Here is a 72,089-nt window from a genome sequence, read left to right on the forward strand (position 1 = left end):
AGTGGGTAGGTACCTTCTTAGAGACCGATATGTGATAGGAAGTAAACTCGTCTCATAGCTTTTACTTGTTAAGATTAGGATCGCGCGAGAGCAGGTTCGGTTCTTCTCGGGTTTGGGTTTGTGAGAGAGTAGTTGGTTTGAGTTAAACCAAATTCTTCCTCTATCCTTGGTTGCATAGTATTCGTTTCCATTAGGGTCGTGTGTCGGTGAGACCGAGAGGTGATTCGAAATTAGAACACCTTAGCAATTCGTTTCCTGGTTTGTTCGTAAAATCAACTAAGTGTAAGTTAGGGTTTGTTAGTGAGACCGACAGATGATCTAGATTTCTTGAGCGAGCCTTAGTTGTGTCATCCTTAGATACCGGTTTCATGAGATTATTCAATCCATTAGCTTGATAGACCTTCAATATGATTCTTACCTAGGTAGACGGTTTCTCCAATTGCTGTTAAGTCTCTAAGTTTCATTAAGTGTTTCGTCAAGTTAAGTTAAGTTAAGTTTATTAATTTAGTCTAAGTTATTTAGGTCAAGTAGTTCAATTATTAAAAAACCAATTTAAAAATTATTATTCTTAGGAAGGTCTTGTCTAGGGTTTAGTAATCATAGGCGTTTCATGTGTCCTTGTGTCCGATACTCGAACTTCTTAGTTCTATATTACTTGCGATCGGTACACTTGCCAGTTGTGTGTGGTTTTATTAGGAAAATCCATTTTATAAATTTAAATCTTCATTGTGAATCCCATAGAACAACCACTCGTTAGACACACATCAAGTTTTTGGCGCCGTTGCCGGGGCTACGGTTTGAGGCGTATTGTGAACGACTTGAGTTAGGACCTACCTTGTTTGCTAGGTGTTTCGTGTTTATATTTAGATTAGATTGGTTATTTTATTTAGGTTAGTTTATTTTAGTTTATTGTATTTTAAGTTTGGTTTATTTTTATTATTATTATTGTTATTCTTAATTATTTTATCTATTTTTATCTGGTGCCCGTGATGCTTTTCTTTTGAGTGTTCTTTACAGCGAAGATGTTCAGATTACAAGTTGGAGAACCATGGTGTAAAGTTTGTGGCGAAAATCACTAGGTGCATGATGTTTATGAGAGGAGAAATATAGAAGTAGAGGCACGGAAAGCTCCATGGGAATCACTTCTTGCAAAGCCTCCTCCATACCGATTTGCATATGATCAAATGGGGAACTTATTAGGGTATAAAGATTTGTCAGGGAATATATTAGAGCCCACCCCAGAATCGGAGGCAATAATGGATGATGTATTGTTTGCTATTAGAAATGATTTGGAATATATTCCACCTTTGAATCCAGCTTTGTTTGAAACTCTGAGTGATATCGTAGATACCGGAATGGAGGAGCAAAGAGTAGAGGATTATGTTCCCTCTTGGGAGGAAGAATTTAAGGATGAGTTTGGTGAAGAGTTGATGGACTTTTTTCGAATACGGATGAAGGCGAGTTTGACCCACTTGGTGATCTAAAGCTGCTTGAAGATTTAATATATAACGAGCCAAGTATGGGGATTGAGAAGGAGCTTTGTAAGGAGAGCCATGAGGTAGTTAGTGATTTGTTCCTTCCGACACTTCACCTCGATTGTGAAAAACCAAAACAAGAACCGTACTCAATCTCCATTCGGGACGTGTTAAGTTTTAAAAATTTGGCTAAAAGAATTAGAAGGAGGATTTTTGGGCGAAGAAATCGTAGTGTGATGAAGAGATTGACTTCCCCGTTTCACTTCATTGAACCATTTTTGGGGGAATTCAACAGTTGGTGGGCCGAGTTTAATTCATATGGCCGGGCCCATGAGAGTTGTGCAATTGGTTTCTTCCCGACCAATTGTAAAAGAAAAGTTTTAAGGAGTACTGATGGGAGGAGGATAAAGGAGAAGCCTCCTGATTGAGGTTTCGGGAGCGAGTCCGGCTGAAGACTATTCAATAAAATTAGCACTTCCCGGGAGGCAACCCGGTAATATCTTTCCTTATTATGTTATCTTCATTTTTATTTTTATTTCCGAGTTTTTCCGGTTTGTTTCTGATCTTACTTGCAAGTTATTCCTTGGTTGGTTGATGACGGTTGATGAGCTGGAGTTTTAAACAAGTGTGGAGATGCCATTTGCTTAAGGATTGCCGCTTTTATTCGTTAGTGATAGCTTGATAGAGAGCACTAGAGTTTTAAGCTTGTGTTCGAATAGGAGGGCGAGGAACATGATTCACCGCACACTTGCATGATCACATATACCAGGGGAGTCTGTTCCAAATTATTTTTCTTTATGTTTAGTTTTGTCTTTCACTTGTCTCACGTTGAGGACAATGTGAAATTTAAGTGTGGGGATGGGGAACTAACGTTTTCATTAAATAATAATAGAATATTGAAAATCTTGGGAGTTAATATTTAAAAAAAAGTTTTAATAAAATGTCCCTTGAAAATTGTTTTTTCTTCTACATTAAGCAGGAAATGATATTATTACTGTTGTGTTAACGAACTCTCGGAACTTTTGAGATATATAATATAATACTAAAAGAAAAGATGGTTTGCATATCTGATTTGGGATGTGTCGGTAGGCCCAACTAGCATTGATAGTCTCCTTTAGTAGAGTTTATATATATAGTAATTTGAAAAAATTGTGAAACCGAATTTCGATGCTTAGGAAGGATTACCATAATCTAAAAACTTGGAGATGGTAAGAATTAGATGCACTCAAACCAGCACACCACCACATGTCCATCTTTTTACGAGCTTTGAAATAGTTATATACTTTAGGGTGATATAAAAAAAAGAGAAAAAAAATTGAAAAAAAAAGTATGTGTTGAAAGTGTACTCTAAAAAGTTGTTCCAAAAAGCAAATGACTGTGAGAAAGTTATGTATTGTAAAATGCCAAAGAAGCATTCTTTAAAGTTAGTAAAAGAGGCCAAAGATGCATATACTAGATGAGACTTAGGGTTTACATGTTACCAATGGGATAGTGACTCTGAGGATACACTATTGGGGCTTGAAGGTTCTTAGTCAATAAATATCAAATTAGGAATTTATAGAAAAAAGTCTAATAATATTTAGGAATAGCTCGTACGACCTCCACAGGACCATTCATCCATCAAATTTCACCGAGTACATCTACATAGTACCATCAACGAGTCCTTGGCTTATGGTGATTTGTCGAACCAGTTTTCTTCAACTCTAGTTCTTCTAGCTCTCTTTGTCTGAGATGGGGTAGGTGTAGCCTTGATTTTTTGGCTTAAAACGCTTAATGCAATTGGGGGATTGATTGGTTAGTGGCTGGGTTTAATTGGATAACAATACCGGCAATCGCGGTCAATATGTCGAGTTGTTTCTTATGCTTTAGTAATGTTAAATAATATGGGAGTTTGTTGTTTTCACTTGGTTATGATCCTGTGTAGATTTCTTTTTCAGGGACGAAAAAGTCTTAAGTGCGGGGATATTTGATGTTTCGTAAAACACACTAGTTTTCCGTGCTATTTATCATTGTTTTAATCGCTTATTTATCTAAAATTTAATATTTTTAACTTGTTTTAGTATGATCTTACATTAATATATATTTTGTAGGTTATGGGTTTAAAGAGAAAGAAACCGAGCTTTGAAAGAGATTTAGAGGCCTTTTATGCACTATTATTGAAGAATCAAGTTAAAGGCCCGACCCATATCCATTTTGTGAAGCCCATATGTGTTATAATATAATAAACAACTAAAAAATAAACCCTAACCAGCCCTAAATCCCGAAATCAACTCTAAAATTTCAGGTTTTCCATTTTATCATTTGTAACCATTACCCGACCCACTTTCGGGTCCGGGCTTCATCATTAATAAATTTCCGCATTTATCGAGTTATAAATTATTATTATATTTATATTTACACTTATTTAACGTTGACACTTTTAGCCCAATATATAAAGTTTTAACCATTCTATATCCATCTCCAAACTTGAAGGGCCTGGTTGTAAATTATGTTATAATCCATATTATGAAATGGATATCCATCACCAAACTCAACCCATAATCAAGTTTTCTTGTACCCGAAGCCAAACAATCACCTAATTAACTGTCCATATTCGTTTGTAATCAATTTTTGATTAAGGAAATCAAATCAGAGCATGATTCGCAGCCTCACCGACAGTACAATTAAGTTAATTACTCGTTGCTGACTCGTTTTCCTTTTTAGACCTAACCGACACTCGATTGACAGCTATTGATCATGAAATCAGTGATATTAATCCAATTATTTGTGCAAAATCATTCCTTGTTTACTCACCGACAATAGCCCCTTATATAATTGGATTCATTTGACTTGTTTATACTCATTCATCGCTTAACTCAGCCGGCCCTGTTTTACCTTCGTCCTCCCTCGTCTGATCATCATTAGAAGCAATTAAAGGTATGGTTTAGATCGCGTTTTCATGAGGAGTAAAAGCCCTAAACCTGTTTCGTCGATCTGTAAACGTTTTTGGATAATCGATTTTCCTAGGGTTCTTGGCAAAGGGGAGGGGTCAGAACCAATATTGATTTTTAAAAATTTGGAAACTGATTATGTTGCAGTTGGCTGGGTAGCCCAACTGGTTAGCATGTGTGAACGGGTGGTCGGAGGTTGCGGGTTCCACCCTCCCATACCCCATTTTTGTTGAAACATTACCTTTTTATTTCTTTTATCAATAACTCATTTTAATAATAATATTAATGATTAATAACAATTATTTCACTAAAAACCGACTTCTTAATAATTGTTTCGCACATATACATATATTTTTCTAAGACTCGTTTTCATACATATATATATACTTAGATATGTATATACATATATATATACTTAGATATGTATATATATATATATATATATATATATAAAGATACTTTAGATCTCACGTTTAATAAATACATATATATATCAACTAATTTTAGTTATAAAAATAAAAATAATATTTTATTCAGTATATTTCATAAATCAAAAATAATAGTTTAATAATAAATCCTTATAAATAAAATATTAAAATAATATTTCTTTGTTATTAATTATCTATTTAGATCTCGTACTTAGCATGTCCGATTATTCTTTATTCTCTTAGGCTTTAACGTTCGCGTGTGATTCGTTTCCTCATTCTCATCATCTTAACCATCCTCATTCATTTTTGAGGTGAGTACCACATTCCCCTCCATTTTACTCGTTTACATACTGTTCTGGGGACATATGTGTAACTTATTATATTTTCACAATTATCTATACACAAAACTGCAACTGTTTGTCTTATGTGTTAACTAATCTCATGCCATACTTGCTATATGTTTATGTGCTCAATGTGAATTGCATTCGGAGAGGTCCAGCATAATCTCATAAAATAGTATGATCATATGCTAGTCGATTTAGCCTTGTGCTTTTCGACATCTCATTTTATTTGCTCATTGGTTGATTTGTTAAACTCATTTGACGCGTTGCAGCTACATATTTTATTATATATGTATAACTGAACTGGTGTGTTGCTCGTGTTGACAAACTTTATTATTTTCAACGCATATGCAGGTAATCGTTTAATGTGAAGTGTATGGACTTAGAAGACTTGTTTAAGGACTATGCTAGAAGATTTTGTTTTGAGACTTTAAATGTTCATTTGAATTATTTGATGATTTGTTTATTTTGAATTTCTTTTTGTAATGAATAATGGTGTTATTTGAATTAAATAAATAGATATTTAAATTTATAATTGTGCGTGATAGTAACCTTACGAGATGTGACAATCAGTCCACGCCCTGGCATTTCCGTCGTAGGTTGAGGTATGACATCAACACCCCCTTCACCAAGAAAATTCGTTTTTTGCAATTGGCAGCCAATAAAGAAAGAAAAAAAAAGTTGTGTGGAAGCTTTGTGGCGGCTAGTGGAAGAAGAAGAAGGTTAAAGGAGACTTTGGACAGCAGCTAGGGTTGTTATTAATCAATAAACTCAGCCCCAATTGGTAGTAAACAAGCTATAAACTTTACTTTCTTGTTCAAGGTTCATACTTGTTGAATTGATCTTTAAACTTGAGTTGTTTTGCAATTGAATTGAAGATTGAGTATTTATTGATCTTGATAGATTATTGAATGATTTTAATGATGTTTGTGATGATTAATATGGTGTTTACATTAAGTTATACCTGCTGTCCAAAAATAATGTTAGGCTAAACTCATTACTTCTACCTAGGTTTGATGAATGTTGTTAGGTTTTAGTAAGTAAAATGGATTGTTTGATCATCATGACTTGATTTTTTAATGAAAGTTTGGTTTAATATTGAATTAGGTTGTGTTTATTGGCTGTGATTTTGTTAATTATACTCATATACCCCTTGCTCTGTGTAAGGCCCCGTTACCGGTGCCTCACCTTTGGACGTTGGATTTACTCATAAACACAGTTCTACAGATCAGAGTTTATTAAAACTTTCGCGGAATATAAAACATTAAACATTCGCTACAAAACATTCAATCTTTTCTTAAAAACCATAACATAAAGCATCATAATTAAAACATCGTTTCTTCTATCTTCAGATACCATCCGTTCAATCCATGCCACGTGCCATACTCATGCCATCACGATAAACATATATACCTGCGTGCATACTAAAAGTCAGCTACGCTGAGTGAGTTCTAGTTAATCAGGTAACATACAATACATACGCATATCATACATACTTATGTATCCGAAGATACATGTTCATACTTAACCAGTTAATCTTCTATTCTACATACATACTTACTACTACCTACCTAAATCCACCGAGAGTATGTTCATAGTCCGCCGTCTATACCTATACTCAGGGTCGTGAACACGAAAAAGGTCCGCCGTCCTTACCTATGTTCACCATTTATGGTACGTACAAAGTCCACAGTCCTCCCCTGTACCATCCTATATTGACAACACGTGCAAGGTCCGCAGTCCTTCCCTGTGTTACAACCTATTTATTAGCACGTAAGAGGTCCGCAGTCCTCCCCTATGCTATCACAACACAATTACAGCAAGTATAAGGTCCGCAGTCCTTTCCCATGCCGAATCCTATTTCGTAAACACGTATAAGGTCCACAGTCCTTAACGAAGTTCTCATCTATCATCTATAACACGTATAAGGCCCGACGTCCTTAACTACGCCATCACATGCCAAGTCTATGTCCAACGGAAGTTAGAGGGATTTGCCATCCTAACTTACTAAGTCAGATATAGAACTCATTTGCCATTCCTGTACCTGCATACACTTATTTGCATATACAATAATCACATCGTAGCATAAGAACACTCTTGGCGCTCTACACATCATTCATTTGACAATCATACTCCTTGTCGATACGTGCAATATCCGAAGATCGTTCACGTCCCGACAAGCATTCATCTATCACGGTCATACATCATCTATACATTACATATAACATTCATATCTTTATTTATAACCTGACAGTATGCGCAATATCCGAAGATCGTTCGCGTACCGACAAGCAATCATTCATATCTATCACATATATCACATATGGCATACAGTTATCACTTAGGATAAATGTATTAACAAACACATCGAGTATGCACACAGCCCCAAAAACATAACAAGGAATGGGGCTAGAAACTCACCTGAACTCGGTTACTTCTTCTGCTATTGGTTATTCCTCCTTGAGCTGTGCGCGACTAACTGTTTAATAATTGCAAATATTAAATACTACTCTAGCCACTCCCAATGCTACCTAATTAGTCTTACTCGTCTAAGCCGGTTTTACTTCATTGAATCATTACCCGGTTAGTTAATCGTTACTCATTAACCTTTAAAGGTATCTTTCATAAATTGCCAAACTCCAAGGGCTGTTATGTAATTATATAATTCTTTTCTAAGTCCAGGGACCATTCTGTCTTTATATTAAACTCCTAGTTCGTTACTTTGCCCTTAACGAATTGGATAAAGAATCATCCTCTGATTCACTAAGCTCCCATAACGAACTAGCTAACGAATCACCCTCTGATTCGCTAAGCTCCCATAACGAACTAGCTAACGAATCACCCTCTGATTCGCTAAGCTCCCATAACGAACTAGCTAACGAATCACCCTCTGATTCGCTAAGCTCCCATAACGAACTAGCTAAAGAATCACCCATAACGAATCACCCATAGTTCTTATCCAGACTTTGACTCAAGGGTCAAAGTCAAAATCGTCAAGAACACAGATTAGTCAACAGATCTTAGATCTGCAATTAAACCTTCGTTTCTTAACCAAATCTCACGATTTTGGTATCAATGGAATCGTCTGACCAGCGCCTACAAACCCCAATCATCAAATCGGCCAAACATTTACATTTAAAGGGTGCGATTTATGCATCTACATACGGGTTTCTTCATACTAACAATTAACCTATCAAACTGTAATCAATTTTGATGTTGCTTTGGTTCGTCACGAAGATCTAGCACCAACAAGCTCGGGTTCTCGTCTTCGGATCTTGGCTGAATTGTAAGACGGTGTTGTGTGTGTTTTCTAAGGTGTAGGCTATGGTGTAGAGATTGATAATAATGGAAAGGATTAGGGTTTAAGGGGTATTTATACTCCCTTAAGCCCATGGACCTAAGGCCCATCTTTCCTTTTTTGGTCCATAATTAACTCCATCTAATAGCATACTTATCCTATCATATTTATTATTATTATTAATTCTCTACTAAGTCAAGTAAACTTTTCCATCATAAATAAATAATATATTAAATATTATTTTTAGAAATTTCGGGATGTTACACTCTGATTGATTGAATTAGTTTTGATTGATTGTTGCTTGTTTGACTCTTTACATTGAGTTTAGAGATTGTTTGCGGGAAGTACAACCATAGCTTTAAATGGGTGTGTTAATTGATTAGATTTAGTGGGTAGGCACCTTCTTAGAGATCGAGAGGTGATAGGAAGTAAACTCGTCTCATAGCTTTTACTTGTTAGAATTAGGATCGCGTGAGAGCGGGTTCGGTTCTTGTCGGGTTTGGGTTTGTGAGCGATTAGTTGGTCTAGTTTGAGTTAAACCAAATTGTTCCTCTATACTTGGTTGCATAGTATTCGTTTCCATTAGGGTCGTGTGTCGGTGAGACTGAGAGGTGATTCGACATTAGAACACTTTAGCAATTCGTTTCCCGTTTTGTTCGTAAAATCAACTAAGTGTAAGTTAGGGTTTGTTAGTGAGACCAAGAGGTGATCTTGCTTTCTTGAGCGAGCCTTAGTTGTGTCATCCTTAGATACCGGTGTCATGAGATTATTCAATCCATTAGCTTGATAGACCTTCAATATGATTCTTAACTAGGTGGGCGTTTTCTCCAATTGCAGTTAAGTCTCTAAGTTTTATTAAGTGTTTCATCAAGTTAAGTTAAGTTAAGTTTATTAATTTAGCCAAAGTTATTTAGGTCATGTAGTTCAATTATTAAAAAACCAATTTAAAAAATATTATTCTTAGGAAGGTCTTGTGTAGGGTTTAGTAATCATAGGCGTTTCATGTGTCATTGTGTTCGATACTCGGACTTATTAGTTCTATATTACTTGTGATCGATACACTTTCCGGTTGTGTGTGGTTTTATTAGGAAAATCCGTTTTATAAATTTAAAGCTTCGTTGTGAATCCCATAGAACAAGCACTCGTTAGACACACATCACCTGATTAGTTGGAACGAAATCGGTGAAGCTCAAATCACGGGACCTGAAATGGTCCAAGAAGCCACCGACGTTATCGATCAAATCCGTAAGAACCTCCTAGCCGCTAGAAGTCGTCAAAAGAGTTACACCGACAAACGGCGAAAACTGATAGAATTAATGTTGATGATATTGTCCTTCTAAAAGTATCTCCTTGGAAGGGTGTAGTCCGTTTTGGAAAGAAGGGTAAGCTGGCTCCTCATTTCGTTGGCTCTTTCAAAATTCTTGAACGTGTTGGGAAGGTAGCTTATCGACTCGAACTACCGGAAGAACTTTCCGGTGTTCATCCGACTTTTCATGTTTCTAATCTTAAAAGGTGCTTAGCCGAGGGTAATATCTATATACCTCTCGACGAAGTGCATGTCGATGAGTCGATGATCATGGTTGAACGACCCGTTGAGATCATGGATCGCAACGAGAAGAAAACCAAGCGTAGTCGTATTCGGTTAGTCAAAGTTCGATGAGAATCACGGTGTGGCGCGGAGTTCACATGGGAACGAGAAGACACAATGAAGGATAAGTATGCACATTTATTTTCTTCATCATATTTGTCTTAATTTCGGGACGAAATTTCCTAAAGTAGGAGATACTATGACATTTGTCATTTTAGGTTCGATTTGAATTCTTAATTGTATTGTAAACCCGACCCATTTTGCTTTCCGGATCTTTTGGTATTAATAAAATAGTGTATTTTAAGTTATAATCATTTTCCAAACTTTGTCATTTTCTTTTAAGGCCCTTAACGGTGTTCAAAACGCTTATTCCATGCTCTAAACGACCTAAAACGAACTTCAAGGACCAAAGTTGCCCAAAATTAATCCCATAAATATTTTTACCAACTATAATTTCCAGATTATTTTAAGTATTTTAATTATTTTATTTTAATTAATGGTTTTACTTTAATTTAAAAGCAACCAATGGACATTTTTGCATGAGATTCTATTGATGGAGTCTTGTCACCCTCTCAAGCCTTTCTCTACACTCTTGGCCTATAAAAACAAGTGTATTTCACTCTCATTTTAATCTTGCTCATTCACTTATTTTCTCTCACAAACAAATATTTCCATCTCTTCAAGGTTTCTTAATAACAAGAACTATTCTTTAATTTTTGTTTTGGTACTTAAGCTTGTGGTACAACATATATATAATATACACCCCTTGTTACCTTTAGTGGTCACTTCTCCGGTCTCGGTCGGTGGAGTGTCGGGACTCGTAAGGCAAGGCTTCATGGAGGACTTTCGAGTCCTTGATATATATATATATATATATATATATATATATATATATATATATATAACTAGAAAACTTGTTTATACTTACTAACCATTTTTAAATTATGTTCATTTTAGTTTGTATATCATTTTTATAAGAGACTAGCCTCGGTTTAACCGTAAATAGCTCTAAACCGTAAACTGAACTTTGTTTACTAGTTTTGTTAAATAATTGTTTAAACATGCTTATTGTTGGATCTAAGTGCTTTGGTTATGGGTTTGAAGAATCTAACCTCGGTCTTAACCTAAAACAAGATCCGAACCAAAAACCGAACTTTTATTTATAGACTTTATTGTTAACTTTTTCGTTGTAAAACATAAGTATCATCATTTATAAACTATTATACAAGTTCTTTGATATTTGGGCATGTGGCAACCATCCATGAACTTATTGTGAGATGGAAACCGAACCAAACCGAACTAAACCGACTTCCACTCGCTTAAGACACTCAAGTGTGTTTTTAGCTATCCAGACTTGTATATTTCTATAAAAATACTTTACAAGCTGATTTTAATTAATTTCTTAAAGTACTTTGAATGTTGATTCCAACTTGATCTTATAACAAAGTTGGACCAACAAAACAGAACACTCGCTTAACGTACGTTGATATTTCTAAAACAATATGACTACATACTTGGTTAAGTCTTATTAAATTTTATTGAGTTAACTCATAAAATTTAATATTTTGGAAAGTTGACTTTGGGTTGGACCAATTATCAAGACCCGAACAACAACCCGAACACTCGTTAAAAGCCGTTTTAGTATCTATATTATAAAGGGATTTGCATTCTTGCATTTTTACCCACCTTATTACTTAACATAGGTTGAGTAAATATTAATGTTAGATACGCTAACCCGGTTTCGAGCAAACTTACATTTTTAAACGGCTAGTATTATAATTTTTTAAACAGTTACATTTTAAACCTTAAACTTTAATTGTTTGCATTTCTTATTAGTTACTTTAAAGTTTTCTTAAAACAACATTTCTAATACAAGGTTTTCTTTCATTTAGGCTTTGCTCGTTAAACCTCGTCCCACCGGTTATTCATCTTTTACGGCTCAAGTTTTATAATTGAATATGAGTACTTTCTGTAACATTTCGGGTTTTCCGTTTCCTTTCTATTTGTAATCAATGCCCGACCCGAGTTTGGGTTCGGGTATTTTATAAATATAATTGGCGTTTATCGAGCAAAAATTTATTATTTTATTAATATATAATTAGTTATATTTAAATCTTTAAAGTTTGTACACTTTTAGCCCAAAATATATATTATTACCTCATATTTCCAACCTCAAACCCCAAGGACCAGATTGTAACTTTATGATATAACCCTTTTCTAAGCTGGAATATCCGTTTACCCATATCCTTGTTTATGTGGGTTTTCTTGTACCCGAATTCAATTCCACTAACTTGGACCTCAATTCTCGCTTAATTGATGATTTGATTTTGGAAATTGTTTACATATATCAATCTCAGCCTAAACCGACGTCCTATACAGGTAAATATATCAATCTATGATCTGTTTTCCATTTTTATTAAACCGTTCGAAACCCTAAATCCTAATTCTTTATAAACGATGAAGATATACCAATTAAACTCACAATTACAATCCCTTAGCCATCGCCTACGTTTCCCACAACTTTAATTGGACTTTAGTAGGCTCTGGAAACTCTGTTCGTCAAACTCCAATGCCGGCCTGTTTCATCATTATTTTACCTATTGCAGATCGTTAACGAGGTAATTGTTTACATAATTTTGATCGTGATATAGTATAGATCAAAAACCCCATCACTGATTTGATTATCAGTGACGTGATTGATCAATTATATTCTTAGGGTTTTGTTTAATCAAGCTGATAGGATCTGCTGATGTATTTAATAAATGATTTCATTCGTTAATCATTCGTCCGTGTAGCTTAGTTGGTTCGGCGTATGTTGGAGTTTCACATCAGCGGCCATGGCACGGGTTAAAGTCCCGGCCATGGCAGATCGTTTTTTTTTATTTATTTTTTGTTTTTGATTCTTTATTGAATCTAAAGGGTTTCATAATTAAATATGGTTAATATTGAATATAAAATAAAAGTTAATCTAGTAAAACTGACATTCTAACGAATCACGTTTCCGAATCTTGATTAAGCCACATATATATATATATATATGTACTTTAGTATTAAAAATTGTTAATGGGTTTTAATATAAACTATATATTTAAGTTTTATCAACGACAAGTATTTTATAAAAGATCTATTTATACAAATATTATTACTTATTATTTATTATCTATTACTCACAAGAATTGATTTAAGAGAAACCTTTATTAATAAATAAAAATATAAATATAAATATAAAACGTATTTTTAGTTTAAAATAATCATTTTAGAAACAAATCTTTTTATATATTCTATCCAATATTACGAATATTTATTTAAGTATTAATTAAGCTAATAATTCAACGTAATAAAGTATTAAAGAAAGCTATGTAATATTTAAATATCACTAGTATACACTCGATCATCTAATCCCGAATCTCTATGTAGTTTAGACTTTAGATCCTTATTCAATTTGTATTCATTTTCCGTAATTATTGTCACTTAGGACTTCTCGTCGGTATCATTCCCGAGGAGCTTCGTTTACCGCTTTCTTACCTATTTTCTCTTGCTTAATCGTCGAGGTGAGTTTACATATCCCGCTTTTTCATCTTTTAAATTTTGGGGGTGGCATGTATATCCTATTTAAATTACTTATTTTTATTTATTTATCTATTCATAACACAATTCAATATATGTTTATGTGTGATAATTGCATGCTCTATGATAATGCTCTACGTGCTTAATTGTTTATTTTATGTTTGGTGGTTGGTATCTCATCCTCATCTAGTATGATCATACACTTACCCAAGTACTTTGATTTCGTATCAATAGGAACAGGTACATATCTATTTAGTTGTTTACATTTTTCATAGGAATTGTGATGCTCAATATTAACATATGAATTGTGGTTTTTATCTATATATGTATCTCAACTAAAACTTATGTATTTTCACCAACATTCGTGTTGACAAACTTTATTTTTATACATGCTACAGGTACAAGTAATTTACATTGATCAAGATTAAAGATATTAGTTTTTACCTTAGGATGTTTATCCAAACAATAAATATGATGTAATTGTTTTGATTATTATAATTGTGTACTTGTTTTGATATTAATGAACTAATTAATTATTGTCACTTTAATTAGTGTCTTTTGAGCTACTGTTCAATCAACATGTTACACCCCGACATGTTCCGCCTTTGGTCGGGGTGTGACAGATTGGTATCAGAGCCGAAGGCTATAAGATAGGTGGTTAGATATAACGACCTAATAGCATGCTTAGGGTCCCTATACATGATATGCCCTTACGTGTTTGCACCCTGAATTATATTATTGATTGCAGTAGCTTAAATACTATTTGATGATTTAATATTATTCTTGTACACAAAATCACACACTTAATCCGAGGCTATGCCTCACTCTCAAAATTGTTTTCAAACTTTAGAAAAAAAATATGGGAAATTCCTTAAGAAATCACGCCTTTTCACTCCCCTCTCCTTGATGAAGATTCTTGTGACAGATATGTAGTAACTGTAAGAGTGACACACTTGCTTACCGAACACTTGACACCAAGGCTTGCGAGCCTAAGAAAGTGCAATGCGCATAAATCTCAGTCAATCGCGAGACCCGGTTGCCTTCCTGGAGTGTTTAGTAAGTGTGTGGAACTTATTAAGCCAAAGAATATCACACCAAACGAAACCGAATCTACTACCCTCATTGTATCAACGTGGTCATGTGACGATCACACTCTAAATCAACGATGAGATTTTGTTTGATATTTTTTTATGAATATTTTCCCAAATTATCAATTTCATCAATACACTAAGTTAAGGGTATTAAAATTTTATTTTGTATTCTAAGTTAAGGTTATTAAAAAAAAAATTGTTCTCTCATGAATTTTCACAAAACTCAAAATTTCACATAGTTATACAATTTTTTTTCTTTTTCCAAAATCATAATAAATGTTTCACGTGTCGTCATTGTAGCATGTCTTCTTCCCGCCTTATCAACCGTAACCGTCGCAGCGGAAACTCTGGCCGCAGCATGTCGTCCCGCATTGCTAAAGGCATCGTGGAAGCCCTCCCAACGATCATCTCTCAATTGCAAACTATGAATGCTTCTTCATCATCCACAACTCCGAACCCAATTGCTTACCCCCTTAAACAATTCAAGAGTGCCAACCTGCCCGAATACTTCGGTATCGACGGTGCTACCATTCTCCTCCAATGGTTCAAAGAAATGGAGAGCATATTCCTCCATTGTGAATGTCCTGAGGACAAGAAAACCACATACGCCTCGAGCATGCTCAAGAAGAATGCCCCCAATTGGTGGAACGGTGAGAAGCGCACGCTTGGCGTTGAGGTTGTATGGGATGATCTCAAGAAACTCATGCTCAAGAAGTTTTGCCCGAAACATGAGCTTCGGAAGTTGGAAGAGGCGTTTTGGAATTTGAAACAAGAAAGTGGAAATGGCACCATCTACAACGATCGGTTCCATGAACTGAGCCTTCTCATCCCTCACATGGTCACTCCCCTTGAACGTTCAATCGACAAGTACATCTCGGGTTTGCCTATGCAAATCCAAGATTCTGTGCTAAGTCGTGACCCTCAAACCCTCCATGATGCCATCACCTTAGCCGGTACCCTCACCGAAAACCTCGTTAAGGGCGGGACCTTGACGCGGAAAAATTACAAGAAGCCCAATGATAAGCCTGCATCCGAGCCCACTAAAGAACCTAAGCTCGAATCTCCCAAACCCAAGTCTTCTAAGCCCGAATCTTTCAAGCACAACAACAATAACACTCCCCACTACCGCAACAATAAAAGAAAGTCCAATTCCCAAAACTATGTCTTGGCCCAACCGCAAGCCCAACCCACCAAGAAGCCCTACACAGGACCCCACCCATTATGTGATACGTGTAAATTTCACCGTTCGCCTAACCTCAAGTGTCGACAATGCACCCATTGCAATCTATTTGGTCATCTCTTTACCAAATGTCGTGAACGCAACCAACTTCTGATGCAACCATTTACCTCACCTCTTACCCAACCCCAAACTTTACCCTATGCTCATCCATTTTCTCAATCACCCTCAACTATTAGAGCTTGCTACAACTGTAGAGACCCTAACCATTTTCGCAATGCATGCCCAAGACTCTCACGCATGAACCAAATTCAATCCTACCCAACCCAAACCGCTCAATATCAAACTTACCAAGCCCAAGTAAATCAACTTCAACCAATCCAAGCTCAACTCATCCAAGAAATTCAAGCCCAACCCATTCAACCAATTCAAGTCAACCAAACCCCAATCAACCAATCGACCTCAAGTGACCAAGCTACTCAAGGACATGCGTGTTACATCAACGGTTCCCAAGTCTAAGCCAAACCTTTTATGAAGACATGCTACGCAAAAGACGTTTCTTTTGTTTAGTTCTTTTTCATTTAAATCTAATGTATTGACTTCATTAAATCTCCAGTTTTGTTATGAATAAGAATTATGGTTATTTATAATGGTGTTCAATCACTCATTTATTTCTAGTTTTTTTCGTTTAGTGCACTATTTGTTATTACACAATTTACTATCATGATTTAAGTGGTCTATGACCAGTTATTTACCGGGACTATGTGCACGGTGATGTGCATAGTTATTTAATAGTACCGTATTTTTATCATAAACTACCTATGACCGATTTTCGACAAACGTGTTGGAAATTGGGACTATGAACATGTGTTTATATAGTTATCTAATAGGAGTCACATGTACAAATTTTACTTCGATATTTTAATACATGGCTACCCAAACCCTCTAAACTCACCTCATCCTCATGGTACTCTTAACTCATCTTATTGATTTTATAATCATGGTTACAAACCTTATCTATTATTATACTCATAAGTCATGTGATTTGTTTGTTGTGTGAACCTACTTATTATTATGTGAATTTTCTCGTCATCTCAAATATTTTCTCTATACCATACGTGTAAGTTACTTATGTGATTACAAAATTTTCCTCTATCTGTTTATTTCATTTTGTTGTTATTACCCTCGATGGTTAACTTCAACAATTTCGTCATTTTTTAGTTAATTATGTTTATCAATTTTCATTCAATTTTTAGTTCATTACTATTGATCAAATGATATCGATTTAAAAAGGTTTTCTTTTACCCTTGTTTTCAAACCCACACAACGGGACGAACCATGTGCATCATGCGACGATCTAAATAATTATGAGTGCACGCATAATTATCGAAATCCTCGCATGGAACTCATGTGAATACGGTTGTGTGTTATAACTCGGAACCTAGGGTGATTTTGGGTGTCGGTACAAATATCGATGTGATAAGGGCATGGTGGATACGCCGCCGGTACATCCTATATATAAGTGTCCTTATCATGTCTTCCGTTTGTAGCGTTATTTGGGTCACCTGAAGATCGGTGTTATATATATATATATATATATATGAATATCCCTTGACAATTACTTTCTTTCCTTATGTTATAATTTTCTATAATTTCGGGATGAAATTTTCAAAAAGTTGTGAATGTTGTAACATTTCGGGTTTTCCGTTTCCTTTCGGTTTGTAATCAATGCCCGACCCGGGTTCGGGTTCGGGTATTTTATAAATATAATTGGCGTTTATCGAGCAAAATTTTATTATTTTGTTAATATATAATTAGTTATAATTAAATCTTTATAGTTTGTACACTTTTATCCCAAAATATATATTATTACCTCATATTTCCAACCTCAAACCCCAAGGACCAGATTGTAACTTTATGATATAACCCTTTTCCAAGCTGGATTATCTGTTTACACATATCCTTGTTTATGTGGGTTTTCTTGTACCCGATTTCAATTCCACTAACTTGGACCTCAATTCTCGCTTAATTGATGGATTTGATTTTGGAAATCGTTTACATACATCAATCTCGGCCTAAACCGACGTCCTATACACGTAAATATATCAATCTATGATCTGTTTTCCATTTTTAATAAACCGTTCGAAACCCTAAATCCTAATTCTATATAAACTGTGAAGATATACCAATTAAACTCACAATTGCAATCCCTTAGCCGACGCCTACGTTTCCCCCAACTTTAATTGGACTTTAGCAGCCTCTGGATACTCTGTTCGTCATACTCCATTGCAGGCCTGTTTCATCATTATTTTACCTATTGCAGATCGTTAACGAGGTAATTGTTTACATAATTTTGATCGCGATATAGTATAGATCAAAAACCCATCACTGATTTGATTATCAGTGACGTGATTGATCAATTATATTCTTAGGGTTTTGTTTAATCAAGCTGATAGGTTCTGCTGATGAATTTAATAAATGATTTCGTTTGTTAATCATTCGTTTGTGTAGCTCAGTTGGTTAGGCGTATGTTGGAGTTTCACATAAGCGACCATGACGCGGGTTCGAGTCCCGGCCATGGCAGGTCGTTTTTTTATTTATTTATTTTTAGTTTTTGTTTTTGATTTTTTATTGAATCTAAAGGGTTTCATAATTAAATATAGTTAATATTGGATATAAAATAGCAGTTATTCTAGTAAAACTGACATTCTAACTAATCACGTTTCCGAATCTTGATTAAGCCATATATATATTTATATGTACTTTACTATTAATAACTGTTAAAGGGTTTTAATATAAAATATATATTTAAGTTTTATCAACGACAAGTATTTTATAAAAGATCTTATTTATACAAATATTATTACATATTATTTATTATCTATTGCTCACAAGAATTGATTTAAGAGAAACCTTTATTAATAAATATAAAACGTATTTTTAGTTTAAAATAATCATTTTAAAAACAAATCTTTTTATATAATCTATCCAATATTACGAATATTTATTTAAGTATTAATTAAACTAATAATTCAACGTAATAAAGTATTAAAGAAAGCTATGTAATATTTAAATATCACTAGTATACACTCGATCATCTAATCCCGAATCTCTATGTAGTTCAGACTTTAGATCCTTATTCAATTTGTATTCATTTTCCGTAATTATTGTCAATTAGGACTTCTCGTCGGTATCATTCCCAAGGAGCTTCGTTTACCGCTTTCTTACCTATTTTCTGTTGCTTAATCGTCAAGGTGAGTTTACATATCCCCCTTTTTCATCTTTTAAATTTTAGGGGTGGCATGTATACCCTATTTAAATTACTTATTTTTATTTATTCATCTATTCATAATACAATTCAATATATGTTTATGTGTGATAATTGCATGCTCTATGATAATGCTCTACGTGCTTAATTGTTTATTTTATGTTTGGTGGTTGGTATCTCATCCTCATCTAGTATGATCATACACTTACCCAAGTACTTTGATTTCGTATCAATAGGAACAGGTCCACATCTATTTAGTTGTTTACATTTTTCATGGGAATTGTGATTGATGTGCTTAAAACAGTCAATTAAATATTAACTAAATTAACAAGTAATAAAAACTAGACTTAAGACTCAACTACACAAAACACCGGCAAGTGAACCCGTCAATTGTACTAAAGCTAAGTAAGTCTGGAATATCGAACCCACAGGACTCTATAAATTACGTTAATTAACTAATTAGACTCGACTTACGACACGACTATTTATTATTAATGTTTTAAGGGGGATTTTTAAACTAATATTAAACTAAGATTAAACTAAGAAAGTAAATAAACAAGCAAACGAAAGACAAGCAATTAAACACAAGATGGAAACCAATCAGAGAAGGAATCTACCTAGGTAAGAATCCCGTGTATCAACAATCATCAAGCAATGGACAAATAACATGATTATGGAAACTGATTTCTAAACATATTCATCTAACAAAACCCTAAGGACCTTTGATTGAATCATATGAAATCCCAAAGAACATTTATTAGATTATTAAGCAATCAGTATTATTGATTTCCGCAAAGTCATCAATTAGGGTTAATTAATAGTATCTATAGCAAGCAATCTTACGAAACACTAAACCTTAGATAACTTGATAAACTAACATGACATCATGAACATGGATCAACACAATAAGCAAAAATATTGTCACAATCTATCCTAGCATGTAATTGACCAAGACACACGAACAACTCCTCACCTCACAGCTATTGGAATTTAGCAAAATATTTAAAACCCTAACCAACTATCAACAAGCTTCTATGATCTAATAGGCCTATTCAACCATAATAATCAAAACACCAAGTAAAGATTAAACATGAACCCTAAGATCTAAAGAACACAATCAATAGAAAACAAAATCCATGTGAAGCAATAGTTAATAATCAACCAAGATAATAAACACTCATATGCATCATGTAAACAAAATCAAGTCTTTTACTATTAATAAAAAGAAACCATAATCAAAGCATAAGTCCAAATCAAGAATCAAGTCTCAAACATGAAGTCTAGCCTAGAATCATTATTGAAAACAATTCTAAACAAGTCTTAAAAACAAAGAAGCAAGACATGATAAATAATGAACAAGGAACGAAAGTTAGAGCGATAAAACCTTTTACAATTGATCCTCGAACACCCGGATGAAAGCTCTCTTGATCCTCCTTGATTCCTAGTTCCAAGACTCCTTCAAACCCTTGGTTTCTGGCTCAAAATCGGCTGCAATCTTCCTTTTTTTACGACTGGGAATGTAATGATGTTTATATAAACGAGTTATCGAGCTTGGACTTTGCAAAACGTGTGAACAATGAGCCCTAGGCGCCACGCCTAGACCCCTCCGCGGGCCGCGGCGCCCCTTTTTGGTGGCATACGGATTTTGTTGTTATTTTCTTCTTATTTGTTGCTAAATCTTGATTAATCTTCTCTTGAACTCCAAGTAACATTGAGAAACTTCTAGACCTCCTTTACCTTGATCACCAAGCCACCAACTACATGAAAATAAATCAAAACTCTTAAGTGAAGTAATCATGTAACCGTTGACGAATAAAACGAACATAAGCTTCGCATGAAATGATAGAAAGAATTAAAACTTATCATGTAAGACACCAAACGATTAAAAACATGTAAACATATAATAAACTTGACTCAAAAACCTTAATTAATAAAAGATTAACAAAACTCGAACTAAAACGAACTCAAAACATTAAATAAACATAACTTTACATGGGATTCGAGATGTATAAATAGATGTATATCAGTGATGCTCAACATTAACATATGAATTGTGGTTTTTATCTATATATGTATCTCAACTAAAACTTATGTATTCTCACCAACATTCGTGTTGACAAACTTTATTTTTAAACATGCTACAGGTACAAGTAATTTACATTGATCAAGATTAAAGATATTAGTTTTTACCTTAGGATATTTATCCAAACAATAAATATGATGTAATTGTTTTTATTATTATAATTGTGTACTTGTTTTGATATTAATGAATTAAATAATTATTATCACTTTAATTAGTGTCTTTTGAGCTACTGTCTAATCAATACGTTACGCCCCGGCATGTTCCTCCTTTGGTCGGGGTGTGACACTTTCATACCCCCTTTTCCATCTTTCGTTTTGGGGTGATATTGCATACTTATTTCAAACTAAATGTTTTATACTTGAGTCTGAAACCACAAATGTTATTGTATACTTTACTTAAATAAATGCTCGATTTGGTGTTCTATGCTTACATGTTTATATGCTAATGTGCTTACCGCTTTAGGAGGGTTGATTCATAAATCCGTGAACTATCTGGTATTCTCTTATAGCACGACGTCTTTAATGTATTCTTATTAACAATCTCATTTATAAATCCGTGAACTATCTGGTATTCTCTTATAGCACGGTGTCACTAATGTAATCTTATTAGTGATTTCCTATTATCCAAATTTTTGCTATTATTTATTGTTTCGTATACAAGTTGTGGAAATTTCATATTATATACATATTGTCAAAACTATGAATTTCTCACCAACCTTTGTGTTGACAAACTTTATTTTATGCAATGTTATAGGTTTGCATTTAGGTTGATTCGAGATCGTGAAGAAAATGTTGTCAATACCTCTAGGATATTAGGAAAATTAACAATATTTGATTTGCTATATTTTGTTATGATTATCTTATGAATAAGTATGTTATGTGACATTTTGATGTTGTGAAATTGAATGAGTTTGTTAAATATTGTCGCTTTAAATAGTGTCATGCGCTTATGGGTAATTCATCGCATCCCGGCATGTTCCGCCGCCTTTGGTCGGGGTGTGACATTTGTATTATTTTTTCTTTCTCTCCCGTGGGGTCGAGCCAACTCAGGTACTTGGTCGTCGTCGTCTACATTAACCGTGTCGTTTTCGTCAACGAGGTTAAAGTTACGAGCATCAGATGATGTGTCTGTTGCGCTCGTATTTGTCGAGGATGATGTCCTTGAATTTTTTGAAGGCTGGGATGATGAGCCGGCTAGTCGAGCGACCGAAATGGTGGGTGCCCCATTCCAATTCGCGCATAGCCTTAGTTTTTCCCAACATTTAAGTTGCTTGAACGCTTTCCCGAGCCTCCCTACGGTGTGCCCTTGAGATCGAAAGTAGCTTAACACTTGGGAATGGATGTCGGTGTCATTTTACCCGCTACGCCAACCAACCCCGCGCAAGTGGTTGTATATCCCGACAAATTTTTGGCAATCGGAATTAAGGCCCTTCCAATGGGATTGAACTGCTTCTTTACCCCGGTAGTCTTCAGGCTTACCCGTTAACGAAAGCCAAGCTTCAAATATTTTCCTCCAAACAATCTCGGTGGCTTGAAAGCTAGCTACAAAACAAAAATACATGTCACAATTAGAAACACTAAATAAAGTTATATAAATAGTTAATATTAAAAAACTTACCGACGTCTGGATCCTCCGAAACGACGATCCAAGCTCTTGCGAGGGTTGCTTCCTCCTCCTCGGTCCGTTACTTGTATGGATCACATTGCGCCATAGGCTCACCCAGTTGTGATTTTTTGGTGTTTACGGGCCGACTTTTGGCTTGAACTAGAGGCCAGTGTCGTCTGAGTCTCCGGCAACGTCACTGGTTCCGGATCCGGTTGGGTAGACCCGAACGCCTGCATGAGGTTTTGGGCATGAGGTAGTTGGCATACATGTTTAGGTTCGGGTCGGCAAAAGAAAACAGAAAATTTTGGTTCGGTTGGTTTCGTGTGTTCGGGTTCCATTGCATGTCTACGTTCGGTTGGTTTTGCGAACCGTGGAATTGACCGAAAGGAGGGAATGGTTGGTTCGATTGGTTCGGGTTGTTTCTAGGATTCATTTTTGGTGTATTATTGAAGAACTAGATTGAGGCCCGTGTATTACACGGGTAATTGATAAAAATTTTAAACTTTAACCATTATGTGAATTACAGTCAACCAAATTATCATATATTGTTAATACAATTACAATTTATATGAAATTACAAAAATTACATAACTAAGATAACACAAATATGTTACAAAATAAGTAGTCACTCCGACCCATTAGAAGTGTCATGGTTTGAATGACACAAAGTTTAAGCTAGATTGAATGATTACGTTTCTTGCTTACCAAATGACAATATTGCCCTTAGAAATTGGGTCCATAAATATTGGTTATTAATGTTAATTGTGTATGTTTAAGGGTAAATTTTAAAATTGACTAATAAATTTTGAAAATGGACATTTGTAATGGGACAAAAAAAAAGAGAAAGACACTACTCCGTCCTTGTACACTACATTTGTGATTGTATTGGTTGGTATACATTGTTTATCAAAAATCAAAATCTTCAGTCCATGTCTGCTTGTAACTCTTTATAAGGTAACATATATGTTTGCTTATAAATCTTGATATAGCCATGTATAGTTGTCTGTGTGACAAATAAGGTTATTCAAGTACATACAGCGACCCTAGATAAATTATCATATATATATCCATGAAACTAACAAAAAAATATTCATACATACAAAATAACATACATTTGAGATCATTTGCTCATGTTTATCCCAAAAAACATGATTATCCCAAAAAACATATTACCTGAACTTTGATGGTATAATCATCATTAGAATCTGAAATTGATTGATCATGATAAATTATTTGTAGTTATTAATATTCTGCATATGACAAATTTTAATTAATTTTATATATTAAAATTAACAATTGTATAATCAAGAAACATATAAAACCCAAAATTTAAATATAAAAAAATGATTTGTTTCATTTCATATGAATGGAAAATGACAAAGACATACTAACCTTAAAACCATGTTCAAATAACAGTAAATTCTTTTTTTTTTTAAAAAAAAATTGTGTATAGCTTTATTATTTTGAATATAAACTATAATGAACATTTTAATTATGTACTACCCAACAGGTAACACTAACATAACCTCAAATCATTGTATTTGTCTAAAATTAAAATTACTAAGTAATATAGTATTGAAATAATTTGAATGAATAACTGATGAAAACGATATATTCTAGGTTTTCATATCCTAAATGATTTTTGGAAAGTGAAAATAGTGGAAAGGGATTGAAACATATTTTTTTTGTTTAAAAATTTGAATGCTTTTAATTAGGTAATTTGTCTTATAGGGCATATTAAATTTAATATATTTGAATGTATAAAAAAGTATAAATCAAGTCATAAAATATATGTTCTGGAGCATTTTTGTCTTGAGTTATAAAAGAAAATATTGAAAACTAAATATTGATATTCTTATTGCTAACCTTTTATACTGTACAAAAAAGACATATAAATAATTATATAGTAAATCATTATAATATAATATTCAACTTCAATGATTTAATGCTAAACACCGAGATATATATAAAATGTATTATTCATGTTTGCAATATTTATATAAAATGATTGGAGAAATAAAGAAAAATACACATTTTCCTGAGTTCAAGTACATATGAGAAAAATTTTAAATCCAAATTTGAAACAAATCTTATATAAAAAGTTATGCATTGCTGCTCAAATCCCAGTTTAAAAACAAGTTATAGTTTACATTGATATTAATTACCTATGGTTTTAAAATTTTATTCTAATAGATCTGCAACTTTAATTTTGATATTTCTTATTTTATTATCTTTCACCATTAATGTTAATGAATGAATCGAATAGTATTTGCATTCATGAAAAATAAACTTCAATTCATATATACAAATGACTTAAAATATAAAGATCAATATTGAAATGTTGAAAAAAAAGGAAGAGAGCTATGAGAGTGACAAGTGGCAAAAATAAGTAGTTATTTATTAGAATATATATATTTTGTTATGTGTAGTGTATGAAATGGATATGAGTTTGGAGAAGAAGGGGTATATGTATATGTATATATTGTTTAAACTAGTTTTTACCCCCCGTATTACGGGGGTTGTTTTATATTATTTGTTTCCAATATTTATTTATTTTTTGAACATTTATTTTTTTTATTCTATGAAAGTTAATAATACACTTATGGTTTGATGATAAATTGTTTTACAGATAAATGAGATGTTATAACCCAATTTAAAAGCTATATGGGTTTGATAACACCCAAAACCTGTTTATTTTTTTATTATAAAATTGGTTTCTTAATTATAAATACTATATATCTTTTTTTTAAATAAATCAGATAGTTTTTATCCCCCGTATTACGGGGGCTGTTTTACAGTACTCCTTTTTAATATTTATATATTTTTTTGAGTTTAATTTTATTTATTGTAAGGAATTTATAATATATTTAGGGTTTTATGATCAAAGAGTTTCACAAATAACTAAGATGTTATAACCCTGTTTAAAAGTTATCTGGTTTTGGTGAGACCTAAGACCCGCTTATTTTTTTTACTATAAAATTGTTACTTAATTTTAAATAATATTTTTCTTAAAAAAATCATATAATAAATTTTAGTATATCCTAATTTATAGGATTTTCACACCAATAATTTGGTGAGATTAGTTTTTAATTTAATGAGATGTTATAACCCGTTTAAGGAATATTTGGGTTCAGTAAGACCCATATCCGTGAATTCGGGTCAAATGCATGATAAGCCTTCATTTAAAAATCAAGCAAATCTGGTGACTCCAAAAAAAGGGGGGGAGCAACCACATCGCGACACGTAGGATTTTTATGTCTTCGTTTATATATATTATAGATTAAATTTGTTTATTTTTTAATTTGACCATTCCCAACGGTCATATTATTATTATATTATTATTTTCTTCAATCCCCCGACGTTAAAAACCCTGCCCCCCTCCCTTATCACCCCTAAAATTGCCGAGATGGGGGGGGGAGGGTGTTCTCACCCGTGGTTGCTCAAAATCACCCTAACGTTCCGCCCACTACGGGTGGCCTTACCCAAAGTTTCCCTCACAAGATTGCACGTACTTCACTTTTAAATTCAAACTTTAAAATTGCCCCAAAACATCATGTAAGGCCCCGAACCCGGTAGCCCTACTTTAGCGTTGGATTTACTCATAAACACAGTTCTACAAATCAGAGTTTATTAAAACTTTCGCAGAAACGTTAACTTAAATCATTCATTACAAAACATTAAATCTTTTCTTTGAAACCATGATAATAAACATCATATTTAAAACACCATTTCTTTCATCTTCAGATGTCAGCCGCTCAATCCGTGCCATGTGCCAACCTCATGCTTGCTCTTTAATCATATTCACCTGCGTGCATACTAAAAGTCAGCTACGCTGAGTGAGTTCTAGTTAATCAGGCGACATACAATACATACACATATCTTACATACATACATATCTTAACCTTGTATAAATATCCATAAGAGAAGCGTCACATAATATCTATTAAAAGAACCATTTCTATTGCCCATGCTATATATATATTCCATTGAAGGACGCTCTGTATAAATATTCCATAGAAGGACGCTCTATATACTTCCATAGAAGGAACATCCTATATATTTCCATAGAAGGAACACTATGCTTTCTATTAAAGGAACACTATGCTTTCCATTAAAGGAACACTGTACTTTCCATTAAAGGAACACTATGCTTTCCATTTAAGGAACACTATGCTTTCCATTAAAGGAACACTGTGCTTTCCATAGAAGGAACACTCAATATATATTATCCGTAGAAGGAACTATGTACATAATTTATTATTTAATATCCATATAAGGAGACAATCACTATTCTTGGCAATACATGCAATATCCAACGATCGTTCACGCACTGGCAAGCAATCATCTTTACATTACATACAATATTCAAATCTATATTTATAACATGACAGTACGTGCAATATCCGAAGATCGTTCACATACCGACAAGCCCTCATCTTTACATTACACACAATATTCATTTCTATTTTATTAACCTGACAGTACGTGCAATATCCGAAGATCGTTCATGTACTGACAAGCTTTCATTCTCATTCAAGACATATATAGATAACATATAAATCATACATGGCATGCACTTACCAATTTAGGGTAAGTATATTAACTATCACATCGAGTATGCACACAGTCCCGAAAACATAACAAGGAATGGAGCTAGAAACTCACCTGAACTCGGTTACGTTCATAGTTGACGGTTACTCCTTCCGAGAGATGTGTACGGCTAACTGTATAACAATTACATGTAACAATTAACTATCACTACCCATATCACGTTTCTTATATAAAAATAGCCCACAACGAACGGGGGTCCGGGGGCAGCGCCCCTGGCAGTGGGGTTCTAGGCGCGGCAGCCGCTAGCGGGGTCCAAGGGGCAGAGCCCCTGGCTGGGGTTAAACTGCCAGGTCAGCTTGGAAAAATTTTATTTTCACTAACTGTCTTAACACATTTTCCATTAGGATTTAATTTATTTTTCTAACTTGTTAACTCATTCACCATAACGAATTAAGCTTAATTCATTACTGATTCGCCATCTTACATGCCTGATTAATTAGTTGATTCGCTATTCTAGTTCGTTAGCTTATCATAGCGAACTGTGAGTAACGAACTACTAATTCGCTATCCTATCCTGGTCTGGTTCGTCATCTGGTTCGTTACCTCAGCGTAACGAATTGGATAAGTAACGAATCACTTGATTCGTTGTCTTGTCATAACGAACTGGGTGAGTACGACTCACTTGATTCGTTGTCTTAATCCCTTCATTATAACGAACTAGAATATGTTCTTATCCAGACTTTGACTAAGGGGTCAAAGTCAAAATAGTCAAGAACACGGAATGGTCAACTGTTACTAGATATGCAATTAAACCTTCATTTCTTAACCAAATAACACGATTTAGGCATCAATGGATTCGGAATTACAGCGCCTACAAACCCTAACCATTCAATCATCCAAATGTTCGTGTTTATAGGGTGAGATTTAGGAATATATATATATATATGGGTTCTATTAGGTTAACAATTAACCCATCAAATGTTAATAGATTTCCATAAGATTTGTTGCTTTGGACTCGTTTATAACATACTAAAACAGATCTATGACTTCCCAAACCAAAACGAACCTATATGAACGATTTCTAAATATAGACGTACCTTAAACGAGTCAGTTTACGAACATGGTTAAGCCTTGATGTTGTTTTGGTTCTTCACGACGATCTAGCACCAACAGGTTCGGGTTTCCACCTTCGAATCTTGGCTCGGGTTATAGGATGGTGTTTGTGTGTTTACCAAGGTGTAGGCTATGGTGTAGATTTGGATAAAAATGGAAAGGATTAGGTTTTAAGGGGTATTTATACTCCCTTAAGCCCATGGACCTAAGGCCCATCTTTCCCTTTTGGTTCATAATTAATTCCATCTAAAAGCCTACTTAACCTATCATATTTTATTATTATTATTAACCAAACGAAAAATTGGGATGTTACATGTCAACGTCTTAAATCAAACTGAATGCAATGTTCATTAATGCCAACCGATGAAAATAAAAAAGTAGTTTCTTTTAAGGTGTTAATGAATTAACTAGGGTATAGTCCGTGTTACTCACAGGTGGAAAAACAAGTCAACAAACATAATAAATTTAAACAACAAATTCAAGAAACACAAAACTTCTTTAAACTTTCGGATCAATACGTTAACCATTTACATTGTCTAGATATTAAAAGTTAAAAGTTACAATAAGTTATTACATCGAACAACCAAAAAACATCAATACAAGATAAACATGTTCTTTCATATTAAACCACCGTCAACTTCTTCAAACATTCTACCAAGAGAAACTCATTTTGCTTCATCACCTGAAAATATAATAAAACAATAGCATCCAAATTAAATATACCATAATAACATATTTAATAATGAGTAACATTTGAACATTAATTAAGTTGTTTTTATTAAATTGTTGTTTTTATTAAAACAAAATAACATACAACAACAACCAAAGTAAAATGACAACATAAAACATCTTTCTAACTTAAACCATTAAACCAAAAAGATATATAAAAAAAAACCTTCTTTTGGCCGTCATTTTATACCTAACAAATTTGATACTCTTTTAAAGCAACCCGTTTTAAAATATTTTCAAAATAGTTACAAAATATAAAAAAAATGGAATTAGTCAACTTCAAAAAATTATGATTTTTTTTTATTTTTGACCAATCTTGCAACAAACTTTTAAACCACTGACATTAATATTTTGTTAAACTTGCAAAACTTAAAAACGTTTTACAATTGATGAATTTTCAAATAACTTTGAAAAGATTAAAAAAAATTATGTTGACTTTGGAAATATTAACTTTATCAACAAATCGGTTGCTGAATAAGTATATGTGTGTGTGTGTGTGTGCGTGTGTGTGTGTGTGTTAAAAGGAAAATTAAACCCGAGCTGACCCATTAAAATATGTACTTAACTCTAAAAAGTTTTGAAATATAATTTGTTATTATGGAAATGTCAAATCCGTTTTAAACTAATTTATTGACTGCTTAACAAATATAGTTTTAAAACAATCAAGAATTTAATTTGTTCTTATTTGAAATTCAAAATTTTGACCACAAATTAAAACATAGTAGGATTAGATAATATTAATTTTGTTAAACGTATTATGTATAGAAACTTTCTAAACATAAGTTAGTATTTAAGGTTTTTCGAAAATCAGTTAGTATTTAATAATAATACATTGAGTAATTTAGGAATCAAATAATAACAATAATAAAAACATAAATTATTTCCTTAATTATTGTTTTTTAGTCAAAGCTTTAAATATAATTTGAATTTCAAATTATAGTAAACAGGTCAACTAATAACGGATTAAGTTAATGTACATTTATATTTTTAGAAAATTCTAGAATAAATTATATTTGGAAGATCAATATTATACTTTAATATGTATTTTAAAGATCAATATTATAATATAGTAAATTTATAATTTAGTAAATATTAATAAAAAATTAGTAAATTTATAATTAAATTTCTGGAATATTAAAGATCAATATTATATATGCAACAAATAATTTACAAACAAATTTATTAAACATTCTAAACAATTGTATTATTGAATCGAAGTTTCTGACTTTTGATAAAACTGAATTAAAATTGGCTGGAAAAAAAAATCAAAAATTGGACGGAAATTATGTTTGTTAATATTTAGTAAAGAAAACAATAACTAATTGGGCGGAAAAAAAATCAGAAATTGGACGCAAATTCACTTCTTAATATTTAGTAAACAAAACAATAAGAAATTGGATGGAAAATTTAAGAATTGGACAAAGAAAACAATAAAAAAATTGGATGAAAAAAAATTAAGAAATTGAACGGAAATTCACTTCTTAATATTCACTAAACAAAACTTGCTTATAACAAATTGGCCGAAAAATCTCAGAAAACATAAAATATGCTAATAACAAAGTGGCCGGAATATATTCATCGGATATTATATAAATAACTAACTCTACGTGCAAGTATGGATTGTTAATTACCTTTAATATATTAATCGGAGAATCGATCTTAATTGACAAAAAAAACCTTATAACATCTCCTCTGAGGAACGATCAATTGAACGGAATCGAAACGACTGGAGACATCAATAACCTTGGAAGTGAAGAAAATCATAGTAGCACGGAATCAAATTGTTGGTAAATGCTGTAGATGTTCGATGTTGGATATGAGCGACGAAATTAGAGTTCGTATCTTCGTGAGGAGGTTAGAGAGAAAAATGAGTGGTGGAATTGGTTGTGGATTATGAAAAATGGACCGGGTATAGTTTTATGTGGGCAAAGCGGGTTATTACGGGTCATGGGTTATAAAAATTGAAAAATGGGTCTGTGTCCTCCACATATTTAGTATTGATTTATTTTAATGGCTATAAATAATAAATAGGAAATATTCCACATGGCATCTAGATAGCATCTTATGTGAAGGGCCTAGAATGATGTCATATATACAATTATATTGCTTTAATAGTATTTAAAGATTCAATAGTAATTTGATATAAAAAGATTATAAATTCAAGAATTTACTTAATTTACATATTATGAAATATTCTTTGTATTTAATTATAAACTATGTCATTCCAGCTATAAAGACACCTACTTTTGAAATTGAAAATCAAAGTTTAAAACCTAGTATAAGAATAAACTTTTATGAAGTAGTTTAAAATTAGAAACATATGAGGGTTTGTGTAGCCGTTTAAACAAGCTTGTAAACCAAATTCGAGCTTACGGTAGTACAAAAAACCAATTAAAATAGATAACTATAAAAAAATAATATACTGTTATACATAGTCCTTGTCGATATAATACAAGTTAGAAAAAAAAAAGTGAAAAGTTAGTTCTACATTTTACTCTATTGTTTATTGTGTTTTAACAAACATTTGTTTATCTTAGGGTAGAGGAGTAGTTCGGTAAGGAGAAAAATGAGATCCGAATGAGAAGATGTGATGAGGATGAAAGGAAAATGAAGAAAAATGTAGCTTCAGGATAGCAACTTGGGCTAGCAGATAAGTAGAAATGGCTGCGAAGTAAAATGAAGAAATCGGGATGAAAGGAAATTTGAATAGTGGGAACAAGTGCGAACAACAATCCCCTTATCGGGTAACGACCCGAATTTTGATAGCTAAAACAATAAAATTGTAAACATACTTGTTGATCTAAAACTGTATGCAGAAATGACGCATCATGACCTTGCGTTGATGGTTGTAAGATTTGCCTCTTCCTCTTTGACTTAACGTGGTGCAAGTCATCTTTAAAACAAAAAAATACAATAAATTCGTCAACGCTAATATAAATTAGACTAATATATTTGAAAACATAACATATCGCACGTTACAAAAATTAGTCGGTGCAAATTCAATTTGTATATGACAATATCTATACCATGAGCATTCACGGCAGTATCTCTATCTATATCTCTATAATTACATTATAAAACATTACATTTTATTTCTCATATACAATTAAATAATATTTTTTTACATCTTTATCATTATCTTTTCTCTCTTCTCTAGTCACAAACACTTTCAAACGTATTAAAATATAAATAGAGGATTAACAATATTATTCCAAATTTACTAAAAAAAATTTCATCTTCATATAATTTTTTCTCTCATTTATTCAAAATCACTTAACATTCTTTAAAAAAAATTTAGGGTCTGTTTGGTTGGTAGGAATCAAGGGATTTTGATGGAATTGGAATTTAAATTTCATTCTTTGGCATGTTTGGCATGTTAATGGTTGGAATTGGAATTTATTTAAAATCCCACCAAAATCCTTTACATGTGAGAATTCAGGATCCATCGATAAATGGAAGGAAAGTTTAAAAATCCTTGGAATGTCAGGTAAGTTACCAAATAACCCTTCCCCTTTCATAAAAAAGTTCGTCTCTTTCATCCAACCTCAATTCTCATCTTCATCGGAAAATCTGATCCAATTAATCAGCCATTAACGCTAACACCAACCTTTCCTCTAACTCTCCACCTCCACCACCACAAACTCCTACGTATCGTCGGGTCCACCATTACAAGCTGCCGATCGATTTTGTGGCTCTTGAATACCTCCACGGCGTTGGATCGCGATTTGAAGTCGGGGAATATTTTGAATCTGGAAGACGGACTGTCGGATTTTGACTTGTAATTCAGTTCAGGCGTCGCGCCGATACTTGATAAAATTCCGGCGACGAGAAGCAAGAAACGCTGAAGCTGTTGCAGTTGTTCCGGTGGTTATGTTAATCGGCATATGCATACAGGAAATGGTGATTCAGTTCGTGCAGATCCATATGAGGGACAATTTGATTTTGGATTATTATTTATATTTTTTAATTTTAAAGGGTGAATTTGTTTTCTTAATGTAAATTAAATTCTAATTCCATAGATTAACGTAACTACCAAACACATCACGTGTTTTTAATGGATTCTTCCATTTTGCAATTTCAATTCAAAATCCAATTCCAATTCTGACGAATTCTACGAACCAAAAGCTCCCATAGAAAACTCTCTCACATACTTAGAGGAGAATGCTCTAAATTGTAAACATAAATAAGTCGGGAAAAAAAACTAGAATAAAATATTTGTATAGAAAAATGACATTTGTAAAAAACGAGGCTAGCCAGCTGCTTGAACCAATTGAACTAGGATATATATTTTGTGACACTGACATCAAATATTAAGTCATTAAACAAATATGTAATTTCTATTTTCCTAAAAAAGTGTTTGTAAAATGCTAGTTTTCTAATTTCTTATTAAATTATTTAAACACGTCATTCACATTCTACATTCTGTACATTAAATTTAGCGAGTGAGATTTTTAATAGCTTTTCTTTATATTTGAAAAATTAAATGTTCACTATCTATAGTTTTGTAATAATCTTTTTGAAAGTTATTGTGATTTGTGAGTGAAAAAAAAGAAAATTTTAAAATAAAAGTATAAAAAAATATTATTCAATTAAAAAAAATAGAAAATGTAGTGTTTTAGTGTAACTTGGATTTAAAGATAGTAAAACTTTCGAATCACCCGCTCCTTCCTTCTTCACCCACTCTAATCTTCTTCTTCTTCTTCTTCTTCTTCTTCTAACGTTGTGTTCCCGAGTCTCATTTAAAGAGAGGAGGGGAAGGAAATGAGAAGAAATCATGTTTCAGAGATTTTTTTAGGAAGGGAGGGGAGGGGAGAGAAAATGCTAGAAAACTTAAGTCCATACATATCCTTTCAAATTGGAGAGATTATGATAGAAAATGTGTGTGTATAACATTAACCATCTATTAACTTCCTACATTTTCTTTCGTTTTATTTCATTTTTCATTAAACTCAGGAACATGAAATGAAGTGACACATTTTCCTTTCCCTTTCTTTCTTTTCTCTTTCAATTCTCCACCGTTTCTTTTCTCTCCTTAAATGAAACTCAGGAATAATCCATCAATCAACAATGCCTTCAATCCCCGAAGATCCAATCCTGACCCCAAACCCAGAGCGCTTCTGCATGTTCCCAATCCAGTACCCCCAAATCTGGGAAATGTACAAGAAAGCCGAAGAGATCGACCTCACCGCCACTGGCTCTCCCACGTCCGACGGCATACCTCGCCTCCCGCTTCATGAAAGATATTGGTTGGGATGAATGGGGATTTGATGAGTGAGTATATTGAGTTTGTTGCGGATAGGTTGTTGGGCGCGTTGGGGTGTGGGAAGTTGTATGGCGTGCAGAATCCGTTTGACTGGATGGAGCTGATTTCGTTGCAGGTGTTGGGGAGTATCAGAATTTGAATTGGAATGGGGACTCTCATGTGTTCAAGATGGATGAAGATTTCTAGAGTTTGTTAGTTTTACTTTTAGGTTGCTGCAATTGTTGTGGTTAAGTTATTGTGTTTGTTAAATAGCTCCTCTTTCTATGATTGATATCTATATAAAAAAGTTTGAACAATGTTTATGCACTTTTTGTGATGAAACAGTGTCGTTATGTTTTGACAGCAGCCCAATAATTTTCGTCTCTGATACCATTGTTATGTGTGACTCGATAAAAAATATGCAAAGAAGAATTGAAAGATACAGCCAAGTCATAGCTCATAGCCTCATTATAATACTAGCTGAGATTTTTTTAAGAACTTTGATTTGTAACTTAAATCATTACTTTTGCAGAGGCTGTGCGGGTAACCATGTTAACATTTTTGTAACACTTAGAAATAACTTCATCATATATTGCAGTTAAATATTTTTTTCACAAGTCAGCGTGCTAGTTAAAACAAATTCGATAATATTAATATATCAAAGATAGGTTGACAAACTTTTTCATGCAATGCAACATGAGTAAGTCTGTTATTATTAATGATACTAATTACTAACAAAGGTGTTCAAAAATCGTTGAAAACTTAGAACCGCCAAACCGAAGTGAAGTAAGTTGACTAGTTTGAAATTCAAACGGTTCGGTTATCTGGGTTTTACCGGCCACAATCTGGAACCGACCGTTATTTTTCAGTTGGGTTTTCCTTTATATCTAAGTAGAGCAGAGGAAGTAAGGTTCTGGAGTTTTTGTGTCTTATAGTTAACATGAAAGTTAAAAAGCAAATGTCGAGATGGCCGAGTTGGTCTAAGGCGACAGATTAAGGTTCTGGTCCGAAAGGGCGTAGGTTCAAATCCCACTCTCGAAAACCATTTTTCTTATATTTACATTCAAACTGTTTTGATCTCTGTTCCGTTGAAATCAATATGAAATATTATTCACCCCACCTACCTATATTTATCCACACCCACACACCATAGTCGAATTAATTTCCTGTTGAGTGAAACAGTTACTTCAGCAAAATATTCATTTGACTTTTAACGTGCAACATTTGACCTTTGTGCTTATCCGAATATCTAACATATGTAACCTTTAATTTATACTTTTACAAGATAAAGGATACTTAGGCGGGTCGTTGTGGGCTACTCAAAGGCGTTAGACCTTGGCCACATAAGCCTTTAATGCTCCAAACACCATCCCGTGCCTATTAAGGGGACACTAAGGCAAGGACGGCGGGATCTCATCAACGCCTTGGTTGCTCTCCTTTTTTTAGAATGTGGACAATCAAGACTAAACTATTATTTTTAAATAAAAAATATGTAATCTAAGGTTAATGCTAGTTAACCCACAATGCTCAAGTTAAATCCCCATTACCTACATGACAGTGATATAACGTTTTGACTAGCATATCACAACATATTACCTTAGTATATACCAACTTTTAAGTATCATTATATGATTTATAGCACTAACGAAGAGCAAGAAAAAAATTGCATGATGACCTACTCTGTATTGCTTTACATTGTTATGAGTTTGTACAATTGTACCCTTTTGTATTTCTAAGTAAGCGTCACATATTAGTAAGTGTCTGTTGTTTACCCTAATCTCCTTTAGTTTTCAATCTACTTGATTTGATCTAGTGACTAACCTAAGTTGAAATTTCAAAAAAAAAAATAAATAAATAAATAAAAATCTATGTTTTCTAAATCATTCTTGATTATCTAATATATCAATCTTTATAACTAATTATCTTTTGACTCCTAAAAGTCAGAGACTAAGACAATATATATTATGAGGTTTATTGTATTGCATAAAAGCATAGTTAATCAATGTAACAAGTTTTTCTCGTATTAAATGGGATTAGAGTTTTGGATCAAGTTGTTCTTTTGGCCTAACTGCATAGATCAAGACTTCTAGATGATTCAAACAATACTTTGAATCAAAGAATCAGTTCTAACTTGCAAATAATTTCACCAGTTTCATTTGAATTGAGAATTTGCTTGATTTGATAATATTAGCGCAGACTTGTATCTTTCAACCAAATTTGATAATATTTGTCCTTATGATATTGAGTTATTATTAAATTAAGTGAATGGTTTTATTAACTTGACTCGTTTGTTGTAGAAATGGCCGATCAAGCACCTTTAAAGTTTGTAGACACTCATAATATAGCTGGATGCTTGTATGATCCACCCCTGGTGCACAAAGAATTCAAATCTATGAAAGTGGGGCTCAACACATGCAGGATTTCTCACGCTATACGAGAAACTCCTGTTATATGCAAGAAAATGGTGACGAAGTTCTGGAACAACGCCTCCATTAATCAACGGGGTGTCGGGGGAGTCGTTACCATTGACTCTAAGATTCAAAAGAAGCCGGTCGTCATCTCAGAGGCCATCATATGTGAGGTGCTGTTGTTTAGTGATCAACCGGACTATCCAACAGAATACCCAACTGACACCGTTGCTGAAGTGGCACTCAGGATGGGATATGAAGGATCTTACCCTCTAGCGATCAAGAAATTATTTCATCCATACCGGAGGTTCTTGATTCACACATTCTTCACGTGTGTGGCTGGACGTAAAGGGGGTTCGGACAAAATTAGCCACATTCAGATGTCGGTTGTGGTTGCTCTGATCATGAAGTGGAACTATAATTACTCTAAGTTTGTGTTCGATGAGATGATGGGCAATCTGAAGGGGAAGAAGAAAGAGATGTTTCTCATGTACCCGAGGTTTCTACAGATGATCTTTGACTCCCACTACCCCGATCTTGTCAAGTCTGTAGAGATGCCTGATTTGAAAGCCATGGGTCCCAATACCTTTGTATTAATGAAGCATTTCAGAAAGGGATCAAAGGTCGTGTACAAAGGCCTTCATGAATTGGTCAAGTTTGGGAAGTTTGTTGAGACTGAGGCTGCTCTTGGTAGTGCCTCGATTACTTAGGAGCATGTCACACCCCGACTTACAGCCTAGGCGTGTGACCAATAATTGGTACCGGTTTTGTAAATATATCAGAGTTTGTTTTTAGCGAAAGACTTTTTGTTATATTTATTATAAAATATTTATATACTTTTGAAACCATTATTAATAAAATATAATTTCTTTTGTTTGAAAAAGCTTTCCCGGGAAATAAATACTCAATATTTGTTTCATAAATCTTTGTTTAATCAATTTGTTTTAAAAATTTAAAACAATGAGCCATCTCTACCTTGCGAACATCCACTTCATGAATGACTCTAATGCTTGATACATTAATTTCCTGAAATTTTAAAAAAAATACGTCAGCGATATACTGGTGAACACGCTGACGCAAAAATATTTTCTTTTACTTGATCACCCCTCGAGACTACGTAGGTCTCGGCCCAACGTGGCTTAGGAATAACCAAGTTAAAACAATACAATTTATAAACTCAAGTATCTATACTCGGTTCTCCCAGCAAACATCGCAACGTTCGACTAGTTGAGTGCCTATACGTATACACAAGGTCATACTCCTCGCAGGCGATCATAATTGTGACCGGGTGTGGTGTGCCCACCACATATGAAAGGATCTAGACAAACGTATACTATAGCCTGAGGCCAGTATTTATACCCTTGTTTATAAATGTTTTAGAGACACTTAGTCTCATGTAAAGTTTTTCATATAATACGTTGACTCGTTTGAAAACAAGTTTGTAAAAGTTTGGGGGCGTATTCACCTTTTCGATTTGGATCAGCTTCAATACACCATCCGAGGGTCTTTCCCGTTGCTATCTCGCACTTATAGTACGAGTATAGCCTTTTTCTTTTGGATCAGCTTCAATACACTGTCCGAGGGTCTTTCTCTCTTCTTTGTTATCTCGCACCTATAGTACGAGTATAACTTTTTGTTAGTCGAATATATAATCCGGCTTAAGACCTCTAGTCTCTTTTGTAAAATATTTACCTCGATTTTAATTTCTTTATGAACCTTTAGTTCAAAACATCTTTTCTTTATTTTAAACCTATAATTTAAAATATTATTTCTTTCTTTTCTTTTTAAAGTTAAAACTCTTTCTTTTAACTTATTTACTTTTCTTTTCTTTACAAGATAAATTTCTAGTTTAACTTGTTTTTCTTTTTCTTAAATTATACGTTTCTTCTTCATTAAGAAACATATATTTTTCTTTTACTTATTATCTAAGAGTAATAAACTTAAATAATATTATCAACTATAACTATCTTCTACTTTATCTTTTCCATTTCTTTTATAATATGTTTGAACCTATAGTTCAAATCATATATACTTTATTCTCATATTCGGACCTTTAGTTCATCATGTTTTCTTTACGTTTCCAAAATGTGTGTATATATATATATATTCTTTTACTTATATTTCTATCTTTATTTATTAATAAAAATTATTTTACTTTTCTTTTATTTTTATTCTTTTATTATTATCTAAAATCTTTTTAAATAATAATTTCTCTTTATATAACCAATAGTTATATTTATATTTCCCTCTTTATATAATTCTTTGCTTTTCTTTTCTTTATTTTCGAGGTATTGACTATACCCTTGACTAGGGTCTAAGCCTTTATTAATAATTTATTCGGGCATTATGTCTGCCTTGTTTGGCTTATTATTTTCTAAACTCACTGGCACGTATATCGAGAATCTTGATTAAAACCTCCTTAGTACGCAAATCGAGGCACGCCGGTCTTCAAGTCTCGTCGGCACGCTCTTCGAGGCGGGTCGTCGGTTCGTCTTGGGTCGACACGTACTTCGAGGCGGGTCATCGTTCGTCTTGGATCGGCAAGTACTTCGAGGCGAGTCTTCGGTTCGTCTCAGGTTGGCACGTTCTTCGAGGCGGGTCGTCAGTTCGTCTCGAGTCGGCACGTACTTTGAGGCGAAATGTCGGGTCGTCGGTATTTCGAAGTATCGTTGGTTTAATGGCATGGATTACGAGGTAAAATGTCGGAGTTTTATGGTCATGAAAAACGAGGTGGTCGGTACACATTTATCGAGGTGATTTTTAGAGAGATGTTAGATAGAGAAAGAGTGTCTGAAATTGGTGTGTAAAATGAGATGGTGAGGTTGCTATTTATAGAGTTTTTCCTGGGACCCGTCGCGATACGCGATGGTCCTTGATCATGCCATCGCGTATCGAGATGTAGGCATGATGAGTCAAAGGTAGGTTTGCCACGTGGCAGACATGGTGCCACATGGTGACACATGGCGAACTTTATGCCACGTTGTGACACGTGGCAGGACTCGTGTCACATCGTCATGGCTTTATACCACGTTGTGACACGTGGCAGGACGCATGTCACATCTTCATGGATTTATGCCACGTGGTGACACGTGGCATGACACGTGTCACCGTGTCAGACCTCGTCATCGCGATACACGATGACGTTTGGTCTATGGTCATCGCGTATCGCGATCAGGCCTGGAGACAGATTTTTCATTTTTGATTTTTAAGTTTAAAAACTTTGTCATTTTTGGTCCTTTATCTTTTTGAATTTGGTATTTTTGACCCGTTATTTTCGTGATGTTACAGAGCATGTGACACCTGATCGAAGGTTCACTACTTCGTTTGAAACCATCTTTGATGATGATGAACCTGCAAGATCTCCAGTACAACACATGGAGATAGAACACCAAGAAACTGAAACTGCACCTACTGCTGATCAATTAAAGGATTTTGAGAAATTTAAAGACCAGCTCCAGTCGACTGCATTGAAACCTCCTCAATCAGTCGCTGTGACACAAGATGAATAGATTCCTGAAGAACCAGCCACTGATCTTATTCCATGAAAGCGAAGAAAGAAAGATCCAAGACCCGGCGTGTGTAACATCCGGCCTCTGGCACCACCAATATTGTCCGCTCTGCCCACGAAGAGAGCTCACGAATTTGTTTTTGGTAGCCCAGATGGAGAATTCCCAGGAGGTCACCCATCCTAGTACTACTTCCACCTAAGCACGCTTAACCGTAGAGTTTTCATGTGCTCCACAACCACTAAGCCCAAAACGCGTTGGTGATTGAAGAGGCAGGACATTTACTTATGAACCAAGGATCTCTTTTGTCCACGGCCGATGTGGGATTTTCCTAAGAGTGGGACGATGTTGTGTTTGCCAAGGGTGTTACAACGTGCTGGTTACTGAAACTACAACAGCAAGCCAACAACCAAAACCTGAGTCGGAAACTGCTGAGACTCACGTTGATACAAACTCACCCACTGCTGAACCTCAAACACAAGAACAGATTTTCGATGATATAGCACATGAGTTCGATTTTGAGGCTGATTTTCCATTCGTTGACGAGCCATCGGGATCATCTAACCCGATTGGTCAGTCAAGCTCAAGCGCTGCTGAGAAGATTGCTCACATCCTTGCTATGCAAGACAAATTTATGCAGGATAAGGGCAAGGGAATTACACTTGATGTTGAACCCGTGGACCTACAAGCCTTACAACGTCGAGTCTTTGAACTCGAACAATATTCAGTTGTGAAGGATGTGCGCATCCAAGAACTTGAAGCCAACAACAACAACACTGATAAAGATTCAAAGATCAAAGAGCTTCAGTCTTCAATGGGTGGTCTTACTGTTATGTACATGGACCTCCAACAGAAACTTGTTCAAAAGTTTGGACATAATTTCAAAAGAAGTGAAGATATTGCTTCAAAGACACCCGTTTATGATCAATGTGGCAGTTCTAGTGGACGCACGACTTCAAATATAGATGCATCTGATCCACTAGAAGAGTATCTCTCTGCATCTTCAAGAACGGCCGAGCAATCTAACAGACTTCAAAAAAAGATTCTTATTACGAAGAATTCGAATCCAAATGTTGAATCTTTTGATCATCCAGACAAGTTTATCGTTGAGTTTAAGAAAGGTTCTCCAAAAATTATGGTGATAGGTCTGGAGTTATGTCATGGGGGTTCGATGACAAGTCCATGTGGTTGGTAAAGCGAAAGTCCGGGAGCACCGAGTATTATAAGAAGATGAAGGACTTTGGATCTTGGACGATGGTGGATCTTAGTGACCTCATAAATGCTCCATTTCATAATCCAAACAACGACAAGAGGGCTATCGACTTTTGGAACTTCTTAAGGAAACAAGTTGATAAAGGGTTCCCGAATATGTCAACAACTGAGTCATTCTTGAAAAAGGCCAAGGGAGTTAGAGACCCAAAGACCGGAAAGACGATGGTCAACGTGATGTGGCCCGCAACCAACAAAGCATCTCACATTCCTCTATCCACCTCTATTCCCGTTGGGTCACTTGATGAGATGCAGTTCTGGAGGTACGACAATGAAACTGCTACAGTTGTCATTCGTCTACGAAAAGGACAGTTCCGGTTCGTCGATCCACGTGATTTGCTTAAATTCGATGAACGAGACATCAAGACTCTTAGCAACTTTCAGATCGTGGCAGAACTACTGTTTGAGCATGTTGCTAAAGAGTACACAAAATATGGTGGGATCGATTATAAGAACTGGCTTATGGTTTGGAGGATATAGAGAAGCATACGCTAATATTCTGGAGCATGATTGAAGATAAAGATACAAACCAGGGGGAGATTGTTGGGCCTATAACAGAATGGTTTCTACTTTGGTCTTGTTTGTTAGTATTTCGTTTTGGGCTTGTATGTAAACTGAGATCCTAGTGATCTCGATGGGCAAAGGCTTGTATTGGGCTAGGTTGTATTCCCTATATATAGATGTAATGTATCTAGGGTAAAGGTTGGCCGTTCATAAGTTTGTGTGAACAAGATCGTGTGTAACAAAGTGCTTAAGCACATGACGTATAATACGTGTGTTTTGAAGCATCGTGCCCGTGTTCTTTATTTTTTTTCATGCTTTACATTGAATCATCTCATGTTAATTTTCGCTTAACAACGAGATCGTTGATATCACATTGAAAGATCTGTTCTAAGGACTTACAAAACCAATTGGAAAAGCAAAGGACAATTCAAACGCTTGAAGATATTCTCCGCGCTTGACTTAGGTGGAAGTTGGGATGACTATCTTCCCGTAATGGAATTTTCATATAACAATAGTTATCACACGAGTATTCAAGCTGCACTGATCGAAGCGTTATACGGCCGAAAATGTAGAACGCCGGTATACTTGTCTGAAGTCGGAGATAATCAATTATATGGACCTGAGATAGTCCAATAAACCACTTACACAAATTCGTGAACGACTTAAGATGGCGCGAGATCTAGAAAAGAGTTAAGGCGATGTCCATCGTAAGCAGTTAGAGTTCAATGTAGGCGATAGAGTCTTATTGAAAGTTTCACCTTGGAAAGGTGTCATTTGTTTCGGCAAGAAAGGAAAATTAAGTTCTCATTTCGTAGGACCATTTGAAATACTCGATCGAATCGGTACTGTCGCATACCGTTTGCGACTACCCGAAGAAATGAAAGAGATACACGATGTATTCCACATCTCTAATCCGCGTAAATGTCTAGCCGACGAACATTTGTCAATGCCTTTAAAAGATGTTGAAATAAACGAAAATCTTAAGTTCATAGAACGACCTTTACATATCGAAGATTCTAAAGCAAAGAAACTTAAGAGACGAACTCTGCAAAATTGGTCAAAGTAAAGTGGGACTAACGAAGAGGCCCCGAGTATACTTGGGAATTAGAATCCGAAATGAAGAAAAAGTAACCCAACTTGTTCTAAGAAGCGAATCTCGAGGACGAGATTCATTCTAAGGTGGGGAGGATGTAACATCATGAAATTTTTGGATCAAAAATGCCAAGTTTTCAAAGTCCAGGGACTTTAAATGAAAACCTGTTTTCTGGTCCGATCGCGGAAGCCACGTGATGATTCATCAGGCCTAGTCGCGATACACGACGGACTTCTCTTGGACCATCGCGTATCGCGACGGCCTCCTTGATTCAGCCTACAAATATTGGTCACCAACCCTTCATTTTTCACACAACTCTTTCATAACACTTTCTCTCTCTAGAAAACTCCCTCTCACTACCTCGTTTTCCGTGCCACGACCCTCCTCGTAATCGGTGTCATAAACCGATGTTGTATCTCGTAAACCGTGCCGATCCCGACGTTGCCTCAAAATACGTACCACCAACAAGACGACCCGGGCATCCGCCTCGAAGTACGTGCGAACGAAGCTTGACGATCGACGTGCCTCGTTTTGCATGCAAGGAGGTGTTGATCAAGATTTTCGAGAGACGTGAAGGCATTGAAGTGCTGCCCGAGAATCTAAGAATTTTAAGCAACCAAGGTAGGGATAATGCCTGAATATAATATTAATATAGTATTAATGGCTTAAACCCTAGTCGAGGGTATACTCAATACCTCAAGATTTAAATTAAGAAAATATAACAAAGAAAAATATAAATAAGAAATATGCCATGTTAATCTTTGTTATTAATATTATTATTGTTTAAGTTTCTTAAATAATAAATAAAGAAATAAAGTATACGTTTATTCGAGAAGAAGAAACGTAGGATTAGAAAAGTAAACAAGTAAAACTAATAGTTTAAACTTGTAAATAAAAGAAAAGTGTTTTAACCTAAAGGTTTAAAAACAAAATATAATCGAGGAAAAAATTATACAAAAGAGACTAAAGGTGTTAAGCTAGATTAAAGATCTAGTATTAACAAAAAATTTATACTCGTACTATAGGTCCGAGATAGCTAAAGAAAGACGAACCGATCAGTGAAGTGAAGCTGATCTTTTCAAAAGTGAATACGCCCAACTTTTATACTTGTATTATCGAGTCAAATTAAATTGATTACACGAGATTACATATCTCTAAAACATTATAAACAAAAGTAATCGCTGGCCCTCAGGCTGTTGTGTACGTTTGTTTGGATCCTTACATATGTGGTTAGACGGTGGGCACGCCGCGCCACACCTTATTATATGCCTCCACCACGATAGGCCGGACCTAAGTTTCATCCGAGAGAGGGTAATCATGTGTATACTGATGGTAGCTAAGTAATATCGAACGTTGCGGTGTTTGTGAGCGGTTTCTAGTAGAGCTTAAGTTTGTAATTGTGTTTTAAGTTTTTAACTTGATTATTCCTAAGCCACGATGGGCCGAGACCTAAGTTATGTCTTGAGGGGTAATTAAGTAAATAACATATTTTATGCGTCAGCTTATTCACCAGCATTGTTGCTGACGTATTTTCAAACTGTTTTATAGGTAATGAAGGATAGCCGCTTGAAGAATCGAAGTTGACATCTAGGCGATCTGATGGCTCATATCATTTTTGTTAAATGTTAAACTTAAATGGTGGTTTGTATAAAACAAGTAATCTTTTGTAAACATTAACGAGTATTTTAAATCCCATATTTTGTTATGTAAATATTAATATTTTAAATCCACGCTAATATATTTCCGCATTAACCCGTAACTTTGATTTAATTACAAAAACAATATCAACTGCGAGTCACATGCCCAGGCCTGAAATGGGGGTGTGACAATTATGAGTTCTTGTAGCTTGGAAGCTTTTAAGCTGCGTTTTATTGTATCCAAGTTTGAACTCAAATTCAATAAAGTTCGACTCGTTTGAGTTATAGTCGAGCTCGAACTAAAAAGGTTTTATCAGGTTAGTAGTTTGCATAATTAGATGCCAACTAGAGAAGTTAACTTACATTGTTCTGGTTCAACTTGGTGTGGGCCGGGCTCGATTAATCAATGTTGTATACTTGTAGGCTTATAGCTTAGAAATACGTCTCAGGCATTCTTAGTTGTGGCCCTGTGGGTTGGTTTGTAGAGGATAAATTCTCAAGTGAAGACAAATGTAGCTTGAAGATGTTTTTTTGTCTCTGAGAAAAGGCCAAACTGCCACCGAAAGTTGCCCGTAATTATGCCATATTATTAGCACGAAAACTATAAGCTATGAAATATGTATATATTTTAACCTTAAAATTCATCAAAAAGTTTTGAATCCATGGTTTCTAAAGCCTTTAACGATAGTTGAATCTAGACTTAAGGAACCACTTACTCTATAAAGGAAGTAGGGATGCTAATGGACCGGGTTCGTAATGGATTTAAGTATTCCCAAACTTATACTTAATTTTTGAAGCGCATCCGAAACCCGTCGCGAATATGTTGGGTATAGGGCATTCTCACGGGTTTTAGATATAAAATATATTAAAGTAACCCGTCGGGTATACTCGGCCCAAAGCCCCTCGAGTATCTACCGGGCTTTGACCAAATATAACTAATCAAATAATCAATTACGATGGGTAGCTATTAATTAATTACTAAAGAAAAAATATACCAAAACATGTCTTAACTAATTAGTCAATTACATAAAAATATATAACTTATGAAGATCACAATCTACATATTATGTAAGGTTACTAGGGTATATAATCAGGCAAAGGGTTATGTAATCGGTCGTATAACAAATTCCATACCTGTCCTAAAAGTTTCGGGTTTTGCCAATGAATTCAACTTTCCTTGTCAACTCCACTATAATCACAAGGTAACCCTTTGCAAAATAAATAAACCGTGTAGACACACACACTCAGTCATTTGGCTAAATAAAATTTTATTTTTAGCAATTTGACAAAAATAAATTATATGTATAACCCAAAAGACAACATGAGTTAAAGAGTTGATAATCAAATTGAAATTGGCAAACCAGCTCAACTTTTAATTGAACTAAGTTCGAGTTTAAGATTCTAGCTCGATTTAAATTGTAATCCAGCCCGAGCTAGTGGGGTATGAAGTTTGAGTCAAACTCGAGCTTGCCTTGACTCGTTAACAACCCATTAGCATTTATTTAATTGAGTAGAGGGAGTAGTGTAGAAATGGGTAGAAGGAATAACACGTGACACAAACACATCTCTCAACACCATCTTCTCAGCTCAACCTCTCTCTCTCTCTCTCTCTCATTTCACTCTCTAGTAAAGTAAAAGAAATGGCAGACTGGGGGCCCGTAGTACTCTTCGTCCTGCTGCAGCCTGGACTCCTGTTCCAGTTACCCGGCAACGGCAGGCAAGCATGAAAACCAACGGCAAAGCCATCGCTGTTCACACTCTCATCTTCTTCACCATCTACTCCATCCTCATCCTCGCCCTCCATGTCCACATCTACACCGGCTGAAGTAACATCTATCCTATCGACGCCGTAAGCTTTCAATCGATGTTTAAACCTACAGATCTTACTGGTTGTTTGTAGTAGTAATTAAATGATCGATTCTGATTGAAAGTAATAAGTTGTTTGTTTATTTATGTTCTGAGTTTGATTAGGTGGTAGATCTACTTTTTGTTTGTTGAGGTTTAGGAAAGTTGAAGTATGTGATGCATGTGGATGTGGTACAATGGCATCTTGTTGAACTGCCAGATTCATTTTTCAAAAATCGAATAATGATCAAAAGTGTTTTTTTGAACCATCGCCGCAGCACCGAATAATTATCATCAAAAATCGACGGCGGACGGCTATATTTCGACCTCAAAAGACCAAATTGTTGGTTTGACCTCTAATTTAAAGTTTGAATTTGGTAATTTAGGGTGTTAATCATTTTAGGTTGGCGGGTTAAAATGTGTAACCCGATCCATATTATTATTTGTGTAAAAAAATTCAACCCTAACCCGCACAAACATGAATGCGGGTCGATCCTAACAAGACCCATTTAATCCATTATTGAATAACAAAAATAAAATTAATACTACCTCCGTTTTCTTTTAAATGTCCATTTTTTTATTTTTGGTTGTCCTAATTTAAATGTCTTTTCTATACATATAAATTCAAAATCCAATTGTGCTCTTACTATTACATATACTAGGTGTTTCATTTTACTTCACAAAACAAGTGAGCATAATAACTTAAATGACATTATTGTCATTTTACAGTTCATAAAATAAAATGATCAAATATTTCTTAATTTGTGTGTTTTGGGTCCCATGACATTTAAAATAAGACGTATGGAGTATAATTTAGAGTTAATAGAGTAGTAATGGGTAAAATTAATATATATATACATACATACATACATGTTATATTTTAACTATTATTACCACAATATTTATAAACTAGAACTTTGTAGAGATTTTAAGAAGGATAAAGATAAGAACTTATTCAAGTTCACTGTAGAAGGGATAATCTTTCATTTTCATCGTAGTAGAATTTATGCTACACAAAAAGTAATCTACAAGGGACAAACTCAACCATTGAATAGATTTTGAGTGTTCATGTAGCCAAAGGTTTGACAAATGTTTCATCCATCTTCTTTGAAATAATTTACAACACTCCTCCTCGGATGACACTTTCTGCAAACTTTGGTCTCTTAAGGTACTGCCTCATTAAAAACCTTGCTAAAGAAAAACCCAGTGGGAAAAAACCTTAGCTAAGGGAAAAGAGTGCAGTGTCAAGCTCCCTCTCAAGTTGGCATCATTATATTTTATGTAGATGTCGCATCCCAATATCATGAACGTGTTTCCTGAAAACTTTTGTAGGGAGTGCCTTCGTAAAACGATATGCTGAATTATTGCTCGATTTGACACATCTTAATTCAACTTGATTATCTTTAATAAGCTTCTGAGTGTATGAATTAAATCTTGGTGGTATATGTTTTGTTCCGTCACTTTTAATATATCCTTCTTTCATCTGTAAGATACAAGCTTCATTATCTTCATAGATTGGAGTTGGATTTCTGTCTTTGTCTAACCCATAGGAAGTTGATATGTGTTGCATAATAGATCTTAGCTATACACATTCTCTAGAAGCTTCATGTAAGGCAATAACTTCAGCATGATTTTATGACGTTGCAATGAGTGTTTGTTTCTGAGAGCGCCATGAAATTGTAGTTCCTCCATTCATGAATACATATCCGGTTTGAGATCTTGCCTTATAGGGATCAGATAAATAACCTGCATCTGCATAATCAACTAAACATTCTTTTGAATTGTTAGGATAAAATAAGCCTAAATCAACTGTTCCTCGAAGGTATCGAAAAATGTGTATAATCCCTTTCCAATGTCTTTTGGTAGGAGATGAACTAAACCTTGCTAACAGATTAACTACAAAAGATATGTCAGGTCTTGTATAATTAGTAAGATACATAAGGGTTCCAATTGCACTAAGATATGGTACCTCGGGACCAAGGATGTCTTCGCCGTCTTCGCAAGGGAGAAATGTATCTTTATCAATATTGAGTGATCTAACAACCATTGGGGAACTTAAAGAATTTGCCTTGTTCATATTAAAACGCTTTAGAAGCTTTTCAGTGTAAGTTGATTGAAGGACAAGTATTCCATTAGGCATATGTTCAATCTATAAACCAAGACAATATTTGGTTTTTCCAAGATCTTTCATTTCAAATTCTTTTTTCAAAAGAGCAATTGCTTCATGAATTTCTTTTCCCGTTCCCATTATATTTAGATCATCGACATATACAGCTATGATCACATATAAAGATCTTGTCTTCTTGATAAAGACGTAAGGACATATAATATTATTTGTATATCCTTTACTTATCAAATAATCACTTAAACGATTGTACCATATCCTTCCAGATTGTTTCAACCCATATAAAGATCTTTGTAATTTGATAGAATACATTTCTTTGGGTTTTGAACTTAATGCTTCTGGAAATCTAAATCCTTCTGGGATTTTCATATAGATGTCACTATCAAGTGATCCATATTAGTAAGTTGTAACAACATCCATGAGTCGAATTTCTAAATTTTCAGACACAACTAAGCTGATTAAATACCTGAAGGTAATAGCATCCATGACAGGAGAACATGTTTCCTCGTAGTCAATTCATGGTCTTTGAGAAAGTCCTTGAGCCACAAGTCTAGCTTTATATTTTGTAACTTCATTTTTCTCATTTCATTTTCTCACAAATAGCCATTTATACCCTACATGTATTACTGTCTTAGGTGTAATAACAATAGGCCCACAAACCTTTCGTTTGTTTAACGAAATTAACTCAGCTTGCATAGCATCTTTCAATTTATCCCAGTCATGTCAATCTTGACATTCTTTGACAGATTTTGGTTCAGGAGCATCATCACCACTCATGATTTCGGTTGCCACTGAATAAGAAAATATATCATCAATATTTTCAGTTTCACTTTAGTTCCATAATATATTGTTATGGTCATAGTTGATTGACATCTCTTTGCTAAAATCATTTACTTTTTCCTGAGGAAAGGTTATATCATTCATTCTTTCCAGAGGGAGTTTTGATTTTTAGTAATTCATTGGAAACATTTTCCTTATGGTATGTTTCCCTTTCATGAATTTTTCTCTTTCAAGGATTTATATCTTTTTGATCCAATTGGCCTCTCACGTTACAAACGTTTATGGGATTCATTGTAACAACTCGGGTTTTCAAATTTACACTTTACCCGATTCAGAACAACTCGGGTTTTCAAATTTACACTTTACCCGATTTGGTTCAAGGTTCGGGTTATTTTATTAAAATTATTGCTTTTGTCGAGTCTAAATTTGTTTAATTATTAATATGTTATTATTATCATATTATTTAATTATTTATAACTAACCTTTAATGTTTGTACACTTTTGACCCAAATTATTTAATTTTTACTTTTAGTGTCCATTTCTAAACTCCAGTGATCAAATTGTAATATTATTATAACCCATATTATTCTAACTGGATATCCATTATCCATATTCGAAACCCACATTCATTTCTTGTACTCGAATCCATAATCAATTTCTTGGACCATAATTTTCGTAGCAAGCTTGGAAACCAAATCGTTGTATACGTAATTCTTACCATAAACATCATCACCGACATTCCAAATTAGTTATGTTGATCAATTTTGATTCGTTTTACCCAATTAACTAGGCCGACATTAACTTGAATTAGTTACACATGTAATCGATGTTATTAGTCAATTAAACTGACGTATACAACCCTTATACCAGCGCCAATCTTAACCCTATAGTTAATTGGATTAACATCGTCGGTTGATACCATGTTCGTCATTATCCTTAGCCGTCCACTGTCAAGCCTTGTTACCCTATCACCGGTCATCGCATAAGGTAATTGGTCACATGGTTTTGATCGCAAACATGTAACGATCAAAAGCCCTAACCTTATTTTGGTTAACAATCACGGGATAGATCAATTGTAATTCTCAGGGTTTGTTCTTGAATCCTGTTTAAACGGGTACTGTTTTTTAATTAGAAAAACCTGACCCTTGTTGCATATGGTTGTTTAGCCTAGCTGGTTAAGACATGGGTTAGGGGATTGCAGGTCGCGGGTTCGAACCTCCGCCATCCCGTTTTTCTTTTATTTTTGGTAAATATTTATTTAAAAATCATTTTTATTAAGTATAATGATAATAATTATTATTAAATAAATTACTTTATTAAAAACCGACTTATTAATACTTGATTTTCTCACGTATTCGTTTGTGTATATACATACATAAGCATATATATATATATATATATTGTAAATTAAATACTAATGTTTTAAAATATATAAAAATCAAGTAAACTAATTTTTATGTATATATATAAAACTACAAATAATATTTTATTAAGTTTGTTTTCATAAACCAAAATACTAGTTTATATATAAATCTTTATATAAATATAATATTAATATAATATAATTTTGTTATTGTTTAAACTAGTTATAATTAAATCTTGTACTTAGCATATCCGTTGCTCTCTTTTCTCTTTAGGCTTTAACGTTCGCGTGTGACTTTTCCCGTCTTCTCATTTTCTTAATCGTCATTTGTTCGTCTATCGAGGTGAGTACCACATTATCCTCTTTTTACTATTTTTTCTCACGTTTTGGGGACATATGCGTAAATATATTCTCATATATACTTATACACAAAACTGCAACTATTGTCTTATGTGTTAACAACTTATACCTTACTTTTTTATATGCTTATATGCTTTACGTTAACCGCATTCAGAGAGGTCCAACATAATCTCATAATAGTATGATCATACGCCAGTCGTTATAGCTTTGTGCTTCTCGACATCTCAGTTATACTTGCTTATTTGGTTAATTTGTTATTCTCATATGACTTGTTGCAATTACTTATTTTCTATATGAACATTTAAACTAGTGTGTTGCTCACTCAACCTTATGTTGACAAAACCATTCTATTTTCAACGCATATGCAGGTTATCGTTGATGTGAAGTAACTGAAGTACACGATCACTTAAAGATTTATGCTAGAAGAAAACTTAATGAGACATATTGTTATTGATTGATATATGTACTTCGTTTATTTGGGTTTTGTATGGATGGTGGTTATTTGAAAATTTATTTAATAAATATCGAAACTTTTAATAATGCATGATAGTAACCTTTGAAAAGCTGTGAGCAATTAGTTCATGCTCCGACATTTCCACCGTAGTTTGGGGTGTGACCCAAGTCATCTTCGTAATATGTGCCCTCAACTTATCCATGCCCATCAAGCCCAAACTATGACTACACCCGACTACTTGACCCATGCTTACCCGACTCAAACCCATCAACCTCAGGTCCCTCAAGCTCCTCCCATCAATCAAGGTCAACCTTACTTAACCTAACACTACCACAACTCGCAACCACAAGCTCAAGTTTACCAGACATATTTCCACCAAACAACTTTCTTGCAAACCATTCGAGCTCCAGTTTTCCAAGCAATGCCGAATCAATCTACCTCAACTGCTTCTACTCTTGCAACTCCTCATGGTGCCTCAAGTCACGTCAATCAAGCTACTCAAGGACCCCGAAGACGTTTGTCGTTTTCTTTATCTGTCTTTATTATCCTGTGTTTTTCTTAATTATGATATTGTAACGCCATTTTGTGGCCTTGAATTATTTCACTTTGAGCTATCTATCCTTCGCGTATCGTACCTTATAAATAAAGTTTCTTTTCGTTAAATACATTGTTTATTAAAGCCTACCGCTGTTCTATTCCCTTACCTTCATTCATCACAACTCATTTTATTAACCTTAACTATTAATAAGTTATTTATTTTTCCAAATACTTATACTTTTGTGTTAAAAGATGTTTTATAAACTCTTTTATTTAAATCAACCACAACTTTCGAAATGTTTTATACATTGGTTTATAATTAAAGCTTCTTGAAAATTTTTGTTTCCTCAAAATCATGTTTTACCCAAATGTTTTGTAAATCCACACGATGAGACGAATCATGTGGACCATCCGACGATAACAATAATTATGGTCCGGAACATAATTATCAAAGTCCTCGCATGGAAATCATGATGCGTAAGATTGTGTGTCGTAATATAGAATTGAAAGTGGTTGGAATAATGGTACAAATGCAAAGATGATAAGGACATGGTGGATACGCCGCTGGTACATCCTATATATAAGTGCCCTTATCGGATTTCCATTTGGAGCGTTATTTTAACTATTCAAAGTTCTGTGCTATGATAATTTAAAAAAAAATTAGTTTAAAAATTTTCTATTCCTCAAAAATTTAATGGTGTTGTTATGGTATTCCTTAATTTCGGGATGAAATTCCCTAAAGTAGGGGAGACTGTAACCACTCGGGTTTTCGAATTTATATAAATACCCAACTCGTTTGATGTTCGGGTTATTTTATTAAAATATTGCGCTTATCGAGTTAGTTTGATTATTTTATTAATATTTATTTAATTATGATTAATTTTTTATTGTTTGTACACTTTTAGCCCTAACTATATAATTTTATCTCATTTGTATCCATACTCAAACCTCAGGGTCCAGATTGTAAATATCATATAACCCATTTTCTTTATCTGGAGATCCATAAACCAAACCCGGACACACTTTATATTTCTTGAACCCGAATTAACAATATGATTACTTGGACCTTAAATCACGCATCTATTTTGGAAATTGAATTAAGCAACGTGTTATACCTTCCATTTTCGGCCCTACCGACAATTTAATTTAGTTAACTTGATCAATTCTGATTCGTTTTTCTTATTATGTATAGCCGAAATCATATGGATTCGATTATACATCTAAATGATCTTAATAATTCAATTAAACCAGTTTATACCATCCTCATATCATTGCTTACGAAACCCCTAAGTCTAATTGCTCCTTCGAGGCCGTTTGGTACCGTTTCTGGTTCGAGTTCTGGTAATTTCTTATATGATTATGGTCGTTTTTACGTGTATTTTATTAACCTTAACTTTAATTTAACAAACGTTTAACAAATTACTCAGTTGGAGTTTCTAGGGTTTGTTCTTGAACTGGATAGTATGTCTGTTTGTTTATAAAGCTTTCTTTACAAATCTTAAACATCTAATGTGTTGGCTCAGTTGGTTGGTTGGTGCGTCCGTAGGGTTCGGACTGTTGGGGGGGGGGGCGCGGGTTCGAACCCCCCAGCCCCTTATTTTTGGAATTTATTTTCTTATTTGTTAATTGAATTATATTCATAAGTTAGTATTAGTAATATTATTAATATCATAAAAACTGAAATAAATTGTTATTTTTGTTGGAACCGACTCATTAACTTGTACCTTTCCGAACCTTAGTTAAATCATATATATATAATAGATATTTGAAACATGATAAATATTAAAAAAGGGTTTTAATTATTTAAGATACATTATATATATATATATATATATATATATTATGCCTTATTATTTTATATAATTAGTTGGTCAAGTATGTTATAAAAATCGTATTTCATATAAGTCTTATTATTTATTATTTATCTATTATTTACAATAAGTATTTAAAAGAAATTTTTATTAATATAAAAATATGGATTAAAAGTATTTTAGTTTAAAACAAACATGTTAAAACAATCTCTTTATATAATTTATCCAACGATTTTATAAATATTTATTCAAGTATTTTTATAATAAAAATTATGTTTATTACGATAAAACTTTGATAATAAAGTTTATAACAAATCTAAGTAATAATAAGCTTTTGTAAAGATTACACTCAACCATTAAACCCGGACTTTTCTCTAGTTTTAGATTCTTTATTCAATTCGTATTTATTCCGTAATTATTTGTTGCTTAGGATTCTCGTTGGTATTTTCCCGAAGCGCGTGATTTCCAAGAATCATCATTCCTAATAATTCTCCTTTAACTTTTGTTCGTCTATCGAGGTGAGTACTACATTCCCCTATTTTACTTGTTTTCCACGTTTTGGGGACATATGCGTAAATTATACTTCTCATATATACTTATACTCAAAACTGCAACTATTGTCTTATGTGTTAACAACTTATACCTTACTTGTTTACGTGCTTATTTGCTTTGTATGCTTCCGTATTCGGAGAGGTCCAACATAATCTCAGTCTAGTATGATCATATGCAAGTCGTTAACCTTTGTGTTTCCTCTCAGTTATACTTGCTCATTGGTTAATTTGGTATTCTCATATGACTTGTTGCAACTACTTATTTTTATATATATACTATATGTACATTTAAACTGGTGTGTTGCTCACTCAACCTTGTGTTGACAAAACTATTCTATTTCAATGCATATGTAGGTTATTGTGTGACGTGATTATCAAGATTGTTTGAAGCAACTTAGGATGTATGTTAGAGAAGAAGATACAAGAATTAGATTTGAATGTTTATTTTACTTGTTTAGTTATGAGTTTGATGTACTTGACTATTTAATAAATATTGACACTTTTAATATTGCATATAGTAACATTTGAAAAGCTGTGAGCAATCAGTTCGTGCCCCGGCAATTCCGCCGTAGGTTGGGGTGTGACATTTCTCATCAATTTGTTTCTTTGGAATCTCAACTTGAGCTGGAGCATTAGCAGCTGGTATATAAGATTTAGTTACTCATTTTGTATTGGTAAATGCATCAGGCAATTGATTTGCAATTTCTTGTAGAAACATTATCCTCTGAACTTCTGTCTCACATTGTTTTGCTCTAGGATCAAGATATGAAAAAGAAGGTTCACACCATGAGATATCCTTTTCTTTATTTTTATTTTCTCCCCCCTAATGAAGGGAAGACTGGCTCATCAAACTTGAAATCAGCAAAACGTGCTGTAAAGACATCACCTATTAAAGGTTCAAGATATCATATAATTGAATCCGTTTCATATCCAACATATATTCCTAACCTTCTTTGAGGCCCCATCTTTGTGCGTTGTGGTGGTGTAATAGGAACATATACTGCACATACAAAAATTCTGAGATGGGAAATATTTGGCTCTTGGCCAGATACAAGTTGTATAGGCGAGTACTTGTGATTTGCAGTTGGTCTCATATGAATTAATGATCCAGCATGTAAAATTGCATGGCCCCAAATAGATACGGGGAGCTTTGTTCTCATTATTAATGATCTAGCTATTAGTTGGAGATGTTTAATCAACGATTCAGCTAAACCATTTTGTGTATGTACATGTGCAACTAGGTTTCAACAATAATTCCAACAGACACGCAATAATCATTGAAAGCATGTGATGTGAATTCACCCGCATTATCAAGCCTCACTCTTTTAATAGTATAATCTATAAAATGTGAACGTAATTTAATGATTTGAGCCAAAAATTTTGCAAATGCCATATTACGAGTTGATAATAAAGAGACATGAGACCATCTGCTAGATCCATCTGTTAGGACCATGAAATATCTGAATGGTCCACTTGGTGGATGAATTGGTCCACATATATCACCTTGAATTCTTTCAAGAAACATAGGCTGTTCCTTTTCAACCTTTAATTGTGAAGGTCTTGTAATTAATTTTCCAAGTGAAAATGATGTACATAGAGACATTTTATCAACTTGGGTGATCTTTTGACCTTTTAATGAATGCCCACGTGTATTTTCAATGATCCTTTTTATCATTGTAGATCCGGGATGACCTAATCTGTCATGTCATAAGTTTAATATACTAGGATCATAAGATTTTCTTTGACTGCCATATGTGCTTGAGGCACATTTATGTATGTATAATGCAAACCAGAATGGAGCATTGGCATTTTTTCCAATATGTGATTTTTCTTCACAATATTAAATATTTTTCATTGCCAATAGTTCTCAACTAAGTATCATACCCATTATGATATATGTTTTCGAAACTTAACAAGTTTCTCGTTGCTTTTGGGGAAAATAAGGCATTCTATATTAAAATCTTTGTACCGTTTGGTAAAAATTTGCTTTTCCCACTCCTTCTATCAATTTTGAAGGACCTGATATTGTACCAATCGTTCCCTTTGTCGGTTTTAGTTCAAAAAAAATTATTTTTTAGATTTTAGAATTGTGTGTGTAGCACCACTATCTACTATACACATATCTCCATTCTTTATATGATTTTGCTGATAAAATTCATTTTTAATCTTCAAATATAGAAGAAAATGATAACTGTATATAATAGATATTACAACACTTTAAATATTAAGTCTAGTTATAATAGTAAATATATATTATATAAAAATGGAAATAAACTGATTAAGCATGGCTAAACACAATTAGGGAAAATATAGAATATATTACATGAAAAAAGGGAAATGCTAATTATACATAGTTAAACATGATTAAACATAATTAAACATAGTTTATGATGACATGATATTTATAATTATTAAGATCCAGCAACACCCATTTTTCAAACTTTCAAGTCACCATAAAAGTCTGAGTTATTCAACTCAGTGTTGACCTTATCAAATGTATCCACATGGTTCACTTCTTTCTCTTTTTCTTTAAGAGATGCTTGGTATAATTTGCATAGATGTGGGAGTGTGCGACAAGCTTTTGACCAGTGGTTTGAGGTAACATCCCGAAATTTCTATAAATAATACTAATATATTATTTACTTCGGAAGAATAAATTGATATAGTAGATGGATAATAATATAATTCCCATTTCCAGTATCGGCTAATTAAATAAATATTAGGAGTTGGGCTTGTTTTGGGTTAAATAGATATGGGTTATGGACTTGGATTAAAAAGGAAGGAAGAAAAGACCATGGGCTTAAGCCCATGACCCATGATATAAATACCTTAATTATCCATTAAATCCATTCATTCCACCCATTCCATACACCACTCAAAACACACACTTAAGCTCTCTCTCTCTCTCTCTCTCTCTCTTATTCACTCTTTCTCTAGTCGAAACCAAGAAGAAGAATCGATTCCCGACCCGAGGTAATGATAGTATGATATTGTATGGATCCAAGCCCGCTAGATCTAGTCGTAAAACGACGAGCCGACACCCTAAAACGTTAAAGTCACGAGATCCGGATACAATAGGGTATAAACCGATCAAAAGATGAGCTTAGGGATCACCCTAGCTCGGACCTGGATCGAACGGGACGAAAACGGTGAAAACGGTGGTGAAACAAGCGAGATCTCGCTTTTCCGGCGAGATCCCGGTTTTGCGGCGCTGACGGCGCCGGAAAAGGTGTACGAGATTAACAAATGTCAGAGAATGTTTCTGACATTCTTTGACCTAACCCTAGTTCTTTAGCAGAGACATAACGGATTAACAAGCAATTCGTTATGCCCATTCGTTAGGAAGAGATAACGAATTATAAGCCAGTTCGTTACAGAATCCAGCTCGTTATAAAAAGCCAGTTCGTTATAGAAGCCAGTTAGTTATAAAGGTCCATTCGTTAAGAAATAACGAAGGAGTTAATTCGTTAATGAACTGGATGACGAATTGGATACCGAACTAAAGTTTGAAAGAATGACAGAAAGGTCCCTGGACTTAGATAAAATGGCATAATTACAAAGAAGCCCTCGAACTTTATGAGTTAGCAAATAAAATACTAATTTAGAATTCTAATGTAAAATGTGTTAGGACAGTTAATGGAAATAAAATTTTTTCCAAGCTGACATGGCAGCTCCCCCAGCCAGGGGCTCTTCCCCTTGAACCCTGCTAGGAGTTGCCGCCCCTAGAACCCTGTTGCCAGGGGCGTTGCCCCCAGACCCCCGTTCGTCGAGGGTTATAATTAAACTAGAACGAGACATGGATAGTGATAGTTAATTGATACGTGTAATTGTCATACAGTTAGTCGCGCACAGCTAAAGAAAGGAATAACCATTAATGGTGAACGTAACCTAGTTCAGGTGAGTTTCAAGCCCCACTTCATTGTTATGTTTTCGGGGCTGTGTGCATACTCGATGTGAAGTGTGAATACACTTACCTTAAGTGGTAAGTGTATGCTATAATGTTTGATATATATATATATATAGATGTTATGAGTGGATGTCTGTCAATGCGTGAACGATCTTCGGATATTGTACGTATCGACAGGGAAAGTAATGCTTGTCGGTGCGTGAGCGATCTTCGGATATTGCATGTATTGTCAAAGAGAATGATTTCCATGTAATAAGCAGTATGTATGAATGTTATGTTGTGACTTGTTTATTATAAGAAGTGTGTTGTAGGTACGTCGAGTTAGAGTGTGGTAGTAGTGGTAAAAAGTTGGTAAGGGTGTAAGTGGCATGACGATAGTACGTGGTAGGGTAAGCCTATACGTGCATATGTTATTAAGTGGCATAACAATAGTACCTGGGAGGGCAAGCCTCTACGTGCCTTCGTTAAATAAGTGGCAATACGTAAGTACGTGGGAGGGCAAGCCTCAATGTGTTTCCTTAATTAAGTGACTAAAATGTAGGGGAAGTAAAGAGGTTAGCGGTGAGGTGAGCATGTTAGATGAACGTATATGTGTCTTCAGACACATATGTATATATAAATGCATGAAATGGTTGTATGGTAAGTTGCCTGATTAACTAGAACTCACTCAGCGTAGCTAACTTTTATTATGCACGCAGGTAAAGACGCTTAAGGAGCTAGCATGAGAATGACACATGGCAAGGATTGAACGACTGGCATCTGAAGACGGAATAAAAGACGTTAAGATGATGTATTATGATACGTTTTTAAAGACAAGTTTGTATGATTTGTAACGTATGATTGAAATTAACATTTCCGCGAAAAGTTTTAATTAACTCTGATTTGTAGAACTGTGTTCATGAGTAAATCCGACATGAAATGTAGGGCACCTTTGATGGGGCCTTACATTTGAACTCCCACATCTGAAACATGGAGAGCCATGATTCTGAGATGTACTAGCTTTGTTCTTAAACTTAGTTAGTTGGTTGGAGTTATTATTATGTGGAACATGGTAGTTATGGCTCTCTGGCTACGATGACAGCCACGGCCACAACCATAAAAATTAGTGTTCCATTTAAATGAATGGTTACGACCATTAAAATGTTTTTTTTCAAAATGACCACGACCACGTCCACGAACTCGTCCACGAACTTGCTCCCATGTATAACCAGAATTTTTATGAGAATTGTTGTGAGCAACATTTTCTTCTGGTATTGCTAATGAACCTGTGGGACGAGATTGATGATTTTTCATCAATAATTCATTATTTTTCTCTGCTACAAGGAGTAATGCATTTAGATCAGGGTATCTTCTAAAATTCTGCAATCGATAATGTGTTTGCAAGTTTATATTTGATGCATGAAACATGAAGTAAGTTTTCTCTAACTTTTCTTCCTCTGAATTAGGATACCCACAAAATTCTAGCTTTGAGCAAATTCAGTATAAAGCAGAGGTGTAATCATTTACCCTTTTAAAGTCTTGGAACCTAAGACTGTTCCATTCATCTCTAGAAGTAGGAAGTAAAACTTCCCTTAGATGACCAAATCTGTTTTTTCAAATCTTCCCATATCATATATGGGTTATCACCATTAAAATACTCATGTTGTTGTAATTCATTAATATGTTTATGGATGAAAACATCAGCTTTTGCATTATCCTGTTCAGAGCACTCATTGTCTTCTTGGATTGTTTCTAACGCATCCATTGATTTCAAATGTCTTATGATATTTGCTGTCCATGACATATAGTTTTCTCTGGAAATGTTGAGTGCAGGGAATTCAAGTTTTAAGATATTTGACATTTTGTTGCTAAACATAATAGAGCAAATAATAAGATAAATATTAGAATCCATATATATATATATATATATATATCAATAAACAATGAGATACAATACATTGGTAGAGCTATAAACATATAAAAGAAAAAGAAAATGCCGAAATCTTCAGGTGGGAGATTAAAAGTGGAATAAGAAGTAGTATAAGCATTATAGTGACCAACACCAAAACCGGGTGAATCATTTTGAAAGCTTTATCTTGGATAAACTTAAGAAGAAGGATGTTTGTTGTAAATGAAATGGAGTTGATAATTGGTTATATATAGTGAAAATTTATAACCGTTTTACAATGGCTATATTACCGTTTTATAACGGTAATATTACCGTTTGTGTGTGTGTGTGTGTAAGAATAACATGAGATAAAAAATTATTAGATAATACATAGAATTAATAATATTAATCAGAATGTTAGTATGCATAAATAAATGTTAGTAAGCATAATTAAATGTTAGTTAACATAGATATAAAAGTTATGTAACATCCCGTTTTCTTGTTTCGGTTAATAAAATGAAAATATGAGTTATTATGAGTTGGGCTAGTGTTGGGTTAAATGGATATGGGTTATGGACTTGGGTCATGAAGGAAAGAAGGAAAAGACCATGGGCTTAAGCCCACGATCCATAATTATATAACCATTAATTACTAATTCATTCATTCCACAGCTATTCCATACACCACTCAAAACACACACTTAAGATCTCTCTCTAGTTTCTCTCTTTTCTCTAGCCAAACCATGAAGGAAAACCGATCCTGATCCAAGGTAAGGATAGTATGATGTTGTACGAGTCCAAACCCGCTAGATTTAGTTCCGAAACGACGAGCTGGCACCCTTAAACTGTTAAAGTCATGAGATCTGGGTGGAATCGGGTATAAACCAAACAAAGGATGAGCTTAGGGGTCACCCTAGCTCAGATCTGGATCGAACGAGACGAAAAACGGTGGAAAACAAGTGAGATCTCGTTTTTCCGGTGAAATCGCGGTTTTCCGGCGACGACGACGCTGGAAAAGTATACGAGGTACGGGAATGTCAGAGAATGTTTATGACATTCTCTGACCTAACCCTAGTTCGTTAGCGGGGAAAGGACGAACTAGCAAGTAATTCATTAAGGAAAAATAGCAAATTAGCTTCATTCGTTAAGGTCTAATTCGTTATGATAACTAGTTCGTTATAAGGTCTAATTAGTTATGAGGACTGGTTCGTTATAAGGGTTCAATTCGCTAAGAAGTTTAATTCGCTAACCAGACCAAACGAATAAGGTCCAGTTCGTATAAGTCCAATTCGTTATAAGGACCAATTCGCTATAAAGGCCTTCATAACGAATTAGCCAATTCGTTATGGAAGACAGAAGTAACGAATGAACCCTAAATCGTTAAGGAGCAGAATAACGAAGTAGACTTTGAAAGAATTACAGAATGGTCCCTAAACTTAGAAAAGAATGAATTAATTACAAAATATCCCGTGAGCTTTATTAACTTATGGAAGATACCTTAAAGGAATGAGAGGTTAACAATAAAATATTATCATGAAATCCAAATGAAAAATGTGTTAAGACAGTTAATGAAAATAAAATTTTTTCAAGCTGACCTGGCAGCTTAACCCCGGCTCTGCCCCTTGGACCCCGCTAGGGGCTGCCGCCCCTAGAACCCCGCTGCCAGGGACGCTGCCCCCGGACCCCCGTTCGTTGAGGGTTATAATTAAACTAGAAATACGATATGGGTAGAGATAGATAATTGATACATGTAATTGTTATACAGTTAGTCGCGCACAGCTACGAAAAGGAATAACAATTAATGGTGAACGTAATCGAGTTCAGGTGAGTTTCTAGCCCCATTCCTTATTATGTTTTCGGGGCTGTGTGCATACTCGATGTGATTAGTTAATACACTTACCTTAAGTGATAAGTGTATGCCTTACATGATTATGTATAAATGAATGCTTGACGGTACGTGAACGATCTTCGGATATTGTATGTACCGTCGGGTAATAGTTTGAGGATATGAATGATATGTGAATACAGTATGAATGATTTCTAGTCGGTAGGTGAACGATCTTCGGATGTTGCACGTACTGTCAAGTTATAATGTTATGTATAATGTACGAATGATATGTACGTATGTTATGTATGTTATAAATGAATTTAAGAGATAGTCAGGTACAGAAGAAAGGGACTGAGCCCTAATAATACTCAAGGTAGACAGGGACCGGACCCTAATAATATCCGAGGCAGAAAAGGGACCGAGCCCTTTATAAATCTCGAGGCAGAAAGGGACGGAGCCCTGATAATACTCATGGCAGAAAAAGGGACCGGACCCTAATAATATCCGAGGCAGAATAGAATAATGTAAAGTAGAGTTTAAAGTAAAGTATGAAGGCAAGAATGTTTATTATGAACAAATTATGAAAGTATGAAGTACGTTTGAAAGTACGTAGTTATGAATGTATTGTATGTTGTATGATTAACTAGAACTCACTCAGCGTAGCTGACTTTTAGTACGCACGCAGGCTAATCGACTAAGACAGCTGGCTTGAGGAAGACACATGGCAGGATCCGAAGAGGCTGGAATCTGGAGATTTGTCGTGATATTTGAAATACTATGTTTTATGTTATGTTTTTGAAAGACAAGTTATGGATGTTTGTAATGAATGGTCAACTTTTATATTATTCCGCGAAAGTTTTATTAAATCTGATATTTATAACTGTGTTTATGAGTAAATCCAACATCCAAAGTAGGGCACCGGTAACGGGGCCTTACAAGTTACTTGACAGAAATATAAATGTTAGTCAGAATTTAGATAAAATAACAGGAAAAGTTAGTTTCATAATTAAATGTTAGATGCATAAATAAAATTTAGATTGTTAGTAGTTCCATAATCGTCAAATGTCCATAATAAGGTGTTATTTATGCTTTATAGAGTACTTATATTCTCAATGTATATTATTGAATTTTATTGATTAATAAAGTATTTACCTTGCTTTACGATGAATATCTTTTGTGGTGGATATACCTTCTTGATTTAGAGCTTCGTGTTGATAACGTGTTATATTTTAACTATTATTACCACAATATCTATAAACTGGAATTTTGTAGAGATTTTAAGAAGGATAAAGATAAGAACTTATTTAAGTTCACTGTCGGAGGGATAATATTTCATTTTCATCATAGTAGTATTTATACTACACAAAAAGTAAATCTACAAGGGAAAAACTCAACTATTGAATAGATTTGGAGTGTTCATGTAGCCAAAGGTTTGACAAATGTGTCATCCATCTTCTTTGAAATAAATTACAACAAAATTTAAATTATTAAAAAAATATTAAAATTACATTTGTAAACCAAAATGGAAGACAAAAAAAATACATATATAAATATAATTATAAATGGATTTTTAATAGTTAAGGTTAACTGGTTGTGTTGGTCTACTTGAACATGACACGTTCTTTTAAACATGTTGTGTTAGTCGACTAAAACCTATTTTTTTTCCCTAGAAAATTATGATTTGCCTCTCTGTGTAATATGGTGTAACATCCCGAAATTTATAAGATGATATTAATTATATTATTTAATAATTGTGGGAAGTTTACTCGGGTAAGCGGAGAAATAATAAAATAGAGTAGGAGTTAGTATGGGTCGGGCTAGTGTTGGTTAATGGATATGGGTTATGGACTTGGGTCATGAAGGAAAGAAGGATGAGACCATGGGCTTAAGCCCATGATCAATAATTATATAAACCTTAAATTCCCATTTATCATTCATTTCACACATATTCCACACACCACCAAAACACACACTTAGCTCTCTCTCATATTTCTCTCTCTCTAGCCGAAACCAAGGTGGAAACCGAGCATTGACCCGAGGTAATGATAGTGTGATATTGTAGAGATCCAAACCCGTTAGATTTAGTCACGATACGACGAGCCGACACCGTTAAACCGTTAAAGTCACGAGATCCGGGTGGAATTGGGTATAAACCGAGACTAAGATGAGCTTAGGGATCACCCTAGCTCAGATCTGGATCGAACGGGACAAAAAACGTTGAAAACGATGGTGAAACAACCGAGATCTCGCTTTTCCGGCGAAATCCCGTTATTCCAGCAATGGCGGCGCCGGGGATTTTGGTACGAGGTTAAGTGGTGTCAGGGAATGTTCTGACCTAACCCTAATTCGTTAACGGGGAGTTAACGAACTAGAGTTAATTCGTTAACGGAGAGTTAACGAACTAGAGTTAATTAGTCAAGTGGTTCGTTAATAAAAACTTAACGAACTAGCCTTAGTTCGTGATCAAGTTCGTTAAGGAAGAAATATCGAATTAAGAAGGTCCAATTCTTACATGGACTGATTCCTTATTTGGACTGGTTTGTTATTCCGGCAACGGCGGCGCCGAAAAGGCGGCACCGGAGATTTTGGTACGAGGTTAAATGGTGTCAGGGAATGTTCTGACCAAACCCTAATTCGTTAACGGAGAGTTAACGAACTAGAGTTAATTCGTCAAGTGGTTCGCTAATGAAAACTTAACTAACTAGCCTTAGTTCGTGATCAAGTTCGTTAAGGAAGAAATAACCAATTAAGAAGGTCCAATTCGTTACATGGCCTGATTCGTTATTTGGACTGGTTCGTTATATGGACTGATTCGTCAAAGGACCAGTTCGTTATAAGGTCCAATTCGTTATAGGGTTCAGTTTCCTATGAAGGTCAATTCGTTATAAAGTAACGAATTAGCCAATTCGTTATGAGAGACAGAAGTAGCGAATGAACTCTAGTTCGTTAAGAACCAAGTAACGAACTAGAAGTTTGAGTTAGTGACAGAACAGTCCCTGGACTTAGAAAAGAATGAGATAATTACATAATAGTCCTTGGACTTTGATAATTGATGGAAGATACCTTTTAAGGATTAACGAGTAACGATTAACTAACCGGGTAATGATTCAATGAAATAAAACCGGCTTAGACGCGTAAGACTAATTAAGTGGCAGTGAGAGTGGCTAGAGTAGTATTTAATATCGCAATTATTAAAGAGTTAGTCGCGCACAATTCAAGAAGGAATAATCAATAGCAGAAGAAGTAACCGAGTTCAGGTGAGTTTCCAGCCCCACTCCCTTGTTATGTTTTCGGGGCTGTGTGCATACTCGATGTGAATTGTGAAGACACTTACCTTAAGTGGTAAGTGTATGCTATAGATGATATACGAAGTAGCTATTATATGATGCTTGTCGGTGCATGAACGATCTTCGAATATTGCACGTATCGTCAAGGACGGTGATTGTCTAGTGGTTATTAGTGGGTATAAATGCTATGATGTGACTTTCTTATTATGTAAATAATGAACTGATAGGAAGTGGGTTATAGACAAGTAGAAGTAGAGTGTGACTGAAGTGGATTGGGGTCTAGTAAGAGTGCTAGTGGCATAACGTGAGTACGAGGTAGAGTAAGTCTATGTGTACCTTCGTTATTAAAGTGGCATAAAGTGGCATAACGTGATTCGTTATTAAAGTGGCATAACGTGAGTGCGTGATAGAGTAAGTCTATGCGTGCCATCGTTATTAAGTGGTTAAGCTGTAGGGGTACTTAACTGGCTAAGCTATAGGGGTTATTAAGTGGTTAAGTAGTAACAGGTTAGATAGTGGACTGTGTGCCTTCGAACACGTATATAAATGCATGTAGTGGTTGTGTGACAAGTTGCTTGATTAACTAGAGCTCACTCAACGTAGCTGACTTTTAGTATGCACGCAGGTTGTCAGACTAAAGAGCTGGCATGAGGATGGCACATGGCATGGATTGAACGGCTGGAATTTAAAGATGGAAGATATGATGTTTTAAATAAGATGTTTTATGTTATGGTTTCCAAGACAAGATTAAATGTTTTGTAATGAATAATTTCAGTTAACGCTTCCGCGAAAGTTTTATGAACTCTGATTTGTAAGAACTGTGTTTATGAGTAAATCCGACGTCCAATGTAAGGCACCGGGATCAGGGCCTTACAAGTTGGTATCAGAGCAAAGTTCGAGAGATTTAAGCATCCTACATGCTTAGACTCGAACAGAAAACAGGATTTAAGTAATAAAAGAAAGAAGATGCCAGTTCAAGATAGCCATGTGTCACTCAAGAAAGCTCAGCAATGGTAAAGCATGCTAAATAATATATAAAGATGTTCGCTTAATTGTTAAAGAGAGGAAATATGCAGGATAGGGATAGGATTTATTGATTGATTGATTGATTAACTGTTTAGAAGTAGAAACTAGCACAAGTGAAATCATAAAAGGAAGTATGTATAACTTGAGGAGTAATGCAAATAGTTAATTACACTTGGCCACTGTCATTAACTACTTACTTTACGAATCATGTGCTAAATAGTTCCTGGAGTGATGGCGTTTGTGTTTTCCATTTTAGAATACGATGGCTGGAGCTAGAAGGTTTGTTGGTAAAGGAGGTCATACCGGACGTCCTTGTGGGCCACATGTTGTCCGGAAACCTTCTGAAGAACAAGTTACTACCACGAGAAAGGAGAAAAGTGAAACCCTGCAAGGACCAAGCAGCAATGAAGGGTATCAGATGGATCATGTTGTTCAGTTTGCCATTTCTTATGCTGTAGCTGCTTCAGCGAAGGAATTTCGTCATGGCAAGTCTGCTAGGAGCCATGCAAGGACCACTAAGAGAGCGGTGGAAGACGGTGAGATAGGTAATGATACTAAGTGAGGAGCGAAAGGAACCAAAAGACCTGTAGATGTCGTGGAGTATGCGGGGAAGAAGGCCCCAAAGATTTCGGACAAGGGGACATGCAAGGTGTGCGGGATGATGCATCTAGGAGAATGTAGGACTGGGTCGGACAAGTGCTATCGGTGCGGAAAGAGTGGACATTACTCTCGAGAATGCCCTGATCGCCCTAAATGCTTCAAATGCTGTAAAACGGATCACATGGCAAGGGAGTGCAAGGGTACGGAGGCGGGAGGCACGGAAGGGATATGAGCTTAGGCCAGGGGAAAACTGCCGAAAGGGAGCGCTCAATGAAGGAATAATTGCTTATGCAATAGTTTTATTTTGTTTTAATTATGATTGCCTAAGAACTTATTTTGTGTTAAGGTTTAAAACTTATGCTTATCTATGGCGTATAATATATTGAGTTGTTATCATAAAATGATGTTTTAGACGATAGTGTTAAATAGTACGAAACAGGGTCCCTTGGAAGGACGAGATGAAACTTGGTACATAGAGGGCTTCATGCACAAGCTACCTTAATAGCTAAAACCATGACCATCACTCAGTGACTGCAAGATAGGAGTAAGTAGGATAACCCAGAAGACAAATACGATTCAATAAAGTGTGCGAATATAAGGAGTGTTCCTCTTACCAGGGACAAGTTAGGTTTCGGGGACGAAACCTCTTTAAGGGGGGAAGACTTGTAACATCCCTAAATTTCTAAGATGATATTAATTATATTATTTAATAATTGTGGGAAGTTTACTCGGGTAAGCGAAGAAATAATAAAATAGAGTAGGAGTTATTATGGGTCGGGCTAGTGTTGGTTAATGGATATGGGTTATGGACTTGGGTAATGAAGGAAAGAAGGATGAAACCATGGGCTTAAGCCCATGATCCATAATTATATAAACCTTAAATTCCCATTTATCATTCATTTCACATATATTCCATACACCACCAAAACACACACTTAGCTCTCTTTCATATTTCTCTCTCTAGCCGAAACCAAGGTGTAAACCGAGCATCGACCCGAGGTAATGATAGTGTGATATTGTAGAGATCCAAACCCATTAGATTTAGTCACGAAACAACGAGCCGACACCGTTAAACCGTTGAAGTCACCAGATCCAGGTGGAATCGGGTATAAACCGAGCCTAAGATGAGCATAGGGATCACCCTAGCTCAGATCTGGATCGAACGGGAAGAAAAACGGTGAAAACGGTGGTGAAACAAGCGAGATCTCGCTTTTCCGGCGAAATCCCGTTATTCCAGCAATGGCGGCGCCGGGGATTTTGGTACGAGGTTAAGTGGTGTCAGGGAATGTTCTTACCTAACCCTAATTCGTTAACGGGGAGTTAACGAACTAGAGTTAATTCGTTAACGGAGAGTTAACGAACTAGAGTTAATTAGTCAAGTGGTTCGCTAATAAAAACTTAACGAACTAGCCTTAGTTCGTGATCAAGTTCGTTAAGGAAGAAACAACGAATTAAGAAGGTCCAATTCTTACATGGACTGATTCATTATTTGGACTGGTTTGTTATATGGACTGATTTGTCAAAGGACCAGTTCGTTATAAAGTCCAATTCGTTATAGGGTTCAGTTTGCTATGAAGGTCAATTCGTTATAAAGTAACGAATTAGCCAATTCGTTATGAGAGACAGAAGTAGCGGTTGTGTGACAAGTTAGACCTTATGCTGTAGCTCAGATCTGAACGAAACTCCTGTTCGTTAAGAACCAAGTAACGAACTAGAAGTTTGAGTTAATGACAGAACAATCCCTGGACTTAGAAAAGAATGAGATAATTACATAATAGTCCTTGGACTTTGATAATTGATGGAAGATACCTTTTAAGGATTAACGAGTAACGATTAACTAACCGGGTAATGATTCAATGAAGTAAAACCGGCTTAGACGCGTAAGACTAATTAAGTGGTAGTGAGAGTGGCTAGAGTAGTATTTAATATCGCAATTATTAAACAGTTAGTCGCGCACAGCTCAAGAAGGAATAATCAATAGCAGAAGAAGTAACCGAGTTCAGGTGAGTTTCCAGCCCCACTTCCTTGTTATGTTTCCGGGGCTGTGTGCATACTCGATGTGAAGTGTGAATACACTTACCTTAAGTGGTAAGTGTATGCTACAGATGATATACGAAGTAGCTATTATATGATGCTTGTCGGTGCATGAACGATCTTAGAAATATTGCACGTATCGTCAAGGACGGTGATTGTCTAGTGGTTATTAGTGGGTATAAATGCTATGATGTGACTTGCTTATTATGTAAACAATGAACTGATAGGAAGTGGGTTATAGACAAGTAGAAGTAGAGTGTGATAGATGTGGATAGGGGTCTAGTAAGAGTGCTAGTGGCATAACGTGAGTACGTGGTAGAGTAAGTCTATGCGTACCTTCGTTATTAAAGTGGCATAAAGTGGCATAACGTGATTCGTTATTAAAGTGGCATAAAGTGGCATAACGTGAGTGCGTGATAGAGTAAGTCTATGCGTGCCATCGTTATTAAGTGGTTAAGCTGTAGGGGTACTTAAGTGGCTAAGCTGCAGGGGTAATTAAGTTGTTAAACAGTAACATGTTAGACAATGGACTATGTGCCTTCGGACACCTATATAAATGCATGTAGTGGCTGTGTGACAAGTTGCTTGATTAACTAGAGCTCACTCATCGTTGCTAACTTTTAGTATGAACGCAGGTGGTCAGACTAAAGAGCTAGCATGAGGATGGCACATGGCATGGATTGAACGGCTGACATTTAAAGATGGAAGAAATGATGTTTTAAATAATATGTTTTATGTTATGGTTTCCAAGAAAAGATTAAATGTTTTGTAATGAATAATTTAAATTAACGCTTCCGCGAAAGTTTTATGAACTCTGATTTGTAAGAACTGTGTTTATGAGTAAATCTGACGTCCAATGTAAGGCACCGGGATCGGGGCCTTACATATGGGCGGGGGCAAAATTAACCATTGCATTTTAAATTGCGCATGTTGTACCACTGGTTTTATTGGTGGGCTCAGTGTGAGCCATTTCGTCAGTTGACAATCCAGTTGACCTGTGTAATGACTAGTATGCCCTTTTCAGTTGCGCAATTCGAACACGTGTTTCAAATAATTTATAATTGTACCCCTGACGCTTAATTCCCTCCAAAATTTAAATTACCCGTTTTTTTTATAGTTTTTACCCGAACCGACAAGAAAACATTTAAACGAACATATATAATTCATTTTTTTTATAGTTTTCATCCGAACCAAACACAAAAACATCGAAACGTACCTATATGATTCATTTTTTTTATAGTTTTCACCCGAACTGAACACCAAAACATAGAAACAAACCAATAAAACTCATTTTTTTTATAGTTTTCACCCGAACCGAACACGAAAACATCGAAACGAACCTATATAATTCATTTTTTTTATAGTTTTCACCCGAACCGAACACGAAATCATCGAAACGAAGTTATAAACATTTTTTTATTATTTTCACCCGAACCGAACACGAAAACATCAAAATGAACCTATAAAAATAATTTTTTTATAGTTTTTACCCGAACCGAATACGAAAACATCGAAACGAACCTATATAATTCAGTTTTTATAGTTTTCACCCGAACCGAACACGAAAATATCGAATCAAAGTTATAAAAATCATTTTTTGTATTTCTCATCCCAACACGAAAACATCGAAACGAACCTTTATAATTCATTTTTTTATAGTTTTCACCCGAACCGAACATGAAAACATCGAAACGAACTTATATAGTTCATTTTTAGTATGTATAACACGAACACATCAAAACAAACCTATATAATTTTTATTTCATACTGATGGAATGGCTCATACTGAGCCCGCCAATAAAAACAGTGGTACAACATGCACATTCTAAAATACAATGGTTAATTGTGCTGCCGCCCGTATTACACAAGGAGGCAAATCATATTTTTATCTTTTTTTCCCTTTCGGGTTTGGGTGGTGTCAACAATTTTTGCCCTTATGTGGTATGTCGTATGTATTTGTCAAGCTCGGTTGAAACTCGAGTAGTTTATTAACGGGTGATTTCTTCGGACAACATAGTTTATTAAATATGAGTGAACAAAATAGTTGACAACAAACACATACATGGACCTATGATTGGAAACTAAAATGGAACTAAATCCTGATTGAACCAACAACATTAAGAACATCAAATGCAGCTCCATAATAGCAAAGGGATAATAGCAAAGGGTTAAGACAAACAGAGAATTTGTGTTTTGATCATTGAAAAAAGTAAATTACAAATTACGTAATTTTTCAAGCTTAACCATCATCCTATGTTATTGGTACCGAGCTGATATCGCTAGATTTTCGAAACGAATGCTGGTTTTAATTTTATATTTTTGGTTTCGATACAAGTCGGTTCAGAATTTTTTTACTACCAATACCGAGTGGGTATCGTACCATAACGTAACTTTGTAACTCACGACTTTATGTTTGTAACTTTTGTTTGATTAAGTCTAAAAATATTGTAAGCATTATATATATGCTAGTATGTTGTATGCATGTGTTGTTGCGAGAGTTCTTATCCCTTAAAAATCAAAGGGACTAATTCAGTATGAAGTCAACAAAACTTCACACATTGGGTATACCTTATACGTTTCTACTACACCATATTCCTACAGGTGAGGTGTGTTTTCACAACCCTGTAGGTGACCCATCGGATCCCATCCCCAAGCGGACTTTCTCCTCCCACTTCATTCAGTCGCTTGGCTTTTCCCTCCTTACCGCTTCAACCCCACCTTTGTGCCAATTCCTTTTCAGGGTGTTAGTCATCTCTCAAGTAAGGTTCGGGTTCCTTTGGGTAGCTTAGCTACAACGTCACCATCACTTGGG

At 34.7% G+C, this 72,089-nt stretch overlaps 1 protein-coding gene across 1 annotated transcript; it reads left to right on the forward strand.

Annotated features, from left to right (window-relative positions):
* The first annotated feature begins 34,311 nt into the window (after nucleotides 1-34,311).
* LOC143633414 (ribonucleoside-diphosphate reductase small chain A-like) lies at nucleotides 34,312-34,646 on the forward strand. The gene is made up of 2 exons (XM_077101731.1): nucleotides 34,312-34,431; nucleotides 34,485-34,646. Exons 1-2 carry the CDS (start codon nucleotides 34,312-34,314, stop codon nucleotides 34,644-34,646), a joined length of 282 nt encoding a protein of 93 aa, XP_076957846.1.
* Nucleotides 34,647-72,089: the final 37,443 nt, after the last annotated feature.

Source organism: Bidens hawaiensis, unplaced genomic scaffold (genome assembly GCF_021521415.1).
Source record: "Bidens hawaiensis isolate Kalapana, Puna unplaced genomic scaffold, B.hawaiensis_p1.1 tig00006717_1, whole genome shotgun sequence".
Lineage (NCBI taxonomy): Eukaryota > Viridiplantae > Streptophyta > Magnoliopsida > Asterales > Asteraceae > Bidens > Bidens hawaiensis.

Excerpts from the sequence above, each read along its gene's own strand:
- LOC143633414 (XM_077101731.1), top strand. The coding sequence starts at position 34,312 with ATGCCTTCAATCCCCGAAGATCCAATCCTGACCCCAAACCCAGAGCGC. Across the intron at positions 34,432-34,484 it reads CCGAAGAGATCGACCTCACC|ATATTGGTTGGGATGAATGG; the intron begins GCCACTGGCTCT and ends GCTTCATGAAAG.